Genomic DNA, 58,499 nt, shown 5'->3' with positions numbered 1-58,499 from the left:
ACTTGATTCTGAGAGCAATGCAGAGGGAGTAAAGGATGTTTAAGGAGGCCCTACACAGTTAGCTGAAACCGAGCATGTCGTTAAAGTACGATGACAGCCAGATACATCAATCTCCAGAAAATCTGGGCTGACCCCCAGACAGGCAGAGGAGACTCAGCAAGGAAGAGGAGCGGCGGCGAGCTCTTCCTCCCTCCACATCGCCGGTTGTTTAAGGCCCCTCGGCTTGTTCTCCCACACCTCCTTTTGGCTCCTCTCTCTAAACACACCTGGCTGCCTACGTGCTTCCGGGGCTAACCACGCGCCTCCTCCTGCGCCCTCCAGCTGAAGCGCAACCAGGCCGACCCACCCCTTCAGCGCCCCCTGGCGTCTTCACCCTTGCTCTCTTTTTTTTTAGTGAAATAATTTTTTTAAAATTTATTTTATTGAAGTGTAGTTGATTTACAACGTTGTTTTAATTTCTTCTGTATAGCAAAGTGACTCAGTTATACATATATAAACTTTTTCTCATATTCTTTTCCATTATGACTTACCACAGGATATTGAATATAGTTCCCTGTACTATACAGTAGGACCTTATTCATCCATTCTGTATGTAATAGTTTGCATCTGCTAACCCCAAACTCCCAATCCATCCCTCCCCCACCCTCCCTTCCCCTTGGCAACCACAAGTCTGTTCTCTGTATCTGTTAGTCTGTTTCACAGATAGTTCATTTGTGTCATATTTTAGATTCCAAATATGTGATATCATATGATATTTGCCTTCTGACTTACTTCACTAAGTATGATAATCCGTAAGTCCACCCATGGGACTGCAGGGCTCTTCTAACTCGCGTACCTCAGAGAGCTGCCCGGCCTCCTTCCGCAGCGCCCCGCATCCGGTCACATGAGGCGCAGGTCACCTGCTCTCTGGTCACGTGAGGCCGGTCACGTGCCAGGCCCGCACCGCTAGCTTCCGGAGACTTTCGGGGCTTAGCGGGTGCGGTCCTGCGGCTCCCTGAGCCCACCGAACTGCACAGCCAGGATGGTGAGGGCGGGGGTTCGGGTTCGGGTTTGGCCCTGACCGCCGCCTCCCCGGAGCTCAGCCCCTCTTCTCGTCCTTCCCGCTGCAGATGAACGGGACCACCCCCGACCAGGAGCGGCCGCCGGTGTCCGAGCCCGTGTGGGAGCGGCCCTGGTCGGTGGAGGAGATCCGCAGGAGCAGCCAGAGCTGGTCGCTGGCAGCCGACGCCGGCGTGAGAGGCGGGCCCCAGGGGCCGGAGGGGAGGGCGGGCCTTCTGGCGTGATTCGCGGCCTGCGAGCGGGACTCCGGGAGCCCCCAGTCCCCCTCCACCCAGTCGATCCTGTTGCCTCTCATTGACTTAATAACGCCCCTTCTCGTCCTCGAAAACTCCCGGGTGGTAGTCCCCAGGCACTTGGGCGGAGGCGGGCTGGTTGAGCTTAGCCCTCTCAGTGCTCCCACTTGGACTGCGGCCCTTCCTTGTTTGGGTTTTCTAGCCAGGCGCCCAACTCCACCCTGAGCGGGGATCGGCTTCCGCCACCTCGCAGGCTTACATGGTACTAGTTAGGCTATTCCATGTTGGGACCTGGACTGAGTGGAGCAGTAGACAAACCAGTATATGGATATCCTTGAGTGGGACTCTTTAGGCCGGGTGCCCAATAAGCTCAGAACTGTGATTCCAAAATTCCATTTGAATAGGATTTTTGGGTAAGAGTAGTGGTTATTTTTCCCTTTGTCTCTGATCCCTGTGGAATGACAACCAAACAGGACTTTTAAATTCCTCCAGAAACGATATAGCAAATATCCATTGACTCATTGACACTGTTCTGATGAACTTTCTTAATGTTTTTTGATGCTACTTGGTCTTTGTACTGTCAAAAGCAGCATCCCTTTTACATTCCAGCACACGGGCGCACACACACAGGCGAAAGGAAATGGGTTCTTTTCTGTTTTGGCACGCAGAATAGGTGCATATAATATTGATACTACTGTATGTTTGTTTTTTAAATAGTTACTACAGTTTCTACAGGAATTCTCACAACAGACTATCTCTAGGACCCATGAAATCAAGAAACAAGTGGATGGACTAATTCGGGAAACTAAAGCCACAGATTGTCGACTACATAATGTCTTCAATGACTTCCTTATGCTGTCTAATACCCAGTTCATTGAGAACGTGAGTTACTTAGTTACATTAGACTTATAAAAAAATAATACTGTTAGAAGGAGCAAGAGTCACTGTGATACTAAGTGACCCATTATTAGGTTCTCTAAAATTTTGGTGAAGTAGTAGTTCTTGGTGATTGATGTCCCCCCTTTTTATTAGTAAAGTTTATTTTTTTTCAAGCCTTTGAAAAAAACCTAACAAAAAACTTCTTCATATTCCAGTGTTTTCATTGATTTTTAGTTTTGGTGTAGACTGCTGAATTGCATGGCACTCCAACAAGTTTTGTTATGAGCATGCTCTGTAAGGAAAGCCATACACCTGGTCTGATCCTCTGGACACCATCAGGTTATTGATTGTATCCATTATGTCCTGATAAGTTACATTAAAGGCATGTGTGTGTCTACTTGGAATATTCTCAACTAACATTTTGTTATGATGGCTGAACCTATGCCATAGAATCAGCTCTAAAAGATTATTGAGCTTTAACCCAAATGCTATTTTGTCTATGTATTTATCGAATTTCTAGGTGCTAGGTTCTATGAATACATAGATAAATTAGACAGAGCCCCTCCTTAGAGAAAATAACAATCTTCCATAATAGTGTAATTCCTGAATAAAAAGGAAGCAAGTGTGGCTGGAGCCCAGTGACTGTAGGGGAGATTGATAACAGAGGATGGAGAGGAAGCTTAGTTAATAAGCTGGTCTGTATTTCTCATAGGGCGTCTAACTTTCTCAGTATCAGTGTTAATTAATCTGTGAAAAGAGAATTAGTAAAGTAGGCTATCTCCTGAGATTGTTAGATACAAAGTAATAAAAAAAAGATTTCAAAAATTGCAAGATTATACAAAGCCCACGATTTAGGATTGTTAAGAAGAGACTAAATATTGTCACGCAGGTATCTTATGCAGCATGTTTGTACATTTTTAGTAGTTCAGGTTGAAATGCCTGAACTACTAGGCTTTTTGGGGAAGCTGTGTGTAAAATAAAGATCTTAATAAATATCTTATTTAAGATATATCTTAAATATCTCTTTACCAGTAGGTTTAAAATGTAACAAATATTCTTGTCAACTCTGTAGTCATTTTCTGGTTGTCTACACAGAATGTCCATGCTTGGTCCTGAGCATCTTTCTTATTGGAAGAGGCAGTTTACAGGACTCTCATCTGTACTTTACTGGTGTATGCAGCCCCATCACTTTTTCATCATGCTGAATTCCGTGTCCTTTTGAATATACCTGTTGCTCTTGTTCTGTACCTTTCTTGCTGGATCAGGTGCTTAGCTCTTCTCTGCAGTCAGTGTTGCAGCCCTAGACTGGGCAAGGAGTAGAATTGGGAGGCTTCTTTTGTACCTGATATGCCTGTACCACATTGGTATTGGATTGGTACCCGACTGATACTTTGGGGGTGAGGGGCATCATAAGCTTCTTTTTCTGAATCATAACCTTCAGTTCTTTTTCTTTTCTCTAGCTCTTCTTTTCTGGCCAAGTTTTCTTAGCTTCTGAGTTTCCCAATAATCTAGTTTTTGTGGGTAGTTTTTTTGTTTGTTTTTGTTGATTATTTTTTAGTAATAGTTCTTTATTTCTGTTCACTTCTTGGATTCCCTACTTTCCATCCATCTCTCCATCCCCCTAGTCCTTATGCCTCTTCCCCTGCCATTCTGCAGCCAAATTCCCCTTTAGATGTGCCTGTTGCCACTGCCAAATCAAACTGCTTCCCAGACCTCCCTATAATGCCATGAGTTACGTGTTTTTCCATTTGTGGTAGAGCATGATGATGTTGAGTATGGCTAATGCTTAATAAAACTCTGAAATAAACTACCTGCTGATAATACATTTGGCAGTGATTTGACTTTGCATGTGTTTTCTTCAAACCCTGGCCAGTACTCATGTATTACGATTCTGGCTTAAATGACGGTGCCATTTGGTTTCATGGTAGTTTATTGGAAAGATACGCACAGTCATAGGTTTCTGGGTTTTAGTAATTGACCTAGAGGTAGCCAGTAGATTGCAAACTGCATTACAGTTAGTGAAACTAAAGAGCAATCAGGACTTTCCAGGGCAAGAGAAATTAGTGCCTTTAGTAAAGGCTCAAGAGGGGACTCTGAAGGAGGCTAAATGCTGATTAACAGTGGCCAGTGCATCAGTGTGTTATTTGGAGGGAGTACAATTCTTGAAGCTTCATTAATCTGTTAATTTAGGAATTTTGTCCTGAAACATTAAGTGACCTAGTTAATGACTTCTTTAGTAGCACTTCCCATGATTGTAATTTTACATTTATTGATATGATTCGATGTGTTGAACTCCGCTACTAAATCAACCCCCATATTTTTGCTAAATGTTGTATTCCTTGGGCTCAGCATGAGCCTGATATATAGGGACTCAGTGAATATTTGAATGAATTAATGAGAGATCACAAAAGTGAAAAAGACCAGGGCTATTTATAACATGTTAAGAAATCTCAGCCCCTCGTCAGCGTTCTCTCTAATTCCCCACCTTCACCTCTTACCTCATCTCCCCAAATGAGGAGAAGATGCTTTGAGGGGAAATATCAAAGATATTTAACAGTTCTGGGAATGGCTACCTGATTTTAAAATGATCAAAACACCCATGAAGCTGTGAGTTGGGTGAAACTGGTAAGGGTGAAGGAAGTTAGCATTGATTTCCTGCTGTGTACTGAGTACTTGAGATGCATGGTCCTGGCCAGCCTCAAAAGATCCCATGGGTTTTATGTATTTGCTGGTTGGTTTCTTAGATGTCATGTTTGGCTTTCCACAGGCTACTGATCTCTTGTGAGGTAGTTTTTAATGACAAGCAGTAGAAAAAGTAGGGTGTTAATGCTGTTGAGACCTCAGCATGAAGCTCAACCTTTTGGTTAAGTGGTCTCGCTATTTAAAGCCTGAAGTGACCTTGGTAGCTGCCTTGTCTTAAAGTCTCCATTTTAAGATTTATTTACTTTATTTCTTCCTGCCTTTGAAAATTACTCCCCAAATTTCTGGGCTTTATAGAACAATTTTTTTTTAAGTATGGAAAAAGAAGCATCGTCTGAAATTTCAGATGCCAAAGGAGAGCCTCTTAACATTTTGACATGTATATTCCAAGTCCATTTTCCAAGCAGACGTTGGGCTTTAAGTGTTTTCCTTTCTTGTTATAAAAGTAATGAACACTCACTGTAGGAGAGATTGGCATATATAAAAAGTATTAAAGTGTGAAAAAATTAAAACTACAGAAATCAACTATAATTCCACCACCCCAAATTAACCAGCCACTGAACATTTTGGCATATTTCTTTCTGAGAATATATATGTATGTATGTAACTTTAACCTTTTCTATATATTGGCAGCCTGCATTTTTTTAATGTTAGTGTATTATTTTATAAGCATTTTAACACATCTGTAAGATTTTGTGAACTTAATTTTATTGTTTTTATTTCATTATGTGCCTATCATTTAACAATCTCCCGACATCAATTTTTTTAAATAAAATATTTCATGTGTCTAGAAAAGAACAGATAATAACCACAAATGCTAATAATATACACTACCTCACATTAACAGATTTTAATATTTTGCCATATTTGCTTAAAAGGCACCAACTCCCATTTTTTCCCTTAACTCTAAATATTTTCGGTGTGGGCTCCTTTGTATCTCTGCCTTTTTACTCTTCTTACCTGGAGAGTATATGTGTGTGGATGTATATCGGTGCAGGTATATGTAATATGAGGTAGGGATTTCATTTGGTTCATTTCCATATGAGTAACTTTTATTGTGTAGTTCTTTTTAAAAAATAATTAATTAATTTATCTTTCGGCTGCATTGGGTCTTCGTTGCTGCACATGGGTTTTCTCTAGTTGCGGCGAGCAGGGGCTAGTCTTCGTTGCGGTGCACGGGCTTTTCATTGCGGTGGCTTCTCTTGTTGTGGAGCATGGGCTCTAAGCGCGCGGGCTTCAGTAGTTGTGGCTTGCGGGCTCTAGAGCGCAGGCTCAGTAGTTGTTGTGCCCGGGCTTAGTTGTTCCGTGGCATGTGGGATCTTCCCGGACCAGGGCTCGAACCCGTGTCCCCTGCACTAGCAGGCGGATTCTTAACCACTTCCCCATCAGGGAAGCCCTATTGTGTAGTTCTTTTCCTCACTGACTTATGTGTATGAATGCATTCATATTTTTTTTTCCATATGGATAACTTCTGTGTAGTTCTTTTCCTCACTGACTTATGTGTATGAATGCATATGGATAACTTTTATTGTGTAGTTCTTTTCCTCAGTGACTTATGTGTATGAATGCATATGGATAACTTTTATTGTGTAGTTCTTTTCCTCAGTGACTTGTATGTATGAATGTGTGTTTTTGTGAATATAAAATCCAGCTTACATGTAATTGTGGGTCTGTCTCTTGCCTCTGTCTTTTATTATGTTTATCTGCCGTAGTCAGTATCACAATCTTAAATACCAGAGATTTCTAGTAAGTCCTAAAAGGGCACATCCCTGCGACTTCTTTTTATTCAGAATTATCATGGTTATCCTTGGCTTTTTTCTTTCCTCTGTGAATTTGAGGATTATCTTGCTAAATTACCCAGAAAATTCTATTAGCACTTTGATTGGAATTGCATAGAATTACAGATTTGGTGTTTGTGACTTTGCAGTATAAATCTGATGCCATGAGCATCTTATTGTTTGCATTTATTTTTCTTGGAACTAAATTTCAAGAAGTAGAATTCTTGGGTTAGAAGATACGAACGTTTAAAAATAACATTGTTGGGCTTCCCTGGTGGCGCAGTGGTTGAGAGTCCACCTGCCGATACAGGGGACACGGGTTCGTGCCCTGGACCGGGAAGATCCCACATGCTGCGGAGCAGCTGGGCCCGTGAGCCATGGCCGCTGAGCCTGCGTGTCCAGAGCCTGTGCTCTGCAACGGGAGAGGCCACAACAGTGAGAGGCCTGCGTACCGCAAAATAAATAAATAAATAAATAAATAAAATAAAAATAACATTATCTAATCAGATTGGCAGGTATACCTATTTTTAAAAGGTAGGTAACATGGTTCCACTGCTGGCAAAGGTCTGGGAAGTGGGCACTTGAATATGTTGTGGGGACAGTGTGAGTTGCTCCCCATTTGTGGCCAGAAATCTGGAGGTAGCTATTAAGCCTAAAAAACAGTTTTGTCCTGTGACTTGGCAATCCTATTTTTGGGAAGCCTATAGAAATAAAAGATCCAGGGCCTAAGAATTTAGTATATGTGCATATGTCTACAGCAGTTTATTTACAACAGCAAAAACTGGAAATCTCCTTAATGTTCCCTAATAGAGAATTTTTGAATTAATCATAGTCAAGTTCACACCGTAGAATATTGTGCAGATATAAAAAGGATTGAATCACATCTATTTGCATTGACCTAGAAAGTGGCTTATGTAAATATCGAGTGAAAAAGTGGGGCAGAGGAATGTGTATAGTGTAAGTGCATTTTTATTTAAAAGCAGGAAGAGTGGGAGAACTCTGAATATGTGCATATGTCTGTATATATTTGTGTATGTTTCTATGTGGGAAACATAGAGGTGCACACACCAAGCATAAATTGCTTATTCTGAGGGTTTGGTTGGAGGCAAGGATGGAACAATTTTTAAACACATCTCTCTCACTTATATCTTTATATTGACTTTTAAATTTTTAATTGGCTTATAATTCACATACCATAAAGTTCACCCTTTTAAAAAGTGTACAAGTCAATAAGTGTTAGTGTATTCACAAAGTTTTGTAACCATCACCAATATCTAATTCCAGAACATTTTCATCATTGCGCTATTTATAATGAGAATGTTTTACTTTGGAAGTTTAAACAACAATATATAGTTAAAAAAGGAAATTACAATGAGTTGCCAGAGTGATAGATCTATTTTGGAAAAGAGAGGCTGCCTGCTCCAGCTGCATGGGTCAGTCCCATGCCTGGCCTTCTGGCAAATCATTGGTGGGGTGGCCTATCTATTTTCTTATAAATGGGATAATAAAAATTTAACAACCATTTTAAGCAACAGGATTAAAATAACTTACCTTTACCGTTTCCACTGTGCAAAATGTTAAAGCTCTTGTTACCTAGTAGGTAGGTTCTACCACTTGGTATTCTCAGCCTCACATTTGAGTACCTGTATCATTGCTCTGTCAGCATTAAGTATTAGATTAAACAAGAAAGTGTGAACACCAGTTTATTATTGTTTTTGTGACTGTGGTCAACAATGAGATTGAAGGTTTTTTTCTCATGTTTCCTAGTCATTTGTGTCTGTTTTTTTAAACTTAATTTTGGGAGAGTTGACTACTGTTCTTTGCTTTTTGCCCTTGACCAGCGGCCTCAGCCATTTGTTGAATAATCATTTCTTCCCCATCTTTGTCTTTTTAAAATTATGTATTGAATTCTTACATTGTGATTGATTCCAAATGCTGTTTTGACCATTCCAAACTGAATTTGCTTCTGTATTTAGCGTGTATATGATGAAGAAGTGGAGGAGCCGGTGCCCAAGCCTGAGGCAGAAAAACCAGAACAGGTACTTGCATTAAATCACTCTTCTGTTGGGCTCCGTACGAGAAGAAAAGTGGTGGAGGTTTGTGATGTGGCTGGTGGAGGGATTGTGGGCAGGGAGATGGACACGGGGGGAAATGGGAAAAGCTGCTCCTGACAGCCCAACAATTGAACTCTTTAGTTTGTTTGTGAAATTTAGTGTATTAAGAAATGTATAGATTAAGTTCCTGAATTCTGGCTTAAGAATAGAGCAGAGGTATGCAGAGATTTTCTGTAAAGGACCAGATAATAAATATTTTGTTTGCTGGCCACATTGACCTACGTCTCTTCGCTTCTTTTTCTTCTCTTCCTCCTCCCCTTTCCCCTCCTCCGTTAAAAATGTAAAAACCTTTCTTACCGTGAGGGCTATAAAAAATGTAGGCCGTGATGGGCTGTAGTTTGTGAGTTCTTTGAAGCCTGTGCTTCCCTATCCTTTCGTGGCTGCTTTGATTCTTATTCCTACCAGTTTAAAAATGAAAGTAAGATGAAAGCCACATTGCTTGTAACATATGAAGATGTTAGACTAAGAAAGGATATTAGAAACCAGCTACAGTTCTGCCTATTCCTAGCCTTAAAAAATTTTTTTTTAAATCTTTATTTTTAGTAGTACTCAGGGATTTGCTCACCATTTAAGTGCAATAGTATCTGGTTATACCAAGTCAGGGGGCAATTTTAAGGTGATAGCTATTTAGTGAATTATTTTTAAAACATCCATTATATATTTATTTCACAGGCATGTTTTCGCACACTTAGTACAACGTTAGCTATTTAACTCAGAATCAAGCATGCCAGAGTGCAGAAAAGATGCAGCCAAAACAAAAAAACTAAATCAAAAAGACTTCCACACTTGAGGTAGTATAAAATACTCTTCAGATTTTCCCCTTTGGCTGTCAAAACAACACAATGGTTTGGTTCTTTGTGTAATTATGTATCAACTTCTAGAATAGTTGTGAGGAAGGAAAATGACACTAAAGATATTTTGCAATATTTCTTACAACTGATGACACAGTTGAGTGTATGAGAGCTGCTGTTATAGGAAGTGGAGACCTGTGGAATATTTTCAGCAGGTTGGTGATGTGTACAGAGTTTTGTCGGGGTCGGGGGCATTGTTCTAGGGTGATGTACAGGATAGATTAGAGATGAAACTGACCCTCTCTTGGTTTGAAACAAGTTTATAGAATAATCGTAATTGTCCAGTTATTTTTTTTTTTAGCTGTAATTGAAAAATGACATCTCTGGCTGGGGTATTTTCTTCTAAGTCTTAACTCCTAAAATTGTCCAAAGGATCATTAAGCAAGGTCACTGGGATACAGCCATGGCAAAGCTAAAAGTTTAGGCCCTTCGTTCCTCCAGTAGCAGGGAGGTGAAGTGCCCCTGGATGTCTTGTGATGTGCCATTCATTATTAAGATTCTTTTACATAGCCTATAAAAGCTGAACCATCACACCATAGTTGTGCTTTTGTTTTTGTAGATGATGAACCTGGAGCTCCAGGACCTTACATAGTTCGATGTGTGTTCAACGCATAGACAAACTTGGAATTTACCACCCCAAAGTCTGTGTTGAGGCATTCAGCAGAATCTGACTTTTAACATTTTTAATTGTTTAACATTTTAAATTGTTAAGAATTTAACATTTTTAATTAAAATTTGGGGGTTTTTTTGGAGCATGAGTCTAGGCTTTAGCAAACATTCCCAGTGTTTTATTAGGGTGGTATCAATATACTGGAGATCTTACTGAACAGTATTTTTTCCTAGGAGAAGACCCGGGAACAGAAAGAAGTAGATCTGATTCCTAAAGTCCAGGAGGCTGTGAACTACGGTTTACAAGTGTTGGACAGTGCATTTGAGCAGCTAGATATAAAAGCAGGAAACTCAGACTCTGAAGAAGATGATGCTAATGAGCGGGTGGAATTGATCCTTGAGCCAAAGGTAAAGACATTCAGTTGAAATATTTATTGTCGCACCTCTTGGGTTTGGGGTACTTTACTTGGGCACAGAATTGGTAAGACATGGACTTCACTTCTAGGAAGTGAGGCTGTCACTTAGCAGTCTCATACTGACTCCATCGATCAGAAAGAGTTGCTGTACACAAGCATCGATTGAGCACTTACTAGGTACTAGCATGCCAAGCTGGGGGAGTACAAAGATGCAGGACATGGTTCCTACCCTCAGGATGCTTATTACAGCAGTACCAGATGGTGGGAGAGAGGAGGCTTTACAAGAGTCACCATCATAAGTGCTCTGACTTCTAGCTGGGGAAATTAGGATGAAGATGAGATTTGAACTGGGTTTTGAAGGATGAGGAGGCTCATGAGAGGTAGGGATTGTTGGGAACCTGACATTCTGCAGCTTGCACTAAGAGGGAACCTCCAAAGTGTTGAAAGACATGTGGGTTGTTCCCAGGTTTTGGCCAATATGAATAAAGCTGCTATGAGTGTTCACGAAGAAACTATTAGCAGATGTTTATTGCTTTACTGTTACTTTCTCTCAGGCTCAGTAGTAAACACAGGAGGTTGCCTTACTGATTTTGAGAGTCCTTGTGACACATAAGTGCCTTGTGAATTGAAACATGCTGCAAAATCAGTCTCTTCTAGTCCTTCATTTCACTGCACATTTTTCTTCTGATTTGAGCTTATAGTGCCAAATTGGGGCTGATCCTTTAACCGTGATATGCTCGCCGGCTTGCTTTTTCACTATCGGGATTAAGAAGTCAGCAGCAGACCCTGGGAAATGTATTGCCTGGGCCACACTTGCTACTTCCAAGTCACACACCACTTTCTCTGTTACAGGAGGACTTTGGAAACAAGCCTCCTAAGTCAGTGAACAATTAGCTCAATTAGCACTTCCATTTCTTTGCACTAAATTGGTTGCTGTTGTATCTTTTACACTAACCTTCCCAAGCTCTCTGTCATTGGTGAAACATCAGAATTGTTCTTGCCTGCACCCAGGTTCTTTTCTATAGGGAGGAGGCCAAAGGGCCATGCCTCACTGTGAAGATGGGAGGTTGCCCCAGGGTGGAGAGATTTCTTTTCTTTTCTTTTTTTTTTTTCCAAGTCTTTTACCTCCTTAGGTATGTTTATTCCTACATATTTTATTCTTTTTGTTGCCATGGTGAATGGGATTGTTTCCTTAATTTCTCTTTCTGATCTTTCGTTGTTAGTGTATAGGAATGCAACATATTTCTGTGCATTAATTTTTGTATCCTGTAACTTTACCAAATTCATTGATTAGCACTAGTAGTTTTCTGGTGGCATCTTTAGGATTATCTATGTATGGTATCATGTCATCTGCAAACAGTGACAGTTTTACTTCTTCCTTTTTTTAAAAAATTAATTAATTTTATTTATTTATTTTTGGCTGTGTTGGGTCATTGTTGCTGCACACGGGCTTTCTCTAATTGTGGCGAGCGGGGACTACTCTTCGTTGCGGTGCGCGGGCTTCCCATTGTGGTGGCTTCTCTTGCTGTGGAGCACGGGCTCTAGGCATGCGGGCTTCAGTAGTTATGGCATGCAGGCTCAGTAGTTTTGGTTCGCGGGCTCTAGAGCACAGGCTCAGTAGTTGTGGCACATGGGCTTAGTTGCTTCACGGCATGTGGGATCTTCCCGGACCAGGGCTCAAACCTGTGTCCCCTGCATTGGCAGGCGGATTCTCAACCACTGTGCCACCAGGAAAGCCCTTTACTTCTTTTGGAGTGCTTTCTTAACTCTAAATTTTTGATGTGTGTGATGGCCTGCAGTGGAAGGATCTCCAACATGTACTATTCTGTAGACAGTATCCTTCATTTTGTTTTGTTGTTTTATCATCTGGTCTTATTTTACCAATTTCACTTCTCTAAATTCTACAGTGTGAACCTCTGGGGCATATTATTATTCTCTTCTTTGGGTTATTTTTTTCTGCTGTGTAGGTTCTCATCAGTCCATTGGAGACATTCCTTTAGTTAATTATATTGACTGTGAATATTCGTCCAGTTGCCACTCTGTTTCTTTTCATCTAGCCCATGCTTTATGTTCTGTGTTCCTGCATCTCTGCCCTGATGAAGTGTGAAGGAATCCTCCTCCATTCCCTTCCTTGTGCCTTACTTGTGTCCTGTTTGTACACATGTCCCCCTACCCACCTGCCTTCTCAAGTCATAAAACCATTTGGGTTATTTCCTCAGTGTGCTTCTCCAAATTTAGGACTTGGTTCTTGAGATTGATTGATTGGTTGATATTTGCTCACCGGAGTTGAATTTTAGGGGAGGAAGATAGGTTACCATCATCAAAGGTTGCCAGAATTTCCGGTTTCTTTCCTTGGTCCTCCTCCTTTTGGACATATTACTATGAAGTTGTGCCCCTTTCCTTGTTTGGTTACTGCTAGTAAACTTTTTGCAAGCCTTTGCCATTTTTGTTAATAAGGCACTTGAGAAGGGAGATTCTATGTAATTCAGCTTTACTTTGCCATCTTTACCTAGGATTTAACTTTTTTTTAATCAGTGATTTAAAAAAAAAAATCCTGCTGTGTTTCTTATTCTCCACTTTCATTATGTAACTTTTGGGCGGTAGTCAGATGGAACAAGATGTCAAATGGAATACCTAATTTTATTTTCAACCTAAATATTTAATGGCTTATTCCCTTTCATTGTTTACAGGATCTATACATTGACCGTCCTTTACCTTATTTAATTGGGTCAAAGCTGTTCATGGAGCAGGAAGATGTAGGTCTTGGAGAGCTATCTAGTGAAGGTACTCTTTTGCACCAAATAGTTTTGTTGCTTTTAACATTTATATCTTAACTTTTTATTTAAAAATAATTTCAAACTGTACATTAAAGTTGTAAGACTAGTAGAGAGAGCTCCCACATACTGTTTACCCAGGTTTACCACTTGTGAACATTTCACCACATTTGTTTTATCATTCTCTCTATATATACGTAATATTTTTTTCTGAACCTGTTTGGGAGACATCGTGCAGACGTCCTGCCCTCTTATTTCTCCGTACGGTTGGCAGTCTGTGTCCATGAGTTTTTGCGTCTATGTATTCAACCAGCCTGGATTGAAAATATTTGGGAATAAAAAATTCCAGAAAGTTCCAAAAGCAAAATTTAAATTTGCCACGCACAGACAACTATTTACAGAACGTTTATTTACATTGTATTTACAACTATTTATGTATCATTTACATAGTATGAGGTATTATAAGTAATCTGGAGGTGATTTAAGGCTGTATACAGGAGAAGGATGTGGGAAGGTGTGCGTGTAGGTCATATGCAGACTATGCCATCTTGGTATCTGTGTGTGTATGTGTTGGGGAAAGGGGGTCCTGGAACCAATCCCTCGAGGGACAACTGTATTTCTGTGTGTGTTTTCTAAGAATAAGAACTTTCTCTTATAGCTGCATATTCTGCATATTCATTCGCACATCTTTCATCTTGGTTGGACATGTCTATTGGGCTTTGATGTGAGGCTTTCAATATGTCTGTCTTGTTTATTAATAGAAAAATTATCAAAGTGGTTGAATTCTGTGAGACTTGGCAAATATGTACAAATCAAGCATACTTGACTTTTCAACCTCTTCTTTAGATGTAATTTTTTTTTTTTTTTTTTTTTGCGGTACACGGGCCTCTCACTGTTGTGGCCTCTCCCGTTGTGGAGCACAGGCTCCGGACACGCAGGCTCAGCGGCCATGGCTCACGGGCCCAGCCGCTCCACGGCATGTGGGATCTTCCCGGACCGGGGCATGAACCCGCGTCCCCTGCATTGGCAGGCAGATTCTCAACCACTGCGCCACCAGGGAAGCCCCTAGATGTAATTTTTATATGAAATAAAGTCACCAATTGACTGTTCTCTGACAGCAGCAGCAAAAAGTATAATTATCAAAGTTAGGAAATTTTAACTGGATGTAGTACTAGCTAATCCTCAGTCATATTGAAATTTTGCCAGTTGTCCCAATAATGTTCTTTATAGTCTCCTTTTTCTCTGTTTCAGAATCCAGTCCACTCACTGCATTTAGTTGTCAAATCTCTCTAGTCTTCTTTCAATCTGATACCATTTCTCAGCCTTTTTTTGCTTTTTACAACCTCAACATCTTCGAGGAGTGCAAACCAGTTTTTTTCTTTGTAACTAATATATATTTTTTGTAACTCATAAGTATCTTGTGGGGTGATACTTTGAGGCTATGTAAATGTTCCATTCCTCACTATAGTGAAGATACTTTTAATTCCAGTTAATGGGTATAGATGGTTTTATCAAAATCTTTAGATGCTGATGTATGGTGGTTTGTGATCTTGGAAGGGAACTAAGGATCTTTTCTTATGAATATTGGCGATAACCTTTATCTTTCTTCTCACCAGAAGGTTCAGTAGGCAGCGATCGTGGTAGTATTGCGGACAGTGAAGAAGAGAATGAAGAAGAGGTAAGGGCTTTCTAGTGTGTCCAGGTCATGGTGGGCAGGAAACTTAGGGTGTGTTTAGTGGGCTAAATAAATAACGTATTTGTGAATTAGCAATTTGTTTACATAAATCTTTTAATAGTGACAGAAGCCATATTCTGAAGCTTTTCCCCTTGGGGTGGGAGTTCCTTTTTGTCGTGTATACAAAAACCAAGGAAAACTGCTTTAATCTCTTTTACCATTACCCTCTCACCTCCCCACCAAATTCTCTTCTTGCCAATATATTTTGAGGGTGGCAGCTTAGATGTTTCGGTGGAATCTCTGCTTGAGATACAGTCTTTGAGTAAGTTCTATCTTTGAGTAATTCTAGGGAAAAAGTCCACATTTAAAACTTTCTGTAAAGACTTTCTAGACCAGAAGGATTCTGAAAGCATCCACTTACATGTTAGCTTTGCTGCTGCCTCTGGCATCTTCATACCCACAGAGCATGATCTGACTCCCTGCTCTACGGTCTCAGGGTCTGTGGGCCTTAGCCACTGTTGTATCTGGGGTTGTTCCTTTAAATGGAATACTCGTTATTGCAAAGGGCAGAAACCCTTTGAAGGTTAGTCCCGGAGTGTTGATTTATAAACGGAGACAGCTTTGTATGTGTGCTCCCCTCTTCTCCTCTGTTTCCACAGTCTCTGTTTCCTGTCCTCCTCCCTCCAGCCCTCCCAACAAAAAAAACCTAATAGTAGGAAATAAACTTTTCTAAAATAACCTTGCTGTATAACTGATTGTCTTTAGCTAAATCCTTTGCTTTTAGCCATTGAAGCAACTCTTTACCTCATTGCTTATATTAAGTACTCATGTTCCCTTCTTGGGCCTGATGAATTAATTGTCCTACTTAGAGGGAAAATAGAAAACGTAGTCCAAAATGTAAAATAATGCAAACCAACTTTTGATAATTTAGTTAATTAAATGTGCAACTCTTACTTTAAATCCAAAGGTTAGAGATGATAGGGCAGATCAATATGAACAAATAGAGAGGTTTAAATGAATCACAAAAATGACATGTTAACTGGAATAGTCCTTGGCGACATTGCCAACTCTCCACCTTATCTGCACCTTGATACGTCAGGTGACTAGTAGTCAGTACAGAGAGACCCAGTGTTGGCTACCCCAGAGACTTAGACCCGAGATCATTTCTGTGCTTCCAAGTAAAGCCTGTGTTAACAAAAAAGCCTCTTTTTTTTTCTCCTATAGGAGTCAGATGAAGATTTTGCCAATCATAGTGACAATGATCAAAACCGGGTAAGATGCATATGTTGAAGTGACTTAAATTTTAACTGAAGCATAGCATTTATACTAAATCTATGCTAAAATTACTTTTGAATAACTTAGGGGAAAGTGAGAATTTATTCATGTTTACAACTATTCATGTTTCCTTCAAATGTTTCATGTTTTTAGGCTAACTACCCTCTTGTATATTTTTTCCTCATTTGCTTTATATTTTATCTTCATTTTTCTTAGACAACAAAGAAGTAAAAAACGAAATTGAGAAACGGAGCCTATAAAACAAGGCCTGATTACCCAAACTGAATTTTTCACATGAACACACCTTTCCTGTTTTAAAATTTGAGACAATATAGCAGTAAGGCTAAGGAACACTCCAAAAATGGAAACCTTATTATCCTACTGTCTTAGCACTGTTGTCTTAATTTTTGTATATCCTTCTAAGGACATGTTCTTTTCATAACATGCATAGTTTATTTTCTGTTATTTGATATTAACATGTCACAGGTGTTTCCTTGACATTTTAAATAGTCTTTGTAATTTGCTTTGTAAACGTCTATATTTTTTTAACATACATATGTAATACTGTTGTAGTCTTTAAACGTGTATGGGAAATAGTTTATTTGTAAATTTTAATTTTTGACATAATGCTGCATTCAGTGTTTTCATACATAAAAATCCTTTCCTTCTGTGAACTCTTTCCTTAGGAATTAGGTGGTGTAGAGTTACTTGATACTACTGTCTAATGGACATTCAGATTAACAGATCATGCATAATGATTTTCCCAGAATCTCATCAGCCCTGGGATTATGATTTTTGCTACGATTTTTGCTATGATTTTTGTACATATGATATATGTACGGTGGTATATTGAGATGATCCCAATTTGCATTTCACTTTCCTAATTCGGAAATATTTTTTCACAAAAATTTCCAATTATCAAGTGAAAGATTTAGCACTTTTTGGTTGTTACTTGTATTTTTTTCAGTTGTGTTCACAAATGTGGCTCATCTTTATAATTTTAATAATCCTTCTGTACAGTGTATTTATTTCTATGGAATTTACTATTAGATCTGTAAATTCGGACAGTTTTTAAAAAACTAATTAATTTTGGTTGCACCGGGTCTTAGTTGCAGCACACAGGATCTTCGTTGCAGCATGTTTAGTTGTGGCATGCGAGCTTCTTAGTTGCAGCATGCATGTGGGATCTAGTTCCCTGATTAGGGATTGAACCTGGGTCCCCTGCATTGGGAGCACGGAGTCTTACCCACTGGACCACCAGGGAAGTCCCTGGACAGTTTTTCAAATAATAGAGTATGGTGATGAAAAGCATTGGTGGAACCATTTGTTTGTATTATTAAAGATAGATTTGTTGTGTGTGCCACTGCTAACCTCAGAGTTCTAAGGATTAAATTAGTTTAAAAAGTGCTTTTAGCGTAGTGCCTGGCACAGTTTATTGATTTCCATGTTAAAAAAAATTTTTGTTAATTATACAATTTTTACGTACCAGTGGCTGCCTTTGTAAAAAGTTAGAACTTAACACATAAGACTAAGTTTGAGTCATCTAATCCTCATCTCCTCACAGTCTCCAGAAATAACTGGTGTTATCATCTGGGAGTGCATATTCCGAGTGCTATTCTTTGCGTTCACAAATATGTCTGTGTTCATAGAAGTGGTGTTGTATATGTGTCAGGGTGTGGTCAGGATATCATTCGGGGTTTATCATTCACTGTTTTGTCACTTGATTGGTCTTGGATGTCTCTCCAATTGTTACATTCCTTTTGACTGTTAGTATTTTTATTAAGATAAGGCTATACATATTTAGTTTATTCATTTCTCTAGTGGTGGACATTTTATCTTTTGCTGTTGCACTGAAAATAAATCTCGTGTGTTATTTGTTCTAGCACATTTACTGCTTCATAACTTTTGGTGCATTATTTGTTGTTCCCAATTTGAAGGAGAAGTCTGAAGGCTAAGTGGCAGTATCCCTTTTTCAGCTTGATGACCGCATCTAATAGTTTTAATCTGGTGGTTTATACTCTTAGCACACTGCACAAATGAGTGATGAAGAAGAGGATGATGATGGTTGTGACATTTTCGCTGACTCTGAGAAGGAGGAGGAAGATACTGAGGACATTGAAGAAAATTCCAGACCTGTAAGAAAGACTATAGTTGTTATCGCTTGGCAAGGTTTTAGAAATGGTACCTAGTACTCATTCCTTTTATTGTCATTTATATTTGTAATCGTCTCATTTTGCATCCTATTTGTAATTTCATTTACACTTTTGGAAATAATGGTTGAGCATCCCAAGTTGCCTTACAAGTACCACTTTCTTCTCCAAATGTTAAGATTTTACAAGTTAGATCATTCAAAATATATTCAGTTTCAGAGTTTTAAGATCCTAATACTCCCCCCCCACCACCCAAGCACTTCATGGTAGTTTTCTTATCTAGATCTAGATAAGAAAACCACCATGTATTAAAGTGATGTATAAAAAAAAAGGAAATAAAGAGATCTCCCTTTGAAGGAACACTGAGTCTTCTTTCTCAGGTGATCTGTATAGGGTGCATGTGTTTACATTTATTTAGTTAAACCTTAATTTCTCACCAGTTCAATTTCTTTGCCATTGTTTACATAGTTTTGTTAGGTGTCCAAAAGTAAACTGTACTAGTTTGTTACAAAAAATGTTACAAAAAAGTGATTCTTTTGGTCTGCTCTGCCTGTAGAAAAAAAGTAGACCTACGTCATTTGCCGATGAGCTGGCAGCTCGGATCAAAGGGGATGCTGCAAGCCGGGTGGAAGAGGAGCAAACAAGTATGTCACTGCCACCGAGATGAACTAAAGGGGCAGTGGGGAAGTGTAGGACCCTCTGCTGGGCTTCACTGAGTGTAGATTTCCTTGTTTAATTACTAAGGCGCAAGAGGCTTAAATTGTAGTTATCTTTTTTGGCTTATAGACTCTTTGGTAACTGAACACTGTGGACCCCCACCCCCAGCCCATCTCCCAAAAACTGTGCATATATATATGCAGTTTCATGGGATTAATGGGTACCACAGAGAACCATGGGCCCCAGATGAAGAATCCTTGGCTTAATATTTACTTCTATATTATATTTTGACTAGATAAAAATGTACCATACACTGTATTCTAGTGATTTAACTGTGGAAAGATGTCAGAAGTCTTTCAGCAAGTGCAGTCCTGTCATGCACGTGACCCTGGTATGGTAGCTGAAGCTTTCTGCCTTAAAAAGAGGCACTTTTTGAGTGTCTGCTTTGGGTAAGGCACGGAGAGGGGTGCTCAGGTGGAGCTGAGATACAAAGTTGAACGTCTTGCTCTTAGCTTAGGAGTTGTGAGGATGGCAGATGTGTGTGAAGAGTCAGTAAGTAAATACTAAGGGTGGACTGAGTATTGTTCAAACTGTGAAATATTCTTCAAGCCTTAGCCCCAGGGGAAGCAAAACCTCGGAAGACATTGAAAGAGAAGAAGGAAAGGAAAACTCCCTCAGATGGTAAGCCTTTTCCCTCAATTCTCTTGTTTTAGGAGGCTCTTGACTCGGGAATGGGAATATTGCTTATGTGATCTGTAAAAGTGCCTTTTTAAGTGCTGACAGATGAGGTCTGTCTCTGTACACTTTTTGAAAGCATTTAAGAGCATGCTTTTGGGGTGTGGGGAGAAGTGAGTGTGGAGTTAAAATGCTTTAAAGATTTGAATTACTAGATTTTATAGGGATCTATTAGCTGTCTTTCTAGACTTCTGTAGACGTTTAGAAACAAGGGAGCTCTAGCATTTGTTTTCAATAAGGAATATTATATCAGACCCTTTAACATTCAGTGGTAATGTCTATTATGTTTCCACCCGGGACTGTGTCAATCTGCAGTTCTCTCTTCAGTCTACCTTTCTGTCCCTCAGATTCTGGTGGAATAGGTCTTGGATGGCAATCGAAGCATAGACTTGCTTCAGAAGAAATTCAGATGAAAGTAATTGACTGCAGAGTTTACCTTGCCCCAGACATTTACAGACTTGAGAGTGGGAAACCAAAGAGCATTTTAAGGGATTCAGTGAACTGTTTAATGAGTTTTTGTCTGAACGTCCTGAGACTGCCAGCATTCAAGTAGTCCTTGTTACATATGGTTAGATAAACTCTATGCCAGTTTTGGAGGTGTTATAAAGGTTAATCCCCAGAACTAGGGTTCTAAACCCATCTTTAATTCTCCCTGCAAAACATTTCTTTCTGTTTGCTAGATGAAGAAGATAACTTATTCGCACCCCCCAAGCTGACAGATGAAGACTTCTCACCATTTGGCGCTAGAGGTGGCCTGTTCAGTGGAGGGAAGGGACTTTTTGATGATGAGGATGAGGAGGTAAGTCGGCGGGAATAGCGAAGCTCTCTGTAGCTGTATCACGTGTCCCCAAGGAAGAAATACAGTTAGTTCCTTTAGTAAGGAAAGGATGGCTTCTTAGTTGGAAGTTGCTTCTACTCTCATATTTTAGGAGATTTTGAACTAAGAATCACAAAATGAGGAAATACTGTATCCTGATGCCCTTTGTTAAATAGGGAGAGGATGTGAGTGTTAATAGTGGAAATTTTACTTGGTTAAGTGATTGTTTCTTACCTTGTCTTTTGTCTTTTTCCACGTTTGTATTTAATTCCTGGGCAGACCGAAATTATTTCAGGGTCTGATTTTGTCATAGTCTTCACTATGGAACTGATTTTCTGACAGAACAGTAAATATGTAGCTTTAAACTTTACAAGGCACTTTTCTTTGGACATCTTTACTGCAGCTCCATTTTTCCTCTGCAATTTTTTTTTTTTTTTTTTTTTTGCGGTACGCGGGCCCCTCACCGCCGTGGCCTCTCCCGCTGCGGAGCACAGGCTCCGGACGCGCAGGCTCAGCGGCCATGGCTCATGGGCCCAGCCGCTCCGCGGCATGTGGGATCCCCCTGGACTGGGACACGAACCCGCATCCCCCGCATCGGCAGGCGGACTCCCAACCACTGCGCCACCAGGGAAGCCCTCCTCTGCTATTTTGAACTGTGTTGTCTACTTTATTACAAGCAGAGTGACCTCTTCATGGATGCCCCTCAGGATCGGGGAGCTCGAGCCTCTGTTAATGAAGGTGAGCATGGATTGATGCTGCCTGTGCTTCTTCATGCACAGATTTCCAGAACTGGTTACTTCCCATCAGGAGATGGAACCCCTGAAGTTGTTCCCAAACCTTGTTTCTATGTTAGGCAGGAAGCTGTTGTGTTCACCTTGATCTAGTTAAAAGCTGTTCCTTTACACTAATTCATGTCTTGGAAAAAACAAAAAGTACCATCTGTAAACCCACATCACAATTTTGTCTCTTTCTTAGAGAATTCAAAGTGAACCAGCGAAAGCACTCCAGCAGTGTTGAGGATATTTTAATTTAATCAAGTTTAGTTCAAAGAAACATTTCTGAAATTCTGCACATAAGTCGGAGATCAGTAATTCCTCAGCCCAGTGTGCATTAGAATAATTTGTGGAATTTTTAAAAAGCATCCATAAGCTATTTAAAAACTTAAAAATTTTATTCCATTAGGTCTGTGATAGTTCTTGGGAATTGGGAATGAGTTATTTTAAGCGACTTGGTCTCCCCAGGCCACAAGTTGTCAGATTTTAGACTTATTATGATGCTGACTGACCTGATTGTCTTGAGGTTCCTGCTCTCCACTTTTTGGCATCTGTGACTTGCCTAGTTTCTTGCTTTCCTGTTTTTGTCTTCATTTCTGTCACTGACATCTCTGATATTTTGCTGTTCTTTTTTTTTTTTTTAATAGTTTTTATTTATTTATTTATGGCTGTGTTGGGTCTTCGTTGCTGCGCGTGGGCTTTCTCTAGTTGCGGCTAGCGGGGGCTACTCTTCGTTGTGGTGCACAGGCTTCTCATTTCAATGGCTTATCTTGTTGCGGAGCACAGGCTGTAGGCACGTGGGCTTCAGTAGGCTCACAGGCTCTAGAGCACAGGCTCAGTAGTTGTGGCACACGGGCTTAGTTGCTCCACGGCATATGGGATCTTCCCGGACCAGGGCTCAAACCCGTGTCCCCTGCGTTGGCAGGCAGAGTCTTAACCACTGTGCCACCAGGGAAGCCCAGCCAACCCCCAGCCAACCCCCGTGTTATAGCCTGCCCAGAGTCAGTGATCTTCTGTGGGAGTCACAGCCTAGATTGATTTAATACCAAGAAAAAAGTCATGACATTGGTAGAGAAGACGATACTAAGGAATTTTAAAATGGCTCTTTTAGGAAAATTAGTTAAAAAAAATTTTTTTTTATTGGGGTATAGTTGTTTTACAGTGTTATGTTAGTTTCTACTGTACAGTGAAGTGGATTTCCCTGTGCTATACAGCAGGTTCTCATTAGTTATCTATTTTATGCATATTAGTGTATATACGTCAGTCCCAATCTCCCATTTCATCCCACCCCTGCCTTTCCCCCCTTGCTGTCCATACGTTTGTTCTCTATGTCTGTGTGTCTATTTCTGCCTTGCAAACGGGTTCATCTGTACCATTTTTCTAGATTCCACATATGTGCGTTAATACATGGTATTTGTTTTTAGGAAAAATTAGTTTTAAAATTCTCCTATTAGCTGTGTATTGTATTGCACATATTTTAGGAAGGTGCATTTAACAAGGAAAGTTGTTTTCTCTGTTGAAATGTTATCTCTTTGTTTCTCATTTTAGTGTCTTCATCCTCCAAACCTGGAAAGAAAATCCCAGCAGGAGCTGTTTCTGTATTTTTAGGTATCATAACTTAGAGTTTGTTTTTAAAAACTATATACCTGTTGTTTTGTCATTTTTAAGATTGTCATCTTCAAAGGACTGACTGGGGAGGAGAGTATGAAGAACTTCGGAGGGCATCTAAGAGTGAGAGCTCAGTTAAGCTGTGTTAGCTCATATTACCTTAGAAATCAGTGGCCTTGGACTTTTTTCGGTCTGAGTGATCAGTTGATTCTGCATTGTGGGACATTCTGTATCAGTAAAGGATGGAGGTTGTTGGGTCCTGTTAATGTGTTTTGTGGATGAACTGAAACTACAAGTTCTTGGTGGTGGTACTGTTTTTTTTTTCCCCTCCTGTAAAGTCAGGAAGTGCACCCACCCTGGCTCACAGCTGGTTTGTCCTGTCCCTCCACCCACAGGGGACACTGATGTGTTTGGTGCCACCTGTGCTCCATCACTGAAGGAGGCCCAGAAGCCCGAGCAGCCCACTCCAGGGAAAAGCTCGTACCTCCCAGCGCCTGCTGGCCTCTTTGATGATGACGACGATGATGATGACTTTTTTGCAGCATCCCGTAGCAAACCTCCCAAGACAGGTACTGCTCCATCCTCTGTTTCTGGAAATTTAGCCAAATAAAGAATGTTGACCTAGGGGAGTTCCCTGGTGGTCTAGTGGTTGGGATTCCAGGCTTTCATTGCTGTGGCCCGGGTTCAGTCCCTGGTCAGGGAACTGAGATCCTACAAGCCATGTGGTGCAGACAAAGAAAAAAAGAAAAGAAAAGAAAAAAAAATGTTGACCTAAAAAGGCATGAAGTTCATCTAGTTCCTTATCTCTTGCAGTGCCAGAATCCCTCCTCGAGCATTCCTTCCAGAGTTGTCTTATCTCTACTTAGATAGTTATGGTGTCTTGGAGGTCTGTGTTTTATGGACCAATTTTTCCTGCTTTGGAAACTAATTACTAGGATTATCTTTCTTATTTAGAGAGAAATCTGTTCCCCTCTAATATCTGCCCAAGATGCTAGTTTTGACCTTTTCAGTTAGAGAGAAAGTTTTAATCACACTTTCTTCCAGAGTCCTTGGGAAAATACACGAGCATGAGCAGAACGTTCATGCTAGCTGTTTAGTTCCCAGCTTCTCCGCTCTGTGCGAGAAAGCCCAGGTGACCTTGACTTTCCCTTCTGTAACAGGGTTTTTAGCTCCTTGGCCACTTCGGCACTCTCCTTTCTTCTCCCCTCAAATTTCAGCCAGCTTGTTCACGAACTCACTCCTCTGAATCAGTGGTTATTTAATGGCAGATGTCTCTCCCAGGACTCTTGTCAAAATGCGGATTCTGATTCACTGGATTTAGGGTGGGGCCTGCGATTCTGCATTTCTGACAGGCTCCCTGGTGGGTAGAGATTGCTTGTCCATGGGTTGCAAAGGATTGGGTTTATTGGTTGTCTTTCTAGAAAAGAAGGGTAGACCACTGAGGTGCACACAACTTCTAGCAACTTGAGCAACAAAGGGCTTTTTCTCCTAAGGACTAGGTGGACCAGGAAGCATCTAGAAGCAGGGTCTCTGGACTTAGCTCCTTTTCCAGCAGTAGGTGTGAAAGTAAGGACAGCAGCAGAAATGTGAGGGAAGTAATAGCCGGGTTTTAGAAAGAGTGCAGACTGGACACATACTACGCTTACATCGAGGCCGACTGAAATGACAGTGAATAAAGGAGTAAGTGCCTCTCGTGGCTTGGAAGGGCTCTCACTTGGTGGGATTAACTGATTTGGAATCACAAGTAAGTTGGTGCCGCTTTCCTTGACAGCTGCTGTTCTCCTGGGACATGCGTGAGTCAGTGCCCTATTTCATGACACACACCTCATTCACAGCAGCAATGCTTGTGGTAGCGAAAGGTTGGAATCCCCCCAAATATTCATCAGTAGGGTAAATTATGGTCCTTCCATTTAGTGGAATTTTGTGAAGCTGTGAGAAAGAATGAGTTTTATGTGTGTTGACATGGGAAGATACCCTAGGTACATTGAGTGAAAAATGCAAATCATAAGACACATTCTTCAAATTGTGTTATTTATTATTTAGCCATATTTGCGAATAACTAGAGTTAACATGTTAGTATATCTTTTGTGGAAATTAGAAGCATGTATATCAAACTGTTCCTGCTGGCCTTGTTTGGGTGGGATTATGTGGGAGGTTTCAGTTTTTGCTTTTATATGCCTCTATAGTTTGACTTTCTATTTTTTTAAATTTTTAAAAAAGATTAATTATTTTTATTATTTATTTATTTATTATTATTTTTTGGCTGTGTTGGGTCTTAGTTGCGGCACGTGGGATCTTCGTTGAGGCATGCGGGATCTTTTGTTGCGGTGTGCGGACTTCTCTGTAGTTGTGGCATGAAGGTTTTCTCTTCTGTAGTTGTGGCATGCAGGCTCCAGGGCACATGGGCTCTGTAGTTGTGGCGCGTGGTCTCCAGAGCGCATTGGCTCTGTAATTTGCAGCTCTCTTGTTGAGGTGCGTGAGCTCAATAGTTGTGGCGCGCAGGCTTAGTTGCCTCACGGCATGTAGGATCTTAGTTCCCTGATCAGGGATTGAACCCGCGTCCCCTGCATTGTAAGGTGGATTCTTTACCACTGGACCACCAGGGAAGTCCCAGTTTAACTTTTTAAAAGCAGGAGCCAACTGTCACTTCTCAGATTCCCAGAGCGGTTGACTCTTAAATGATCTTTCTTTCTGTAGGTCTCTTTTTACCCTTTATGCCAGTCCAAACTACTCCAAGCATAAGGTACTGCTGCTTGGATGAGGGTGTAAGCCAGATGGTTAAACTGTCTGTCGTGCGTTTCATTGGAGTAGCTGTTGTGTTCCTTGAAAAAATCCAATCTAGTCCACTTAATATTTTTTCACAACTAATCAAGCAATAACATACTTTTTCTATTTATTCTTTGGGAGAGAAGAATTTTTTTTTTTTTTTTTTTGCGGTACGCGGGCCTCTCACTGCTGTGGCCTCTCCCGTTGCGGAGCACAGGCTCCAGACGTGCAGGCTCAGCGGCCATGGCTCACGGGCCTAGCCGCTCCACGGCATGTGGGATCTTCCCGGACCAGGGCACGAACCCATGTCCCCTGCATCGGCAGGCGGACTCTCAACCACTGCACCACCAGGGAAGCTCTGGGAGAGAAGAATTTTTAATCTGTGAATTTTGTGGTGGGATTTTTGACCTCCGTGTAATTTTATGCTGTGGTCTCTTTCTAAAGACAAAGTCAAATCCACTGCCAGTATCTTTGACGATGAGGAAGGAGATCTGTTCAAAGAAAAAGCGGCAGCTTTGCCAGAGGCTACTGTAAGTCAGACAGATGAAAATAAAGAAAGAGCAGAAAAAAAGGTGAGCAGGAGGGAAGACTAAACACGGGAGTGTAGATTTGGGGCATCTTGTTAACTCACTGGAACCCAGAGAGAAGTATTATTCCTTTCAAGTGTATAGCAAACTTCAAATGTACAGAGAGTTGAAAGAATACAACAAACACCCAAATAACTAGCACCTAGATTCAGCAGTTGTTGCATTTTGCCTTCCTCGGTGATCTTTTCCTGAACCAGTTATCATGTTGGGTGGCGGGGGAAACAGAAGAATGTGGTTCTACTTCTACCATTTCTTCTTTGTTAATTAGCTGGCATTCTTCTGAACAGAAGAGCTTTCTCTCCTCCTTCTTTCCTGCTTTTTTAGTATCACTATAGGATCATAGATTCGCTATTCGACATGTTATGATCCATTAACATTGTAATTCAAATTGACCTGTATTTGGCCAATAGGCTGCATCTCCATCACTCTTTAAGCTCTTCTGGCTGCTGTCCCTTCCCTTGCTATCCTGCACAGCTTGAAACCCCGACCCTCTCTGCCTCTGACCACCTAGGTGCCAGCATTCAGAACCCAGCAGGCTCCTAGGATGCCCACCTTAGGTTCCAGCTTAGGTACATGTCCCACTTGTGCACTGTATGAGGCAGGCAGTCTGTCCTCCCCTGATCCCCCAGATGCGCCCTCTGCTTTATCTTGTTTTTCTCTTTTCTCACAGTTCCCTCTGCCTGGAGTGTTCTTGCTTGTACCATCTCCCATGTCCAGGTCCTGTCTGTCCTGAGAAATTTACTTTACAAGGACTGTTTCTTCTTTCATTCCTAACATATACCAATTTTAAGCTTCTTTCTCATGGTACTTCTCTTTTTGCATTAATTCTTTATATACACTTGATACATGTCCAAGGTCCATGATGTTTTTATTCCCCTGCTGCATGGCCTGGGACCTTATCCTAGCAGAGATTCAGGACATCTTTTGAATGAATGAGTGAATGAACCCTCATTTTCAGGTGTCTGGCTTGTTAACTCTCAATTTTTTTTTTTTTTTCCAACAAAGGTTACCCTCCCTTCCAGCAAAAATCTCAAGCCGTTGTCAGAAACAAAAACTCACAAAGGTTTATTTTCAGATGAGGATGACTCTGAGGTAAGGAATTCATTCTTTTTCTTAGTTCTGGGAAATAGTTCATGGATATGACATTGGAAAGTATTTCTGATTCAGGGTGTTCTCAGTAGAGGTATAAGGCTTATTAAGTACTTTAGTTCTTTCATTGAAAATAATGTTTTGAGAACACATGGTCTATAGAAAGCAACATGTATACAATACTTTCACTGTTGGGTTTGAATCCAGTGAATCTCCTGGGAGGAAAATTCAGGATACTCATATTTTAGGCTATTAATTGATCCATAATGTAATGAGGTGCTTGTACGAGAACAGAAATCAACACACTGCTTCCTCTTTCAGTAGTCTCACTAAACAGTGGGCATGGACTGTTAACAGTTTGTGGGCTGGCGCTGCCTTGCAGACAGCCTCAGTCCTCCAGGGCCCTGCCTAGAAGCACCTTTCCAGTGACGCAGGGGCAACTCTCAGAAGCGTTACTGCTTTTTCTGACTTCCACAGGCGTTGATCCTTTTAGAGCTAACTTTAGGCCAGGCTTTTAAGGGATCGGAGACCTATCTGAGAATGTGTGATGGGCAGTAATCAATCCCCTTCACAGAGAAAGACGGGAACACGGCAGAAATTTATATGTAATTTCAAGAAATTACGAACTCTGGGTTAAGCTCTTGTGGTTATGTTGCACTTAGCAGGATGAGCATACAACTCTTTGGAGGTAGAGGGATCACTGTTGATGGAAATAAAATCTTGAGGCTTATATTCCTTTGGTGGCCAGTGTGCAGAAGATCGGAATTAAGCGAAGTCCAGTTAAGCCAAACTCCTGACACATAAGCAGAGCATGATGGGGCCTACACTCTGGTCCTATCCTACACTCTCTGCTTCTTCATCACCACACACAGAGGCACTTTGAGATCTTTGGGCTGGCTTTTGCCCCTCTGGGAGTACTCTTCCCAGAATCGGATAGCCCACTTCCTCACTTTTTCCAGGTCCCTGCGAGGTCTCCTGCGACAGCCCTTTGCACAATAGCAAGCCCGCCAGCACACATCACACTGTGCTCCTTAGCCCCTCTTCTGTTTTATTGTCCCCACAGTATGTATTGCCATGTGGCACTTCATGTCTGCTTGTTCACTGTCTATGTCCCAGCTAGAGTAAGCTCCATGAGGGCAGGACGGTGTGTTTCCTGCCTGTGTTCTTAACGCCTAGACTAGTGCTTGGTATTTGGTAAGCTCTCAGGGAGTTGTTGACTAAGTGAAAAAACCAAACGTGAGCAATTTCAGTGACTCAAAGGGTGTTCTCATTATTTATTACTGTGAAACAGATCACTCCAAAACTTTGTGGCTTAAAACACCAATAAGTTTTATTACCTCTTATGGTTGTAGAAGTTGACTGGGCTCAGCCAGGCATTTTTCACTTAGGGTCTTTCATGTGGTTCCAGTCTGAAGGTGGCCAGGCTGAGAGTCATCTCACTCATGTGTCTGGTGCCTGGGTGGGAAAGACTCGAACAGCTGGGGCTCTTGGGAAGTCCCTCTCTGTCTCTGTGTGGTCTCCCAGCATGGCAGCTTCAGGGAAGCTGGACTTCTTAGGGTGTTGCCTCAAGGCTTCAAAATGAGATTCCCAAGAGAGCTGCACAGAGGCTGTACAGGTGTTCCTGGGAGATACTGCGGGTTTGGTTCCAGACACCATCATAAAACGAATATCTCAGTAAAGTGAGTCACATGAATGTTTTGGTTTCCCAGTGCATATAAAAGTTACGTTTATACTATACTGTAGTCTATGAAGTGTGCAATAGCATTATGTCTAAAAAAATGTATATACCTTAATTAAAAAATACTTTATTGCTAAAAAATGCTAACCATCATCTGAGCCTTCAGCAAGTCATAATCTTTGCTGGTGGAGGATTTGAAATAGTGCAAGAATTACCAAAATTTGACAGAGAAACAAAGTGAGCAAATGTTGTAGGAAAAATGTCATTGACAGACTTGCTTGAGACAGGGTTGCCACAAACTTTGAATCTGTGGAAAATGCAATATCTGTGAAGCACAGTAAAGTGAAGACCATAAAATGAGGTATGTCTGTACTGTTTTTTGTAACCTAGCCTCAGAAGTCAGCGTTGTCACTTCTACCACATTCTGTTGGTTGAGGCAGTACAAAGGTCCGCCCAAATTCAAGGGCAGGGGACACCAACTCCACTTCCTGATGGTAGGAGTGTAAATGAATTTGCAGACAGGTTTAAATCCACCACCACAGGTTTTGTCCCATGTGTACCATCACAGATTGTTTTTATTGGATATCGTCGAGGTTTTTAGGCAAGGGGAAGTAAAGCGATGCAGTCTAGGAAGAGCTTTGGACCAAAAGGATTGAATATTTACTCCTCCCTTTATATCTCAAGTGTGGAGCTAAAGTTTACCTTGTGGAATCATTTTGGGGATGTGTTTAAGGTAATGGAAAGCCTTTTTTCTCCCCTAATACCAAGGAAGATATTAGTCAAGGGTCCAAAACAGTGATGTTGAAATTTGTTTTTGTTCTTTGTTTTGGTTTACTACTACTTTTTTTTTTTTTTTAAACACAGCACTTTCTTTAAGTGAAATGTTGCCAATGCTTAAAATGCTTAAAAGAGGCATGGGAAGCCTGGGACTCACCCTGTGTGGCCCCTTCTACCCAAACAGACCCATGGGGACTCCATGGGGCCTAGGCAAAAACCACTGGGCTGAGTGGAGCTTTTCTCAGTTAATGAAGTAATTAGCTCCATATTTGAGTAGACATTGATTACATGATTAAAAAAAATTATCCAGAGGTCTTAGAAACTATGTTCTTGTCCTATTTGCCTGTCTCTTATGTATTGAAGTTTCTCATCCTGAGGGAATAGTTATCCTATTTCATGTTTCTGATTCATGCAACTCAGTTTGCAGATCTTTCTTTGCATTATAGGCTGACATTTTATAACATTTTGGAAATCTCTTCAGAATCTATCAGATCTTTCTCTAATTTGCAACATTTCCTAGCTGCCGTTCAAGAACGCCAAATAGTTTAAAGTTAAAATTTAATTTGTATTTATTTAAAAGAAATTATATCATACTCTTATTATAGGAAAGAGGATATAACTAAATAAAACAGAGTCGTAGATCCAATAATTTGTTAATCTAGCTTCTATTTCCATTATTAAATCTGTTTAATCTCTCTGATTCTCTGGACAGAAAAAGGAAGTTATTTTTTTAAGTGTGGTAGGAAGTTGATTGGAAGAATTTCCCCTGCCTTAATCATCCAGGTGAGAGTATCAAAACCTCTGGGGTTCCAGTGACGCCACGTGGAGTTACATGTGGGTCTTTTCCTTCTCACCTGCACGCAGTGAGGATGGACTGATGCGTGTTCCTCGAGGACTGTGTCAGCGAGCTTCCCTCTTTGACAAAGAGACCTGGATGCACGGCAGCCATCATGTTGTAAACTTTAGTGTTTTATATCTGATACTTTAAAAACTGGTATATTTTATAAACCAGGAACTTTAATCTTGATCCAACAGGATTTGTTTTCTTCTCAAAGTGTGAGTAAGTCGAAAGATGCATCTCTCCTGCCTAGCAAACTCCCCACCTCGGTCTCGCTTTTCGATGATGAAGATGAAGAGGTAAACATTGTTACTGCAACACAAGATAATCAAGTTTTCCATTAGTAGAAAACTGTTGCTGATGTAGCTTTATAACCAGAGGCTCATACAGTAGAACAAGGTGATAGGGAAGCAGTCAAGCTTTCTGAGGCTTATATAACAAAAACATTTCAGTTTTTATTTCCTTTCTTAAGTTCTCTTAACGGCACAATGGGCAGGGCCTTAGATTTCTTGACCCAGCTCTATGCAAGGCTTTGTAGGTTTCACTTTTAAAATCTTCATGTAAGAAATACTTTTTAGGGGATGGAACCCAATGATCTACAAGAACGTCTTGGATAAGATGGGAGTGGAGAGGAGAAGGACACCATGTCCTCACCTTGCTACTCTTTCCCACGCTGGATGAGAGCAAAGTGGGAGAAAGAAATGAGAGGGAAGACAAACCAAACCTTTGCTCTTATGCAGTCTTGTGCGGTGGCTGAGCTCATGGGCTTTGGCATCAGAGCCCTGTGTTCATATCCTAGCTCCACCACATGCAAATCAGGGACCTTGGGCAAGTAACTTAACCTTTCTGAATCTCATTTCGCTTAATAGTATATAGGGTCATCGTGACAGCTAAAACAGCTAATGCACAGCCTTTGGCACAGTGCCTGGCACATAGTAAGTGCGTAGTAAATGTTAGCTCTGTCAGTGAGTGCCGGTTCATTAGTCTCACGGCCTTTCCTACCTTCCCACACTTTCCTTAAAGACTCCCTTTATCCAGTCTTTACACTTCAGGACTGTTCACCTGCTGTAGTATGTTGTTAGGAGTGTTTTTCTGTCTAACTTGGGCTTGGGCCAAGTTCTATGGTTTTGTTCCCTTTACCTAAATAAAAGTACCTTAGTAGGTACTTTGGGAATGCCGTTGAACCTATAAGAATCAGCTCTTACTAGGCCAGTGATTTTATTTAGTAAATTATTTCTTAAGTTTGTATTGTCCCTTTGAAATTAATCAGAAACACAAGTCATTCCTTCCCTCTGTCCCAGGTGTGTGTCTTCCATAAATGTGAAAGAGTAGAGAAACCTCCCTGTATCTTTCTCTTTATGCATTGGTCTGGTTTCTAATTCACAGAAAGAAAGGTGCAGGCTGCTGGCTGCCACAGGGGGCTGTACTGCTCTCAGGCCAATTGCAGGCTCTGGACCCTCCCTACTGAGCATAGCGGGCCCGCCCACGGGAGGACTGGGCGGGGCCAGGTTCCTTCCTATTTCTATGACTTTGTCCTCACATTATTCCCTTTCCTGCTTCCTCCCAGGTGTTCCGCCTTTGAATTTTATGGTATCTGTTTCCCTTCTATGGATGAATATAGTTAGAGAAGATTGTAGGCTGTTGTTGTAGGATGTATACATAAGTGAGAAGTGGCATTTACTAGTATTGTGTGATTTTTTTTTTCCCCCCAAAAGGTGTGATATATCTTCTTCACTTGACTGGAGACTTATTCTCTACTAATTTGACATGAGAGAATGTCTTCAGTTTTTTATGTGTTCAAAGTTGTCATACTCTTCTGCCATTTGTTTTTCTAGGATAATCTTTTTGGGGTTACAGCTGCTAAGAAGCAGTCATCATCTCTACTAACTCAGAGCCAAGAGAAAACAAAGCCCTCTGAGCTTTCCAAAAAGAAAGCATCTGCCTTACTGTTCAGCAGTGATGAGGAGGTGGGTTGAAAGTTATTTTCTAGAGAAGAGTAGGAGATGGTTTGATGGATTTAAGAGTTACAGCTGTCCTAAACCTTTTCTTTTTCTGCCTCTTTAGATCTAGTGAAGTTCGGTCACCAAAGACTATGTTCACAAGACTGTCTTTCTATTCTTGAAGAAAGATATTTATTATAGTATATTAAAGATTAATCTTTTCAAAATGCTTAGGAATAAAATAAGTATCACCCTCAAATTATAATATATGCTAATTCAAATGAGTTAGGCCTTACTTTACTTTTTTTTAATATCATTATTGGAGTATAGTTGCTTTACGATGGTGTGTTAGTTTCTACTATACAACAAAGTGAATTAGCTGTATGTATACATATATCCCCATATCCCGTTCCTCTTGCATCTCCCTCCCACCCTTTTACCCCCCTAGGTGGACACAAAGCACCGAGCTGATCTCCCTGTGCCGTGTGGCTGCTTCCCACTAGCTATCTATTTTACATTTGGTAGTGTGTATATATGTCCATGCCGCTCTCTCACTTCATCCCAGCTTACCCTTCCCCCTCCCCATGTCCTCAAGTCCATTCTCTACATCTGCATCTTTATTCCTGTCCTGCCCCTAGGTTCGTCAGAACCAATATATTTTTTTTTAGATTCCATATATATGTGTTAGCATATGGTATTTGTTTTTTTCTTTCTGACTTACTTCACTCTGTATGACAGTCTCTAGGTCCATCCACCTCACAGCAAATAACTCAATTTCATTCCTTTTTATGGCTGAGTAATATTCCGTTGTATATATTTGCCACATCTTCTTTATCCATTCATCTGTCGATGGACACTTAGGTTGCTTCCATGTCCTGGCTATTGTAAATAGAGCTGTAATGAACACTGTGGTACATGTATCTTTTTGAATTATGGTTTTCTCAGGGTATATGCCCAGTAGTGGGATTGCTGGGTCATATGGTAGTTCTATTTGTAGTTTTTTAAGGAACCTCCATACTGTTCTCCATAGTGGCTATATCAATATACATTCCCACCAACAGTGCAAGAAGGTTCCCTTTTCTCCACACCCTCTCCAGCATTTATTGTTTGTAGATTTTTTTGTTGATGGCCACTCTGACTGGTGTGAGGTGATACCTCATTGTAGTTTTGATTTGCATTTCTCTAATGATTAGTGATGTTGAGCATCCTTTCATGTTTGTTGGCATTCTGTATATCTCCATTGGAGAAATGTCTATTTAGGTCTTCTGCCCATCTTTGGATTGGGTTGCTTGTTTTTTTAATATTGAGCTGCATGAGCTGCTTGTATATTTTGGAGATTAATCCTTTGTCAGTTGCCTCATTTGCAAATATTTTCTTCCATTCTGAGGGTTGTCTTTTCGTCTTGTTTATGGTTTCCTTTGCTGTGCAAAAGCTTTTAAGTTTCATTAGGTCCCATTTGTTTAGTTTTGTTTTTATTTCCATTTCTCTAGGAGGTAGGTCAAAAAAGGATCTTGCTGTGATTTATGTCATAGAGTGTTCTGCCTATGTTTTACTCTAAGAGTTTTATAGTGTCTGGCCTTACATTTAGGTCTTTAATCCATTTTGAGTTTATTTTTGTGTATGGTGTTAGGGAGTGTTCTAATTTCATTCTTTTACATGTAGCTGTCCAGTTTTCCCAGTACTTTACTTTGTTAAATGATTGCTGTGCTTCGTTAACCAAGAACGGTAGCTAGACAAGGTAGGAGTGGTCTATGCTCGTTTAATTCCTTTTTTTATAAGAGTCTTAACAGTGTTTCCATTTGCTATTCGGATATATATTAACAGAGCCAATTGAGAATATAGTTTAGCACCTGTTCAGATTTAGCTGTACAGAAAAAGACTAAATATAGTGATATTAAAAGCTGTGAGCATTAAAAATCTTCCTATTTTATAATACTCTGTTTTAACATTATAGGTAAGTTATGAGGGTATGATGTAGGCAGATAAATGATAGATGTGTTCATTTTTTTTAATTGAAAGCAACTTAAAATGACACAACATAATTTGCTTTTTCTACTGAAGTCTGTGAATTTATAATAGATTTTCCTTTTTTTTTTTCTTTCTAGCATTCTTAGTGGGTTGTTCTCCCTATAGTAATGGCCAACCATCAGTTGAATTTTTTCTTCTGTAGTATTACTGTGGTTCAGGGAAAATAAAAATATTACCTAAGCAGGGAGCAAAAGTACTTGCAGAGTAAAGATAACCAGGGTTCTAGAACAGTGACTCGGCTTTGACTGCCCAGTGGGATCACTTGGAGAACTTTAGAGAGGACTGATACCAGCTTCCACCACTGGAGGTTCTGAATTAATTGATTTGGGGTATGGCCTGTTACTGGAGGTTTCTAAGGCTCTTTTGGGGATTCTAGCATGTGGTCGCTGTTGAGCACCCCTGCTCTAGGGGAGCACTTCTCAAACTATAACGTGTGAAGAAGTCACCTGGACATGCTGTGTCAAATGCAGGTTCTAATTCGGAAAGTGGGGTAGAAATTCAGTATAACAGAAGCTGCTGCTTGTGGAACCCACTTTGATTTGCAAAGCTCTAGATTCCAGGACCACTTAGCAAGTGCTCAGGAGATCCTGGATTTGAAGGGGTGAGCATAGCCAGGTAGGGTTTCCTTAATTGCTTTCTAAAGTCCAGATTCAGAATTTTGTGGTAAAAGGGTCGCTAGCAGCTTTCATTTTGTCTTGTTTACATTGCATGAGCTTTTTATACATTTTTTTTCCCAGCTTGCTTTGGGATTTTTAAATTTAAATATCATTTTCCTCCAAAGTTGAGAGTTCTCGACTTTCTTTTTTTTTAAACATTCCTGTATCTTCTCATTCCCCTGTATAACTAATTTTGATCTCTAAAATAGAGAAGTTTCCTTGTCCTAACACAGAGAGAGAGAAACACTGTGGCAGGTCGTGATGGAGGGAAACACCATAAGGTCTGGGGAGGTCAAAGAACCCAGCTGTCTAGATTTGAGTTCAATGAAAAGCCTTGGACATAAGCTTCCCTCGAAAGTGATACACTTAGTTTAAATACAAGTTAAACGAATGTGAATTTTATTTTACTCCTCAGGTTTCCTAATATAAATGGCCAGAGGATTTTAACATATATTTTATCTTTTAAGGACCAGTGGAATATTACTGACTCACAGACCAACTTGGCATCTGACAAGTCTAAAGGAGAACTTAGGGACTCTGGCACCACCCAAGACCAGGAGATTAAGGCCGTGAAAAAGGCGGGCCTCTTTGAGGAGGACAATGAGGATGATCTGTTTGCTATTGCTAAGGACAGGTGAGACAATCATTGTAAGAAATCATTTCATCAGTGTCTATGGTAATAGGTGAAGGTATTTGATGTGTAAGATGTCAGCTGCTGGGGGTGACATGCCGATCGTTCATCACCTGGTAATCATATAAACGAGAATGTCTTTGATTTTCACTTGCAAGTTATTCTCCCCTGGTACTGGGTAATGTTTTTCTTCATGGATCCTTACCTAATTTCTTCTACTTATCTTTTATTTTTAACCTTAAAATACTATTTTTCTTAGTTTGTTAGGGGTTTAAGTACAGTTTGTTGTCTTTTTTGTTTTTTCCCTGGGATACCCTAAAGAATGTAAAGTTTTGTCCAAGTTACTTAAGTTTGTCATTTGGATAGAAATCTGCTCAGCATTGAGAAACATCCTGTTTAGTAAGATGGTTCTCTGCAGAGCTGTGCTGTATCACACCAGTTGCTGGTAACCCCTAGCTGGTCTTAGGCGCTCCTGCACGTTAATGCTTGGACTAAAGGGTGGCAGGTTATGTAGAGCAGTGGTTCCCAACCTTTTTGGCACCAGGGACCGGTTTTGTGGAAGACAATTTTTCCACGGACCAGGGATGGTGGGGGATGGTTCAGACTGTAATGCAAGCGATGGGGAGCCACAGATGTAGCTTCGCTTGCTCGCCTGCCACTCACCTCCTGCTGTGCGGCCTGGTTCCTAACAGGCCCAGGACTGGTACCGGTCTGCGGCCTGGGGGTGGGGACCCCTGATGTAGAGTGAGCGTGGGCTGTGGTTGGTATTGTAATATGCTGCATATTAGCTGTGTATTCAGAATAACTCCCTTGAAGATATATGTATTTTTTTCTTTTTCTCTTGAGATCCTTAAATGATTACTTTGAAATTTAACTGAATGGTAGTAACATAAAGAGGCAATTGATTGGACATGTAAACCCTATGCATTGGTGTGGTTAAGCTTTAATACTGAATTGATAGATTCAAAAATGTCTCATATTTCTGTCTCTGACTATTATCTCTTCAGATGTCGCCATTTCTACTTTGGGCTCTATGACTTCACCCCTGGGTGTATATTGGGCCTCTGGTTAAGAATGTAAGCTCTGGAATCCCAATACCTGATACTAAATTCTGGCCCTGCCAGTTGCTCTCTGAATATACTTGGACAAGTTACCTAACCTCTCTGAGCCTGAGTTTTCTCATCTGTTAAACAAAAATGATAATAGTGCTTCTCTCATAGGATCATTGAGAGGATTAAATGAAATCCCAATATGAAACGCTTAGCGCAATAGCTGGTACACTGTAAGCACGGAAATGTAATTTACTGTCATGAGTGTAGGGGAAATAACGTTTCATTCCTTTATTTTTGTTGCTCTCTCTCTCTGCTGGGACTCTCTCCTTCCTTTCTTCCCTGGCCAGCTTCTTCTTCTTTTTTTTTTTAAATGTTGTGCATTTTATTTATTTACTTATTTATTATTATTATTTTTGGCTGCATTGGGTCTTCATTGCTGCGCCCGGGCTTTCTCTAGCTGCGGCAAGCGGGGGCTACTCTTTGTTGCAGTGTGCGGGCTTCTCATTGCAGTGGCTTCTCTTGTGGCGGAGCACGGGCTCTAGGCATGTGGGCTTCAGTAGTTGTGGCTCGTGGGCTCAGTAGTTGTGGCTCGCGGGCTCTAGAGCGCAGGCTCAGTAGTTGTGGCACGTGGGGCTTAGTTGCTCCGCAGCATGTGGGATCTTCCCGGACCAGGGCTCAAACCCGTGTCCCCTGCATTGGCAGGTGGATTCCTAACCACTGCACCACCAGGGAAGCCCCTGGCCAACTTCTTTTAAGACTCAGTTTAAGCCCTCTCTTTTGAGAAGCCTTCCTTAACCCAAACAGCTGAGAAAGGTAAGAAATAGGGTTAGAGTCTAAAGCAAAAATGGCTCCATCTTTAACCCCCGACCCCCAGCTCTGTTTCACTTGAGCATTTTCTACACTGTATAGAAGTTACCTATTTACGTGTGCAGCCCCTCCCTTTGCCCCCACCACACACATATGGTCACAGGTCTAGAGATCAGGAAACATGTTTCATGTGTATGTCCCAGTACCAATTACACACAATATCCAGCTTTCAGCAATGCTAGCTTTCATCAGATTCTCGAGAAAATCTTTTACAGGAAACAAGTGCAGGAGAGGATGTGGAGGAATTGGAGCCCTCACACATTGCTGGTGGGAACGTAAAATGGTGCAGCCACTTGGGAACACAGCCTAGCAGTTCCATGAAAAGTTAAACATGGAGTTGCCACATGACTCAATTTCAGTTTTTAGGAATACGCGTGAGAGAAACGTCTACCCAAAAACTTGCACGTGAATGTTTATCATAGCGTTATTCATAATAGCCAAAAAGTGGAAACAACTCAAAAGTTCATCCACTGTAGAACGGATAAATAAAATGTGTTATATCCACACAATGGACTCTTATGCAGCAATTAGAAGGGATAAAGTACAGATACATGCTTCAGTATAGATGAGCCCTGAAAATATTGTGATAATTGAGAGAAGCCAGTCACAGAAGACCACATGTATGATTCTATTTGTGTGTAATGTGCGGAAGAGATAAATCCATAGAGACAGAAAGTAGATGAGTGTTTGTCTGGGGCTGAGGGGAAAGGAGAATTGGCAGTGCCTGTGAACAGGTATGGGCTTTCACTTTAGGTTGATGGAAATATTGTGAGTTCACATCATGGTGATAGTTGCACAACTCTGTGAATATACTAACAGTCACTGAATCGCACACTACTAAGGGTAACCCTTATGGTATGTAAATTGTAACTCAAACCCGTTCTAAAAAAAGAAACAGAAGCTTTGTGACCCTAACAAAGTTGCGAAATACTGCCTTGTAAGTAGGGCACTCAAACATCCTTGCGGGTCTGGAGAGGCCTGCTTTGTGCCTGTCATTTCAGCCTGGTGATTAATAATTTTCCCTTTCACTCTCAAAAGTGTCCTGGTGTAGGCCGTAAACTCTATAGTCATCTTAATGTGTTTTGACATCTGTCCCTTTTAATGAATCAAAATACTTACTACCCCATTATTTATAATGAGAAATACTCCAGTTCACCGAGCTGCATATTTTTCTTCTGAGGACAGATCGCCACGGGATGTCCACATTTAACCAGCAGGTGCCGGAGGGTGTGGAATGAGATCCAAGGTTAAGGACTTACTGTCGTTATCTATTGTAACTATGTCCAGAAAGCTAACTAGCTTTCCTCTAGCTTAGAACTTCAGAATCTGGCATCAGATTCTTTTCTGTGGGTAGCTTGGTTTTGGTTTTGATTTTTAGAAATTGTTCAGAAAATCATGCATAAGATTTTTCTTCTGCTGTAGCAGCTTAATAAGGTTTTTGCTTTTTAGGTATCTGTTGTAGTTATTTTTGTAATATTTTGTGATCATCACTTAGTAGTCATATATTTTGGTTATAATTTGTGTACATTTTTATCAGTGTATATCCTTAAAGGCATATTAGATTTTACCTGACTGTGTATGGCTCTTTGTTTTTATAATTTCTTCAGGGTGTAGACCTAATTTTTTACTGTCCTTTAGTGTAAGTGTCCAGTGTAAGTATGCTCAACTGTTTGGTTAGTTGTGTTCCCTAGTCAGTGTGATCCTTAGGCAATTTTAAGATGTAGGCAGACATCCAATGTTAAACTAATGAATAACCTTATATTATGCTTTGTTAATAATTAAACTTAGAGAAAAGATTATGATACATATACTTATGGGTATATATGCTAATTATTTTTAGTGTAAGTAGATGGATACTGAAATGACTAGTATTATTCTTATCTAGCTAACATTGAATTTGGAATTTTCATTACTTTGATAATTCTCTAGTATGCTGCTAGTTGGGTGGTTCCTTATCACATAGTATAGAAACTAGAACATGACCCTTCTGTAATTAGAACACTTTCTATTTGGGACTGCCCATGTCCAGTGCTAGGCCTCCCTGTGTTTCTTTACTTTTATGATTCTGTTCCTTAAAAGGTCCTGATCAATATTTATTCTGGAAGACATTTATTGACTGCCCCTAGGGGCTGGTGTGGAAGCCTAGGTGAGGAGGTAGGTGAAGACAGGTGAGAGGAAGGTGGTGAGGAGAGCTGTGGCTGGATTTCAGCTGTGGTTGCCCAACATGGGGTAGAGATGGGTGAATATTGCTGTGGTGAACAGTGAAGATGAGCTTTCCCAGCTTCTTAGAGACTTTGTGTGGAGGGGATAGAATGGGATGGGTTTAGGGTTTGAAGGGAAGGCACAGAAGCCCACAGAGGCGCTTGGAAAGACATGGTTAAGTGGCTGAGGTGGCACCAGGCCACAAGTCACAGCCTGAACTAGGTTCTGGCCCTGAGATCTCTTGACAGCCACCTTCCTGACCATGCTGGAAATAGGCATTGGTGCTCCCTGGTTCTTCCTCTGCCATAGGAAATGGTGAGAGAGAATGCTACGTTTGTGAACGCTAAGTGCGCTGTGTGAGTTGGCAAAGCCAACAGCTAGTGCACCTACCTTGATCCAAAAGTAACTGACAAAGGGACAAGATGAGGAGGGCCCCGGGCTTTTACACGAGAATGCCAGACAGCGGGTGATGACTTGCTGGACACAAATTGCACCTACTTCAAAGGTTTTTCTTGCTGCAACTGTGTAAGGTCAATGGATGACTCGGGCGTTTTGGTGGTAGGTGGGTTCCTGTAGGTGTGGCCTAGAAAGAATATTGTATTTTGTAAATCACATTTGCCTTTAATTTGACTCTTTGTTTGTATAGCCAAAAGAAGACCCAGAGAGCATCTCTCCTGTTTGAAGATGATTGTGACAGTGGAAGCTCTCTGTTTGGCTCTCCTCCCGCATCTGCTCCTCCTGCAACAACGGTATTCTTAACCTGTTAGACCCAGGAAGTAACCCTGAGGTGATGTTCCATGAATACTGATGCTTCCCTCAATCAGGTCCTAAAACCTGACCTTGGAGACTGAGTCTTATGGAAAAACTCGTTTGCCTGGTTTTAGATAGACATCTTCTGGTTAGTGGTATTTTACAGACGAAGCACACGTGCAAAGCCTGGAGAAAAGGATTCCACATCACGCAGCCCCGTCAGTGTCAGTTGTAGGCGTCTGAGTCTCAACAGTAACGTGGATATACTTACTACTACTGAACTCTATACTTAGAAATGGTTAAGATAGTAAATGTTATGTTTTTTATGACAATTAAAGTTTTTTTAAAAAATTAAAAGTATGTGATGAGAAAAAAAAAGTCCATCAGTGCCTATCTAGTCTAAATAGTCTTCCAGCAGTTACATCTAAATGGCATCACTAACCATGATCGCCTAAGCTAAAAGATTTAGCAAGTCTTCATGTTTTTTATATCAAAAGGACTATTAAGAAATGAGAGGAAGGTGGCATTATGATAATATTTGTCCTGGGAACCTAGGGATACTGGAATCCTGTCTTTGGCCTGTCATTCATCCCTCCCCAACACATTCCCTATGTGGGTATATGTAAGTGTGTGCACACAGAACAAAGTGAGGCCAAGCAGCATTTTATTGCCAACTGGCAATTGCCAACAGCCCCAAAGGAAACTTTAGAGCTTCTCAGGCTAGACCCCATGGAGACCTCCTTTACCTGAGCTGGGTTAGCCTCAAAGGCCAAGAATCAAGCAGAGTCATAGCCTGCTGTTGAGGGCTTTCGACCCCAACTTCAGACCACTCTAATTGGCATGTGTTAGAGACAGAAAGACATGTAAGACAGGGAAGGAGGGATGTACCCCCCGAGATTCCCCCCATGTGGGAGCAGCCACAGAATCTAAAAAGGCAGCTCCTCCACCCTTGCTTGATGAGGAAGACTCTCTCCTTCCCACTGTGGTCATGGGTGACCATGTGCAGTCCCCGATGCCTGCACATCCCAAGGGACATTGTACCCTAAGGGGTACAGTGAAGGAGGGAAATGGCAGTTGAGGAGCCTAGAACTTCCTCTTTTCTAGAGACCCGTACCTGGCTCTTCTTCCGTATCTCCTAAATATTTTTTGTTTAAAGTTTATTTTAAATTATACAGTAATACATGGATGCCTTCTTAAAAAAGGGTTAAAACATGCATAGAGGGAGTTCCTTGGCAGTCCAGTGGTTAGGACTTGGCGATTTCATTGCCATGACCCCGGGTTCAATCCCAGCTCAGGGAACTAAGATTCTGCAAACTGCATGGTGCGGCCCCCTCATGCCCCAAAAAAGAAAGAAAGCAAAAAAAGGTAGTCAAGGTGAAAAACAAATACAAACAAATGAAAAAACATGCGTAGAGAATACGAAGTCCCCATTCCATACTCCTCCCTAGCGTAATCATTGGTAACAATGTGTTGTCAGTGCTTTTTTCATGCCTGTTTCTAGGCATTCTTGTCTTTTTTTCATTTAAATGAGATCATGTTTTACAGTTTTATGCATCTTTTTTAAAAAAAATCCTGCAGCATGTTTTTCATTTCCATAAACTCCATCTTGTTTTTTGGTTTTTTTCGATCACTATATAGTATTCCACTGAATAACTACACCAGGACATGTGTGAATATTTCTCCTTTGATGGGGTGGTCATCACTGTTTCCTGCCAGTTTGTTAGGAATGTTTCTTCCCGTCCCTACAGTCTTGTCATCTTTAGCCTTGACTATTGAGATAATTTCTTAACTGGCCTGTGAATGCTCCTTCTCTTCATCTCTCCTTGCCGCTGCCCAAGTTATCTTCTCAAAGACCACCCGGTCCTGTCATCCCTTTGTCAAGCTGAGCCTGTAGCTGAACCTACCACGCCACCTGTAATTTCATTCAAAGTAGACTCAGCTTTTCCACCTTAACTCGCCATGCACTCTTGGTGACTCATGCTGTCCCAAAATATTCCAGAGGAAGTTGTTGTCTCTTTTTTCTGGAAATATTCTTCATATTTTCAGACCCAGTAAAGGTGTTAACTTGTCCTATTCCCAGACCAGGCCCATGCCAGTTACTGATTTAGGGACTCTTTCCTCACCACGGTCCCATTAAGTGCACAGCTTGTGGTAAAAGCTTGCAGCATTGCTGCTGCTTCTGAGTGCTCATAAACTTTTCTTTGAATTACCTGTACTTGCATCTCCCTAAAGTGGCTTCTTGGTTTAGAGAGTCAGAAGATCTGAGTGGCTTTTCTTTGTAAATTATAAATAATAACTTCTACCCTGGATAAATGAGCAATAATCTAATGAATTTTGAAGGTTCTGGAAATGTAAAACTTCTTTGAAACTGTAGTAATTATGATTGTTAAATAAGACAAAAGGTCAAAAATATGCATCTTAAGTAGCAGAACAACCTGCACACCTGAGTTTTACCATTTGTGAAATTTGATCGCCTTTAGGCAACATATAAAGTATATTTTTTGTTTAGAGATCCTAGAATATTTTAAAGTAAGTTAAATACAACTCAACTGTAAACCTATCAAGAAATTAATTTCAGAATGAAGAGTCAGCTTATCTTTAGGAAGATTTAAAATCAGTAGTTTGGGTGGCATTTTCCTTGGTTTAAGGACCATAGTTATATGAAGGGAGAATTTGGTCCACTGTACATCAGTCTCGTTTTTTACCTTGATCCACTTGCATCGACATTACATATAGTTTTCAGTGAGTCCAGCACATCCCACAAAAATTTTTTCCTTTGATCACTTTGGCTTCGTTTTATTTCTTCTGAAACTCTTTTGTGGGTTTCCAGTCTTTTATTTCAAGTTCTAATGATGATGCACGGACCGTTTTCTAACGATAACTAAAAATTTGCTTACCTTATTCTTCTTATTTATTCATAGTTTTTTCTATCACAGTCAGTCATGTTCTTCTTTAGTTTCCCAAACTTGTCTACCTAACTCGATTTAGATATTGCTTCAAAGCTTACTTCCTCATATCATCTAGTCTAGTTAGTAGGATAGAGTTACTGCTTTTCTCTCAAGCATTTTTTTTTTTTGCGGTACGCAGGCCTCTCACTGTTGTGGCCTCTTCCGTTGCGGAGCACAGGCTCTGGACGCGCAGGTTCAGCAGCCATGGCTCATGGGCCCAGCCGCTCCACGGCATGTGGGATCTTCCCAGACCAGGGCACGAACCCGTGTCCCCTGCATTGGCAGGCGGACTCTCAACCACTGCACCACCAGGGAAGCCCCCTCAAGCATTTTTGATAAGTCACTTGCCCCAAGGATGCCAATAACTCTGGGCAAGTCACGTGACCTCAGTTCCCTAATCTCTGAAATCCCTGCCTCCCAGGTAAGGAACAGATGAGAGATGGGGCGAAGTGCTCACAAACTTGTGCTGAGCCCCCGCTTGATATAAAATACCGTGACTGGCCGTGGAAATATACTGCATGATCCTTTCAAATGAGTGGACAAAGAGATGTACGATAGCTATTAACGTAAATTAGGAGGAAAGTATAGTTAAGGGCTAGGTATAGACATAAATATTCTTATCAACGAAGCACCTGATACTTACTGAAGAGAACAGGAAAGCCTTCGTGGGTGACATCTGAGCTGGGCCTTGCTTGAAAGATGAGGAGGATTTGTTTCTCTAGACAGTGCAGATCAAGCATGGAAGTGTGGAAGTTTACAGTAGGTTTAAGGAATAGTGAGGATTGATGAGGTGCAGATGGATGAGGGTTATAAAGAGGGGCCAGTTGATTGTCATGTTTAGCATTTGCTTAATGCACACAGCGCAGGTTTGGGGTGAGAGATGAAGTAATCTGGTGGGTGTTTTATTTTAGCAAGACATCTCTGGATGATGTCATACAGCTGAAAGGTAAGGGGAGGGAGGCAGAGAGGAGAGACTAATGATTGGGTGGCAGAGGTTAGGATCTAAGCCATGGCACACACAAGGAGTTAACAGATGAAGGGAGACAAGTGCAGACCTTGTGATGGCAGAAAGTGTCTGCAAGTCTGAGGTAGTGGTGGTATTGCTTCTCCCTGTTTGTGCCCCCTTCACTGTCCTGTCCTGTCTCTCCCGACCCCAAAGTTTAGCTAATGCCTTAAAGAGGACTGTGCTTCTGGCTTGTTCTATACATTGCCATGCTCGTCAGGCAAACGTTTTATTTGTTTGTTTTTGAGGATGTCATTTATTCTTCTTCTGATAGAAAAAAGAGACTGTCCCTGACGTACCACCTCTGCTGTTCAGTGATGAAGAAGAGAAGGAGGCACGGTTGGGAGTGAAACCAGTGGCTAAGAAGGCTGAGAGTGCCAAAGAGTCGTCAGAATTTGGGAGAACTAGTGTGGCTGAGGAGTCAGGAAAGGTGGACTTTTTTTTTCTTGTATAATCTGATATTTTTGTCTCTCACATGTTCTTGTAAAACCCACCCACACACGCACATACCCTTACATTTTTCTACCACAGAAAACAAATGGCTCATTTGTTGAAAATTTTGAAAACACTGAAAAGTATGAAGAAGAAAATCTGTGATCCTGCCATTCAGGGAGACCTTCAACATTGCTCTTGCCTCTCCATCTCTTTTCTAGGCATATGTGCGCACACAATGATGTGCATTTTTCCCGTTTTACATTATTATGGTCATTGTGTCAGTGTCCATTTTGTCTTTCTCTGTCTCATCTCATTTTTCCTTTCGGTTTTCTCTCTGCACGTCTGTGCTTTCTGACTGGCTCTCTTCTCCATAGTCTGTTTCCCCTTGCTCTCTTCTAGTCCCACCTGTACTTAAATTACAATGACAGCTTTAAGAAGATTTTAGTTTACCAATCTTTTACATTTTCTTGATGTTGGCTGTGAATTACAGAGTGAAGTGAAATTTGGCTTTCTTCTAAAGCATTAAATTTCTTCTCCTGGGCGGGCTGTCCTCTCCTGCAGGAGGCCTGTGGATAAGGCTGCTGGCTGCATCTGGGAATCAACAGTTCTTTCAATCTCTGTCTACTTTTCCTTTTTTTCTAACTTTTCTCGTACTCTCGTGCTTGTGTGTGTTCAGCTATCTAGGTTTACTCTCTCTTCTAGGGCCTATGTGAAGAATGTTGCACATACTTTTCCTGTCAAGGCTTCTTGGGGCTACAGTGGTGCAAACATTTTACCTATACCTGAATCACTGTGTGACATTCTCTTCCTGTTGTTTCAATGTGACCTTTTCTGTGTTGCTGTAGCCCATTTTCCCCTTGAACTCTAGCTGCTTGTTGTACTGCTGTCTCCCTTGCTTGAGGATAAGCTTTTTGAGGATTGGGCCATGTTCATTTTGCTCTCCATTGCATCTGTGGTGCTTAGCTTATTACCTCGCACATAGTAGGCACTTTCAAAATTACATATTTTCTTTAAAGAAGTATATATTTCCTTCATAGTTTAACTACTTTGAAATTAGGATGCACCTCACAATCGATGGCATGTTTAATTGGGAGTTTTTTTTTTTTTCTTGGCAGTTCATACAGGAACAGTGATTCTTACAGTCAATGGTATCTTGCCTGAAAGGTGGTGCTTGTTGAATGAATAAATGTTGCATTTTATGATTATTTTAGAGATTCTTCTAATTGCATAATACAGTATAAGCCTTCTACAAGTTGTGTCCAATTCTGTCAATTAGGCCTCTCCCTTGGAGTTATGTGTTAGTTAAATACTAGGAAATATATGATCCATTTCCAGTGATTGGCATTTGTGTCATACCTGTGACTTCGAAGTTATTTATAGCTCATTACAACCTATGTGGCTCATGGTTATAACTGATATATATGTATCTTGTTTGGAAGGAGTTATAAATATAGGCTTTAAACTGATTGGAAAAAATCATCTTTGATTATGAATTATCTGTACTAGACTCTCCATTGGAGTGGCCGATCAAGAATTGGCCTAAGTGTTTTGTTACTTGGGAGTAGGTGTGATTAGCTGTCATGCCCTGAAACATGCAGGTGTGACAGTTACTGAATTAATGAGGAGCTTGGGCGGCCCCACAATAGAATTTTTGTTTCCAGGTGTTACTCATTTTTTTTCCTTACTATTTCCATTTTCAGGAAGGATCTCTGAATGTACCTACTCAGGAAGCAGCCAAGCATTCTGATTTATTTTCTGCATCATCCCCATTGGACAGAGGAGCTAAAACTAGAACCAAAACTGTTCTTAGCTTATTTGATGAGGAAGAGGATAAAACAGAAGATCAAAACAGCTTCCAAGCTCTGAAGAAAGAAGTAGGAAAGGTGAGCAAAAAGCTGTAAAGGTTCAAATCTTTAGAAGGATAAAAGAGTCTCATTTCACAGTGTCAGTTGTGTGATGTGAGTTGCTGAAGAATGGAGGGTTCCAGCTTCCTCACATTCTTACCATCACTTGTTGACTTTTTTGATAATGGCCAAGTGTTGGTGAGGATGTTGAGAAACTGGAGCCCTCATTCTTTGCTGTTAGAAATGTAAAATGGTGCTGCCACTTCAGAAATCAATTTGGTGCTTCCTCAGATTCTTAAATATAAGAGTTACCACATGACCTAGCAATTCCACTCCTAGGTATATAACCAAGAGAAATTAAAACATAAGTTCACACAAAAACTTGAATGTAATGTTCCCAACAGGTATTATTCATAATAGCCAAAAGATGGAAACAACTCAAATGTCTATCAGCTGATGAATGGATAAACACAATGTGTTTTAGCCATACAATGGAATATTATTTGGCAATATAAAGTGAATTACTGATACATGGTACAACATAGATGAACCTTGAAAACATGCTGAATGAAAGAAGCTAGTGACAAACACATTATGTATGAATTCATTTATTTGAAATGTCTTGAATAGGCAAATTCATGGAGAGAGAGAGTAGATCAGTGGTTGCCTGGGTCTAGGGAAAGAGGTGGACAGGAATGGAGAGCGACTGCTAGTAGGTTTGGAGGTTCTTTATGGGATGATGAGAATGTTCTAAATTTAGATTGTGGTGGTATTTACACAGCTTTGTGAATATATTATAAACCATTGAATTACACACTTTAAATAGGTGAATTTTATCTCAATAGAAGTATTAAAAAAAGAGAAAACAGGCGATGGGCCATAGATTGCCAATAATTTTTTATGAATCAAACTGAGGATATAGTCCATGTTGATATTTACAACAAATGTTTTATGAATTTTCTTATTATACCAGTAGGATAGCCCCATTTATAAGTGAGAGCTACACACAGTGAATATGAATAATTTGCTGTATTTTCTTCCAGTCTCTTACTGTGTTTGATTTTGTATATGATTTTCATGGTTGTAAAACTTTGAACCTTACTTGCTATGTTACACTAATTTTGATGTGTAATCAATAATAATTATTAGTTAATTTTTAATGTGACACATTTTGTCAGAAGTGAGTTTTTTTGTTTGTTTCTGTCTGTGGTTGTGATACTAAAGAAAGGGAAGAATTTTAGAATGTCAAGTCTGGGGCATTATAGTATCAAACCAAGTAATGTGATAGTAACTTTCAAATGTCAGATACCCTAGCAAACAGAAAGAACTTCTTTGGAATCTGAAGGTAGTGGGGTGGAAGGTGGATGGGCATAGGAGAAGATTGGCTGATCACACCCGTGCCAGCTCTTTGGCCTAAGATGCTGGTATGTAGAAGTTAGGTATATGTGCTTGACCGCTCTGTGTAATTTCTGGTATTAAGTCAGCTGCTGTTTCATTCTTCCCTTTGGGCATGAGATGGAGAGAACTTGTTTAACTTTATGTGTTTTCACCCCTAAAATGTTTCTCAGTATGGAACTAAGGATTGTTTTTTAAATAAACAGTTCAGATTCAGATACTACACAAAGGTTGAAAGATGATTTTTCCAGATTATGTATATGTTATCTGTTTTTGTAAATATATTCTCCACTGTTTTTAGTATCTCCAAAGTATTCCATTATGTGACTGTGTCATCCCCCTTCTGATGGGCACTCAGGCTGTGTCCAACCTTTAGCCACTATAAACAGAGCCAACAAGGAATATCTTTGTTGTTTCATCTTTGTAGCTGTATATTATTTCCTTGAGGTAAAGCCCTAGGAGTCTATAAAATACATGAACTTCCCTCTTTTTTCCTAGAGTCCTGATGCTAATGCCTGCCCCAAGAGCACAGGTGTCTTTCAGGATGAAGAGCTCCTTTTTAGTCACAAGCTTCAGAAGGACAATGACCCAGACGTTGACCTTTTCTCCGGCACCAAAAAAACCAGGGTCAGTTCCAAATGGTTCTCCATGTCATAGCTTTGTTATTATGTTAAATATTGTCTCTGTAGCTCACCTGACTCTCTTTGTAAATTGTTTTTGTTTTGGATATTGAATTTAAGTTTTTTCTATTCTAGTTGTTAGAGCCAAGTGTTGGGAGCCTGTTTGGGGATGATGAAGATGATGATCTTTTCAGCTCTGCCAAGTCGCATCCTTTGGTATCAGACTTTTATTCTCAATACTGCGGTGTGTGGGAAGGCTTCTGGGAAAGGAAATGAATGTCCCCTTATGTGACTAAGGAAAATGCTCACTAGTAAATGAACAGCAAATAATGTGCTCATGATGGTGTTCAGGTTGTCTCCATCTTATGTTTCCTAACGTTAAACTACTAACTAACCCAGGCTCTCTTACCGTATTACAAATCTGTTTGATTTTTAAGTTGTTCATTGAAAGACCAGTACATATGATATGGTGACAAAATATTCATGCTTTCAGGTGCAAAGCTGTAAATCTGAGTGTTAGGCCATGTGTGTCATTTCCCTCCCTTCCCCAGTAGATTTTTAAGTACTCTCTATTTTCTCTTTATCACTGAGAGGATGCCTGGTCCTTAGAACTCTATTTCTGAAATGCTGCCTTTAAATTTGTTTGTTCAACCCTCATTTGTGAAATGACTTTTAAAAGTCAGAAGCTATTTTCCCTTTTTGCATTGTGACTTTTCCTTAAAATTTCTAAGATATTTGACAGACTTTGGGTATTCTTTGCTTTTGAAGATCCCAGAAAAGAAGGTAGTGAAAAAAGACCACTCTGTTTCCTCTTTCAAGAACCAGAAACATCCTGAATCCACTCCAGGTATCAAAGAAAAAGGCATATGGAAATCGGAAACACCTCAGGTTAGAACTGATCTCTTTAAGGACTTTCAGCTCTTGTTTGCATTGTAGTATAGTTTAATTGCATCATACAGACCCCGGGGTCATTCAGAGTTCTCTTAATTAAGGAGAAAATAGCAACTAGACTACCTCCCTTTGTTGACTTTTTTTTTAAACCCCTGCTCATTTCTCCTCTCTCACTCCACACTGGTTCCATGAATCCATACTTATCATTATTACTTGTGGAGTACCTGCAAATTCGATTCCAAGATAGAGTTAAGGTAGGATTAAGATCTTCCCACTAGAACAACATTTCTCCCTTTGGGCTACCTTGGAGTAGGGTTCCATTAGAATTAAATATGAATTATATCCACTTTCTTGATTCCCTCTCTGTGTTATGTCTTATGAGATCATTGCTATTAGGTCTCCATCCTCAGCAGTCTTCTCTGTGGTGCTCCTCCTGAGGGCAGGGCAGGGCTAGACAGTGAGTTCTGGTCCTGGCTTACAGCTGTCCCTGGATGTCTCATTGAGGCCTCAGTGTTCTGAGCTGTGAAAATGAGGCACTAGGACTCACACATCTCCAGTGACTCAAGTCTCCGCTTCTTTTGCTTCTAGAACTAGTGCATTAGGCTTGGGTGAATTTCTGTGTGCTCTGTAATATTTGCTGTGTGAGATAACCAGCATGGTCATGTTTCCAGCTGGTCCAGTTTTGGAGCTCTGATACACTATAATTCTTATGAATCTTAATCATGATCTTTGTCTCCCTTTCCTCCATGTGTGGTCTTAAACAGCCTTCCACTTACACAACAGATAAGGAAGCACAAATGAAGTAATGTTAGTGAAATGTTTTGAGGCCCCAGGAGAGATTTGAATGCCTTTCCCATTATAGAATTATAGAAACCAACAGCTTTGTTCCATCACAGATTTATTTTCAGGCATATGTGTAATCCAAGAGACACTTTTTTATTTCCCCAATGGATTTTTAACTGCATGTAATTTCACACAGGACTCACCAGGTCCCGCTCCATTTAAAACCAAAGAGCCATCCCCTTGGATCTGGAAAATTCAAGTAATTATAACGTGTCTGGAACCTTCATTGCCAGTCTTGTGGCATCTGTAAAGTTTCTTGGGTTTTCCTTTTGTCAGCTGCTGCCAGGCGTTTTCTCATCTCTTCCCCACCCTCTGGTTGTTGCTTCCTGTGTGCTGCGTCTGTAACATCTCTTCTTTGGTCCTGTGGTGGGCACAGGGGTATAGCCCTCTGATTTAATTCTAAGACTAGATCAGGAGACTTCCCTGCCTTTCTCTTTCTCCTCTCGTACTATATATTACATACACCAAGTCTTTTGTCATGTGTCACAGTAATAAGAGTAGACTGTTGTGTTTAAGAAAACATACAGAGTAAGTTTCATTTTTCTTCTTTAGGCAAATTTAGCAATTAACCCAGCAGCCTTGCTGCCTACAGCGGCTCCCCAGATCTCTGGAATGAAGTCTGTTTTGCCAGAATTGGGCGTTCCTTCGTCTGAACCTGGGAGAATCCACAGTCTGGAAAGTATGCCCACTCTTCCTGGGAGTGGGGAGGCCGGCGTGAGTTTTGACCTTCCAGCTCAGGCAGATACCTTACACAGTGTGAACAAGGTGATGAAACCACCTTTGCTTGCTTGCCTGCTTTTTTTAAAACCAGAACAGTTTGTATGTTTCTTCCGAGTTCATCAGTTGCACACGATAGGCTGACCCCGATTCCTCATTTGAAGGAGGCGCCTCATCTTTCCTTGAGCCTCTCCGCCCTCCTTCCACCTCCCTAGCTGCCTGCCTTTGTTACATTTACATTCTGTTCAGTAGCTAGCTCACTAACTCCTGGCTGCCACCTGGAGGCCTTCTGAACACTGAGCAGATCATGTCCTTACTGTTTGCTTCCTCTGCTGTCTCCTTACTGCTCAAAGGAGGATGTTCAAGCTCCTTGCTTTGGTATTAAAGCCATTTACAGTCTGTGCTAACCGAAGCTTCCAGCTTTCCCACCAGTCGCCCCACACTGTCAGCTTAAGTCCAGTCACCAGGAACCATTCCCCAAACACATGCCCCAGCGTGCTGCTGCCATCAGCTCGTGCTGCTTCCTCTGTCAGGAATGCTCTTCCTCATCGACAGCTCTGCACAAACTTCACAGTTTCTGTGACATTCCCCTCCTGCCCCTGTCCTGGGCTCCCTCTCTGAGATCCCGTGGCAATTACAGTCCTGTCACACTGTTGAATAGGACTGTGGACTTGTGCTGGATGGACCATGACCTCTTTGAGGTTTTACTTTTATTTCAATTGGTTCTCTTTTCTTCTATCCAGTCTTCCTTCTCAAATCTTAGCTGTTATCTGAGTAATCAACAGTACCGAGGATGACCCTGCAAATACATTCATTTCAAGTGTTTCCAAACCTGTTTTACTTATGAAAAATAAAACATCCCTCCTTTCTTTTTTTTCTGTTAGCTTATTTTGTTGTTGTTAAGTTTAAATTGTTCCTGAAATAATTCGTGAAATTTTGACATAGGCAAAGTACAGTTAAATACTTTGCCTAAAGTAGCTTGTGCCTTCTTAAAACTACTTGATGGTATATGTTGGAAAAATATTACAAATACTGCATTATTGCTAATAAGTGACTCATATTTTGAGGTTATATTGAAAGTTCTGATTCCTAAGCCACATTTTTTTACATGAAATATTTAAAATTTGGATTTAGTGTTTGTTGACTTGAAGAAAAGAGCATCTGAGATTACCTTTCTGTCTTTATCATCTTATCTCCCTGTTTCTGGAGCCTGATTTTAGGCTATCCCCCAGTAAAGCTTATTGCCAGAATCCCACTGATTCTTTCTCATTTTGAAAGATACCCACATATAAACTTAGGGCAGAGAAGTAAGGGTCCAGGGAGCGCTGTGGGACACAGGACAGTGTGGCACGAGCAGTGTGGCTTCCAGTGGCAGATGAAGCCTTTTGTATCAAATTGAACAGAAATTGCCCTCAAAAGACTCAAAAATGGGGGACACTGAAGGATTAAGAATGAGTCTTAGAGTACTAGGAGCTATTAAACGCCTTTGGAAATCTTTAAGAAATAACCTCTTCTGTCTTAGATAATATCTCAGTTGAGGGGAACCTGACAACCTAACAGTATTTTGAGTTGCTGATGATTTGCTATGTTAGTTTTGAGCACCTTTTAAAAAACCATCAGGTCAGCATGTGGTTTTTGCCATTGCAGACCCGGGTCAAAGTGAGAGGGAAGCGCAGACCACAGACACGCGCAGCTCGGCGGTTGGCTGCCCAGGAGTCCAGTGAGGCTGAGGACATGAGTATCCCCAGGGGATTTGTTGCACAATTGGCAGATGGCGTCATTTCACCAGATGGTCATCAGCCACAGCCCAGGGCAGCTGGTGGAGAAGACAGCTCTGAGGAGGCCGTGGCAGCTGCCATTCCAACTTGGGCAGGTGGTCCTGTGCTTGGGACAGACAGAAACCCCTTTGTGAAATCTCTGGGTCAACCTCTTGAGGATGACCTTTTCGATTCTGGAGATATCTTTTCCAAGGGCATTGCATCTCAGTCCACGGGGAGAAGAAAAGCCAAGGTGAAGGCAGCAGACAGCCTGGCCAACCCGGCAGGGGGAAGTAAAGAAAAAAGCCCCATGTTTCCTGCTCTCAGTGAGGCAGTCAGTGATGATGATCTCTTTCAGTCTGTTAAACCAAAACCAGCAAAGAAAACAAATCCTTTCCCTCTCCTGGAAGATGAGGACGATCTCTTTACAGACCAGAAAGGCAAGAAGAATGAGTCAAAATCCAACAGTCAGCAGGATGTTATCACAAAAGCACAAGATATTTTTGAGGTAGGTAATAGGACATAACAATACATTTTTGTGCAGGGTTCTTTGTTAAGGAAAATACCTGATTGGGTCATTTGAGCCACAGATTGCATTAAACCTGTTTGGTTGCTGCCCTGTATCTACTTGCTTAGTAATTATAATTAGGTTATTTTATTAGTAACTCTGAAACCTATTCAGAAGTGGTTTTCTATTTTGTTTCTGGCCATAACCATTGATGCAAGTCTTGATTTTTATAGTTTTTATCTAGCTATTGCTGCAGTCAGCATAGATAAAGTAGCATCTCTACAGCTTGAGTGTGTAACCTCTGGTTCTTGGGGAAACAGGCCCTGGCTGGAGCTGATGATTTAACGCAAGCGGTAAGGCCTTCAGTGACACTCTTCGGGCAGATGTTTATTGAGCATCTGGGAAGTGGAAGCACAAGGTGAACTAGGACCAGTGCTCTGCTCACCAGAGCTCTCAGGGAGGGGAATTGGATATAGACAGAGCCGCATATAAATAACGTTTTCAGGTAATGTTAAGGGTCTTAAAGAAAACAACCCAGGGCAGTGGGGCAGAGTGATGGGTTGGGGTGGGAGGTGCTCCTTCAGGTAGGACTGGCAGAGAAGGGTTCTCTGTACGGCTCAAGGTTTAGCTGGGACTAGAAGAAAGAGAAGGACCATGCCAGGCAGAGATCTGGAGTAGCAATTCCCGATAGAGGGGCAGCTCACATGGCTGTTCCAGAACCCTGTGGCAGTTTGCATTTCTACAACTTGTTGAAATTAGTGTATGTAGTAAAGTAAAAACTTGATTTAAAATTGTTTTGCTTGTTTTTTGGCTTACAAGGATGATATATTTGCTACAGAAGCAATGAAAGCCTCACAAAAAACAAGAGAGAAGGAAAGAACGTTTGACTCCAACTTGTTTGATGATAACATTGATATCTTTGCTGATCTAACTGTAAAACCAAAAGAAAAGTCCAAAAAGAAAGTGGAAGCTAAGTCTATATTTGACGATGATATGGGTAAGTTTAGTTTTCTGCATATGACAGAGAGAGTCATTACTGTTCAGCGACTTGATATTTCTCCTGCTACCTTTGTCTTGACCCTTTCCTGGAAAGTGTTCCCCAGTGGGTTTCCTTTGACTTGCTATATACTCCTGAGATAGACTGAGGGTGGATAAGTAAATGGCCTAGTCATTTTGGTGAAACAGTGTTTTGTTATGATGGATATGAAGGAGTTTGAAGGAGCCCAGAGTTTGACTTTCAATTATAATTTAGCTTTTTTCTTAATGTGCCCCCTGCCAATCATCTATGACAAATCTGAACACTGATGTCATGAAAGGAGGATCAGAAACTACCCCACATGCTAAAGTAGGCTGAGGTGGCTGCCTTGGGTGTGATGCAGTTCTAGCTGGAGAGTGAGCGTTAGTGGTTCAGAGAATGGAGGGGCAGTGCAGGAGGAGAGCAGGACTGTATAGGAAAGCAGGCTGTAACTCAGACTTTACCTCTCACCAAAGATCTTCTGTGTTTGTAAACATGTTCATTTTCTCTCCATAGTATAATGTCTACTTTATTACTGGGCAAGCCAAATGCCCCATAACCCAAAATGTAGGGCTTCTGATATGTCCTGTGTTAGTGCATAGGACTCGGGCTGAGGCCATATACACTTCCTACTCCCCCACCTCCTCTCTCCCATCTGGACCTTGGGGTTAACTGGGAGAAAGCTGGTACTGCAAAGCCACACTTTTTCGACTCCCCAAGCAAGTGTGCTCTGTCTCTACCTGCTTCCCACTACAAGGTACAGAAGAGACTTTATTACAAAAAAAGTAATACATGTTATAATAGATTAATACTATTTGTAAAATGTAAAAAGTAAAAAGCTAGCCCTAGAGGTAACTATTATTGAGAGTTTGGTGTGTCCCCTTTCAGATATGGTGACAGTAATACAGGTTTGTATACATATAAACGTATACTTATTTTTTCAGTGTTTCCCCATGTCAGTACATAGAGATCTACTCCCTTGTTTTTAGTAGCTGTATACTGTTGCTTTATATTTAGCCATTAGCCTATTGAGAGTGATCTAGATTGTTTCTCCATTTTCTCTGTTACAAATGATGCCATAATCTTTAACATTTGTACATACATATCTTTATGTACACATGCTAAAATCTCAGTAGAATAGAATCCTAGCAGTAACATTACTGGGTTACTATCATTACTGAGTAAAATGAGTCATGGAGCATTAGAGTCAGTGAAACATTAAACACAAGTGTAGTCATAAAGACTTACACGCTTAGCATTTAGATGCTGCAAACAGATGCATTTATTCTGAATGAGGGTGACCTGTGTTGGATTTCCCTTTGCTTATTTTTAGTGCCTTTTCCTTTTAAAATCCAATGGGAAAAGAATGTAGAAATAAGTACAATGCATAGATGGTAGAGTCAGGGGCTGGATTGGAGATTCAGTTATCTTTCCACTTTTCCTCTTCTGCATGTGCACACACACAGCTTTGTAGCTGAGAAAATTATGCTCAGAGAGAAAATGTGACTTGTATGTGATCATAAAACTTAGTAGCAGAACCAGGACCAGAATCTAAGAGGCTTGGCTCTATCTTAGTGTTTTTTGGTATCCCATACTGTTGTCAGACTTGAGTCTTTGGTTGTTTGTGTAGATGTGTCTTAAAAGCACCCATTTTCTTGCCTATTCAGCAACTCTTTTTTGTTTTCTTTCTTTTTCTTTTTTTCCTTTTTAAAGATGATATCTTCTCCTCTGGTATCCAGGCTAAGACAACCAAACCAAAAAGTCGATCTTCACAGACAGTGCCTGAATCAAGATCTGAACAGAAGGTGTCCAACATATTTGATGATCCCTTGAACGCCTTTGGAGGCCAGTAGAGTGTACAGGGTATCCTTCAGCTACATCCTTGAGTTAATGATGCTGTCTTCTGTACTCACTGTCTTAACTGAATTATAAAAAGCATATACTGAAACAGCTAGCTCACTTCTTACCCAATGTACTTAGTATTTTTCTGTACTGGTTTTAATCATGCTTAATACTGCCAAACAGAAATAAATGTTTCACTGTTTCGTTATTGTTTTTGCTTTTTTAACCATATTTTGATTAGCCTTGGTGCGGCCATGGTTTAGGGTCATTAGAAAAGAAACCTATTTGTGCCTTTCATGGGTGGCCAGGGACTCCCAGAGGTAGCAAATGCCAGACAGATGACCAGGAGTCTTCCCTACATGTATGGGAGCCCTAACTTAGAACCAGGGCACTTGATAGAGGAAGAGGATGAGAGATTATAAACTTCATGAGTCTTTGTAATAGGAGAGGAGGTTTTCTCTCATTCCACTGAATTCTGAAGATGCCTCTATAGGTCCACTAAAGCAAGGTTTGGCAAACTGTAGTCCTCTGCTGTCTGTTTTTGTAAATAAAGTTTTATTGGAAAGAAACATACCCATTCATTTATGTATTGTCTATGGCGGTTTTCACCCTACCTCCAATGCCAGAGTTGAGTAGTTGTGTCAGAGACTGGATGGCCTACAGAGTCTAAGATATTTTCTTTGTGGCCCTTTACAGAAACAATTTGCTGACCCTTGCTCTAAGGCATCCATTTCCATTCCTTGGAGCTTTGCATTATTTTTTGAAAGGGCAGAATGAACCCAGATAATGGTAGGAAGAAGTGCTGAGGATGGAAATGTCAGCTTCTAGAGCACCACTGTTTCATAGAACTCTGCACTGATGGGAGTGTTCTACAACTGTGTTGTCCATTTTGGATGGCTGACCACCCCCCCACCTCACCCCCCGCCCTTCTAGTCTGTTTTCCTGTGCTGTGCCATCTTGCTCATGAGTATTCAATCTGTAACCGTGGCACAATCTTGTAAGCAGACCCAGTTGGCTTCACCAATTCTGAAGCCAGTAACTTCTTCCTTGGTTACTTTTAAGGTTGAATTGGGAATTACTCATAGTCAGAGATTTTGTATAGCTCTCACACATCAACTGTTTGTCCAGCTCTGCTGTGAGAATGACCCAGCAGCAGAAGAGGGTACATACTAGCTGCCTATTCCTTTTCCCTATCCCTTTAGCACATCTTCCTTCTGTCCCTTAGGTTACTTGTGTACAGTTTCCTGCTCTGAGCCCAATGTGCGATCTGACTCAGTAAGCATTTGTTAAACATGTTTTTCTTTTGGAATGATCAAATCTGCTGACCCATCATTAGGATTGATTCCAGGGAATTCAGGAGACAATAGAGTTAGAAAATAGGCAAATTGCTATTTTGAGAGGGTTGAAAGCGGGAGGGAACTTAACACTCACTGGTCCGATGGTAGGCACTTTTCATGTCAGTCTCCTTAACTCTACCAGATAGGTGTTGTCCTCATTTCACAGATGAGGCTAAAATCTGGAAGCAGAGTGGACTAGCGGAACAAGTTTGGATTTTTTTTATTGAGACCTAGATTTAAATCTGCCACTTAGAGCTGTTTGAATATAGGCAAATTGTTTCACTTTTCTTAGCTTCTGTTTCCTTCTTTGTCAAGTAGGGGTTTCAGTACCCACCTTGCAGGATTGTGATGGGACAGAATATGCAAAGATCCTTGTTAAC

At 40.8% G+C, this 58,499-nt stretch overlaps 1 protein-coding gene across 10 annotated transcripts; it reads left to right on the top strand.

Annotated features, from left to right (window-relative positions):
• The first annotated feature begins 926 nt into the window (after nucleotides 1-926).
• On the top strand, nucleotides 927-56,998 carry LOC136136082 (WASH complex subunit 2A-like). Of its 10 annotated transcripts, XM_065893946.1 has the most exons (31): nucleotides 927-1,024; nucleotides 1,110-1,232; nucleotides 2,010-2,174; nucleotides 8,626-8,688; nucleotides 10,458-10,631; nucleotides 13,330-13,423; nucleotides 15,030-15,091; nucleotides 16,313-16,360; nucleotides 18,388-18,498; nucleotides 19,070-19,157; nucleotides 19,780-19,851; nucleotides 20,586-20,704; nucleotides 21,403-21,460; nucleotides 23,044-23,103; nucleotides 23,499-23,672; nucleotides 26,314-26,441; nucleotides 27,462-27,548; nucleotides 31,036-31,137; nucleotides 32,674-32,805; nucleotides 35,930-36,096; nucleotides 40,861-40,963; nucleotides 45,190-45,345; nucleotides 47,051-47,233; nucleotides 49,088-49,216; nucleotides 49,345-49,425; nucleotides 49,978-50,097; nucleotides 51,080-51,142; nucleotides 51,496-51,708; nucleotides 53,308-53,925; nucleotides 54,745-54,922; nucleotides 56,654-56,998. In XM_065893946.1, the coding sequence occupies exons 1-31, from the start codon at nucleotides 1,022-1,024 to the stop codon at nucleotides 56,791-56,793; spliced, it is 4,014 nt and encodes a 1,337-aa protein (XP_065750018.1). In that variant the 5' UTR covers nucleotides 927-1,021; the 3' UTR covers nucleotides 56,794-56,998. The 10 variants fall into 10 exon arrangements, with proteins under 10 accessions (XP_065750018.1, XP_065750019.1, XP_065750020.1 ...); XM_065893947.1 differs by lacking the exons at nucleotides 927-1,024; nucleotides 51,080-51,142 and having other exon boundaries at nucleotides 15,033-15,091; nucleotides 56,654-56,793; XM_065893948.1 differs by lacking the exons at nucleotides 927-1,024; nucleotides 19,780-19,851 and having other exon boundaries at nucleotides 56,654-56,793.
• Nucleotides 56,999-58,499: the final 1,501 nt, after the last annotated feature.

Source organism: Phocoena phocoena, chromosome 16, assembly GCF_963924675.1.
Source record: "Phocoena phocoena chromosome 16, mPhoPho1.1, whole genome shotgun sequence".
In the NCBI taxonomy this organism is placed as follows: domain Eukaryota; kingdom Metazoa; phylum Chordata; class Mammalia; order Artiodactyla; family Phocoenidae; genus Phocoena; species Phocoena phocoena.
This window is presented reverse-complemented; position numbering and strand designations above follow the sequence as displayed.

What these genes read in the sequence shown, in the direction of transcription:
- LOC136136082 (XM_065893946.1), top strand. An exon ending in ATACCCAGTTCATTGAGAAC is followed by an intron (nt 2,175 to 8,625) that starts GTGAGTTACTTA and finishes TTCTGTATTTAG; the next exon opens with CGTGTATATGATGAAGAAGT. An exon ending in CCTTACACAGTGTGAACAAG is followed by an intron (nt 51,709 to 53,307) that starts GTGATGAAACCA and finishes TTGCCATTGCAG; the next exon opens with ACCCGGGTCAAAGTGAGAGG.